Source organism: Vulpes vulpes, chromosome 11, assembly GCF_048418805.1.
Source record: "Vulpes vulpes isolate BD-2025 chromosome 11, VulVul3, whole genome shotgun sequence".
NCBI lineage: Eukaryota > Metazoa > Chordata > Mammalia > Carnivora > Canidae > Vulpes > Vulpes vulpes.
The window spans coordinates 21606078-21678166 of record NC_132790.1 but is presented as its reverse complement, the minus strand read 5'-3'; the positions used below and the strand labels follow the sequence as shown (position 1 = coordinate 21678166).

The window sequence follows — 72089 nt, the reverse complement described above, 5'->3', positions numbered from 1 at the left end:
CTAATTAACTCATTCCAATGAAAACATGGGTATTTTCAATCCAATGCTAACATTTCTTTCTTTATTGACTGTTAAATGAATGTGTCAGTCTTCCTGGAAGCAATGATAGATTTTGACATAGATCATCAGGTCACTAACGAAACTTCAATGGTCTTATTTTTAACACAGTGAAATGTTAATTGGCTAGTAGGCTGAAAGTTTAAACTGATTTACGTATTGACATTGACTTCAAATACTACTTACTAAAAAAACAAACAAACAAATACTACTTACTGATACACTAATTGGCTAATGTGTAAGCTGACTGATGGAAGCACAGCCTTTTCCCAAACAAATGTCCAGTTAAGAGTCACCAATAACTCACCAACACCCTGCATATGTGGTCACCATCAGGCTCCCCCGACTCCGATTTTTTCTCACTGGTGGAAATTCTTGACCAGGCCTGACTGTATCTTACCCCCAGTGGAACTCTTACACTGTGATCATTCCCAAGCCTTAAAGGAACAGCAAATTTTAAAGGTAGGTATTATGGCAAGAACATACACAGTTTTGTCCTATAACTGAGAATTAGTCATATTATGGAAGGCAAGAGGCAGAAGGAAGAGAGGAAGAGAAAAGAGAGGACAGAAAGGTACCATAGGAATATATGAGAGAAAGAAAACTGAACATTGAGAATAGCACCAAGAGAAGGAAAAGATGTGATATCAAAACCTGTATGTGTCATGATGACCTTGCCCTGCACCTGTACTCCCAACATTAGTCTCTCTTCTTCTTCTTGCCTCTTCCAAAGAATATTCTTATTATAGGAAAAATATTCTTATAGCCCTGGACTAGTAAGAAAGTTTAGATAGCAAGCTGGATCTTTTGATTATTCATACATGCACCCATGACTTAAATGAAAACAAAAGAAGACAAAACTGCATTACGTATCTCTGAGATTCAGTATTTCCTAGAGAGTTGAACCTTTATGCTGCAATCTGTTACAATGAGCACAGCCCATGGTTACACATAGCTTTCCCCACTTCTCTATTCACCATCTTGCAATATCTACATGAAGGAAGAGGAGTCCAAAAAGAGCAGTTGTCTTCAATTTCTTCTCTATGATCTCCTTCCCATCCTTTCATGCTTAAAGAGCCTTACCTGGGACACCAGGAATTAAGGGGAGAGGTAATTGTGGTCTTGATATATAGAACCTAATGCAAATGTTATCTTTGAAACTGCTAATAGGATTAATTGGTGAAATAATGTATATAGAAAAATGCTTCCCTAGGGTTCCTTTGGCTGTTGGATAATTAGGCTTCTGGGTTATCTTCTTCTGGCCTCCTCTGGGGAAGGAGGGCCCCCAGATCTGTGTCCTATAACTCCACATTACACAGATAGCAGAATTGTAGCTCCATCTAGAAGATGGAAGTCATGCTGTTAAATCACCTTTGTCCTTCCTGAGCCCCATCTGAACAGAGAAGATACCATCAAAACTGCATTTGACTTTGTCATTCCTAAATCTGGGAGCAAGTAATCTAGCCAAGTTTAGGTGAAGTTTGATAATTCTCTGGCATTTACCTTCCTTTGGTTTCAAATGAGATCACTTATTACACTATTTTTTACACTATTTTATACATGCATTCTTAAAGTGATTTTATCTCACAAATAAGTCTAATTACTGATAAATTCTTTCAAGCAGTGAGTTTATATCTTTCTTTTAGTAAGTCTTATCCAGAGATCATATTCTTGCATTTGGAACAATACAAGTAAAAAAATCTTCTTTTACTTTAAGTAATAATGAAGTGAAGTAGTGGACATGGAGATGGTGTTCTTTCTATTGTTTACTTCTTCTGATATTTATATTTGAGTAGAAAAGACTGTACTCACATTCTGGCATAGATAAGAATCTGATGAACTCTCTTGTCCTGTCTTAGCTTAGACTTTCCTTTCTCTGAAAAACTCTTTGTCACGGTGACTTGATTTGGGAGAGCCATATTTTGAATTTAAAGTGAAATAACGTAGTGAGTATTTGAGATAATCCACATGACTTCAAGCTTTCCTTCTGTTTCATCAGTAGGAAGATTTACCCTCTTGTCCACAGAGCTCCCCACCCCTGTGTGTAATTCCATTCCTGAAAGGATCACTTTTTCTAGAACAGAAAGAAGGTCTTTGCTGCAAGATGCCCCAGTCAGGAGAATTTCTCACACGAGGCATAGGAGAAGTCACTGGAAAATGGGAGCAGCTGTTAACCCATATGAGCCAACACTCCAAGCAGCTGGGTTTGCCGGCAAGGGAAGGAGGTGGGTGGGTACCATTTCCTTAAGTGGCCATTATGGCTCTGCCATTCATGTGTTTTCCAAACTTTATTCATTCCTTTAATATCTCTGACAATACTGTCCGTGAAAGTATAGAATCACAGTAGCATAATCCCCCAGATTTGGAAGGACCTCTCATCTCATGTAATGAAAGCCTTTCTTTGATGTTGTGTTTCGTGACAAGGGTCTTACAGTCAGTGACTGTCTCCTTCCGGGTTACAGAGCTCTATCTTCATGAGAATATGTGTTTTGAAGATATTCAGACAGCTTTATTAATAAAAAATATCTTACTTTTCCAGTTAAAATATTCTCTTGTGGCCTTACCCACCACTCCCTGGCAATGGATCCGAGTTCTGATATCACACAATTTAAGTCCTATTCCTATCCTATCATATTTGTGACATATATGAAGATAACATCCAGGCATTCTAAATACCTTCATTAAAGATTCAGAGAATTCTTTTCCCTGGGAGCTTTTGCTACCCTGTGTTGATGTCACCAGCCTTCTTTTTTCTGTGGCATTCAATTCTAGTACCTGTCAGCTTTTAGCATTCCATCCTCTTCTATGTAGATCCCATCTTTTAAATTTTTTCTTTTTTTCTTACTTTTATTTATTTATTTTTATTATTTATTTATGATAGTCACAGAGAGAGAGAGAGAGGCAGAGACATAGGCAGAGGGAGAAGCAGGCTCCATGCACTGGGAGCCCGACGTGGGATTCAATCCCGGGTCTCCAGGATCGCGCCCTGGACCAAAGGCAGGTGCCAAACCGCTGCGCCACCCAGGGATCCCGTAGATCCCATCTTTTAAATGTTTCCTCTAAAGGGTCCATCTCATCTTACCCATTTTTTATGGTGCTTCTTTACTATTATTGCCACTTTGTCTAGCAATAGAACTATAGGGACATAAACTTCTAAATGCCCTTTAAAAATAAATTTTGTCTATGAGGTTATTCATAACAATGATACTTTATGAGATTTAGGCTATTAAATAAAAGTTGATTGACATTCTTTAATTGGATATAGAGACCCCTGGGTCCTTTAAGCATTTCTAATAGCTCTGAATATCTAACTTATTTTAACCTAATAAGTATCTTTAAATATATCTCCTTTCATTTACCCTATAAAATCTGCATCTCCTGAGAAAGAATTCAGCAATTATTTGTTGATTAACTGAATGAAATCCATGAGCCTTTCACTTGTACTCATTTTATATTTGGAAGAGGACTTTTTAGATCATATTATGGGTTTTCAATGTACCTCTGATATTTCTAATTCTCTTTCCGATCATTTTTAAGACTGAATTTTGTCTTTCATCAAGAGGAACTCATGATCAGCCTTTCATTTCCTAACTCAAATTCAATATCCTTATGGTAGATTATCCTTTAAATTAAAGCTTATGCTATATACTTATAATATTCTTTGGAAGAGTGAGGATGATACTTGCAAAGGGTTTTTCCTAATATATATTATTCTTATAAACCTTAGCTCTCCTATAATTACATGCTGATTATTCATTTCAGTAGGCTATAGTGAGTTTATCATGAAGTCCTCCAATAGTAACTCTGCCCAAGTTCTTTTTTTTTTTCAAGTGTTCAATGATGATAAGCTAAATTTCAGACTTCATAAACTTGTCTGATGGAGATTCACTTATGGGTTGGTGCATTGGTCCAACCAACCACTTCAAAGTCCACCTTGTTTATAAATACAAAACATATTTTCAGTGTTTCCTGGGATATACTGTTGCAAATAGGTAACTTTGGGTACCCTGTATTTTACAACAGATAGACGTGTATGGTATCTACAGGTAACTCTAAATTTTATGACACCCAAGGAAATGATGTGCTTTGTAAAATAGATTTTTAAAAGAAGTAAATATCTAGGTGGATTGCAGTCATTTGTAATTCTTTTGTATAGATTAATAGAGGGATTCCTTTAATCTCTTCCCTGGTATCTCCATTTCTATTTTTACCCTATAAATCTCCTTTCAATGAATTTTTTCCTCAATTATTTGCAAATAAGAAATGAATTTCCTAAACAAGGGCAGTCACTTCATTAATCATTGACCAAATGGTCATCCCAGATTGCTTCCTGTCATTTTTTAGCTTTGATTTACTGTATTTTGGGGAAATGGACCATGGGAAATAGAATGTCACTTATCATCTCACACACACTCACATAGACATTTTAGTATTCAAGCTATGTTACTTGGACATCATCAAGTGATAAGGATGAAAAAAGTGCTTTCTTTTTTCTTAACTGACAGTTGCTCTCTTTTAATAAGCTCAGTCCTTTCACAATTAAATCTCTTGATAAAATAAGAAAAAGATGAGAGTTGAAGGTTTTCTTGTGCTGGATTCCTTGTAAGCAAAACCTGAGACAGAAATTCAGATGTACACAATTTATTAATGAATCTTCTCAGGAGACAAGAAGCAAGAAAAAACAGAATAGGGAGGGAAAGGGGATAATAAGCAAGGACACAGTCCCTGTTGGAGTTGAGTTTTAAAAGGGAAAAAGTTGTTATTTGCACATGGTCTTCTTCCTGGGGAACAGGGGCCACAATCTTGGTGAAGTAGTTCTAATTGACTTAAGAATAATAACCTGAAGGAAGCAGCAAATGTGAGCGATGAGCAGCTAACACTCACAGAAGCAAGAAGTAGGTACACAGTTCTTTAAAGTGATCTGGACAAAGTACCAATTACATCAATAGCACCTTCTATGTATTTCTTCTCCTGGCTTACCTCTTTCTTTCTTTGCCCTAATTGAGATGTAATAAAGACACAGCCTCCATCCTTGGAAGCTATTTTGATTTGAGTTGCAATCCCTTCCCAGTTCGTCAGAAAGTTTTAATCAAAATGTGGAAATCTATTCTTATAGTCCCTCAAGCTTTTTTCATAGTAAAAAGAGGGAGAAGAAATCATCTTTTCTACTTAGACTACTTAGCCACTGGTAGATGTTCTGGAGATGGTACCAAAATCAGAGCTAATGATGGAGTCATAGGATGAGAATAAGGGAAAAGATGGAAAGAAGTACTGAGTAACAGAGTAATAGACTATGTCTATTTCCTTTCTTTTATCCATGGTTCCTCTTATCACAAACTGTTTTTCGTAAGTAGGTCCTGCCTTGGGAATAAATATAAGCTTATAGTTCTTGAGACAAATTCATGATCATTTTATGGAGAGAGGAAGAATCAATGATACGTTTGGGATAACAAGTGATTACAATACTGAGTGAGAAAAATTCAGACATCTTTACAAGAAAATTCTAGAACATCAGTCATCAAACATACAGGTTCCCACAATTAGTATTAATATCTGTGGGGGAAATTCATGGAAGTTAGATTGGATTGGATATAAACAGACCAAACTTTATTTTATGCAAACCAATTATTATTTTATCCTTATAACTCTGTTCCTATCCACCACCTTTCTAATCCCAAAGAAATATATTTTAGATACATTATAGACACATCTATAAACAGCTAGTGTATTATCGCAAAAACTGGGTGGCAAACAGAGATATCCAGTATGCAAAATTTTCTTTAAAAAATGCACAAACTACATTAGACCAAAGTCATGAACTTAGATAAGGTAGGACAACTTGTAGCTCTACATTGACAATTATTTTACCAAGAGAATCTTATCATGGGTGTTTGATTTGAGACTTTTTCACTACTCTGCCAAAACCCAGAGTACTCATATTCTGTATGAGGGACTGTGAAGGTCAGATATCATACTTTGATTCTATGGGTAGTAAAAAGGCGAAAAATGCCAATCTGGATTTGCTTGGTCTTGACACTATAGATTATAGGATTCATTAATGGAGGGAAAATAAAATATATGTAGCTCATAGTAAGGTGAACAATATGCGGAACCTGCTTTCCAAACCGATGAATCAGAGACAGTCCAATCACCGTGACATAGAAAACCAGGACACAGCAGATATGGGAGACACAGGTGTTGAGGGTCTTGGCCCTCTCTTCTTTGGAGGCAATACTCAGGACTCTCTTGAGTATCAACACATAGGAGATGAGGATAATCAAAGAATCCAGCACAAATATCAAGACTACAAGCACAACTGGATATAGGCGATTGAAGGTGGTATCAGCACAGGCCAGTTTGATGACATCCTGGTGAAGGCAGAATGCATGTGAGAGGATGTGGGAATGGCAATAGGGAAAAAAGTAAAGGGGTAAGATTGGAGGAACAACAGATATAAACCCCCTCATCAGAACTCCTAGCCCAATTTTCAGCACTTGATTATTAGTGAGTATAGAGCTATATCTAAGGGGGTTGCAAATGGCAATAAAACGATCATAGGCCATAGCAAGCAAAACACCAGATTCTACAAAGGCAAGTGAGTGTATAAAGTAGGCTTGAGAAAAACAGGCTACTTTTCCAATCTCTCTGTGATCCAACCAGAGGACTCCCAACACTGTAGGCATTGTGGTCAAGGTCAGCCCTAGGTCTGTGGCTGCCAGCATGGCCAGGAAGTAGTACATAGGCTCATGAAGATTGTGATCTTCCTTAATGAGAAGAAGGAGAATGCTGTTGCCTAAAAGGATAGAGAGGTAGATGAAAAAGAAGGGTGTGGAAATCCAGTGGTGAACTGCCTCCAAGCCTGGAAAACCAGTCAAAAGGAAGGAACTGGAACTGCTGTTGGGCCACATGTTGGGTTTATCCAGAAGAGATTTCCTTTGTTCCTGTTATTACCACTGAAATGCAGCTCCACTTTCAAGGTATCACTCCAAGTATATCGTCTCAGAATTCTCTCTTAAAGGTAATAATGACATTGATATAAGCCGTTGTTTCTCAAAATGTATTATTAAAACAACTTGTATCTTGTTTTTAGTTTGGGGGAGTTTTTTTAGAGAGTGAGAGAGGGAGAGGGAGAGATAGAATCCTCAGCCAAAATCAACAGTCGGATGCTTAACTGACCAAGCCACCCAGGTGTTCCAGTTATTTTCTGTGTTCTCAACTGCATATTCTAGGAACCATCTCCTTCCTACTTCCTAATTAAATCCCTGGTGTTTCATATGGTCATATGTATTCTAATAACCTCCCCAGCAAATTTCTGGTACACACTACACATAGAAACCATTTCCATCAACTATACCAACTTCACAGAAGAATCCATATTTGGAGGATTTCAGGGAACTCAACCCTGACCTAACTATACTTGCCTTCACAAGTGATTCCTAACCCACATTATCCTGCATATGTAGGATTTCTCTGAATTCTCAATAAAAGTCCCAGGTGTCTAAGAGAAAAAAATATGGAAAGAAAAGCTGTACCACTATCACCATAGCTAAGGAGCAGACAGATAGGAAGAGGCACTTTGCTTCCCTACTCCATGGATTAGTGATGGGAAGACAAACATGATGTGCTTATTAATCTCCTCCTGGACACTATAAAACTATTCACTGTTCATTTCAATAGCCTAGACTATTTGGAAGTTAGATGATTATGGACCCTGGAGCTGGAATAAATGCTTAGGCCAGCCAAAGATATGGCTCATGATTGACTTTATCCTTCAGTTTTTTTAAAAAAAATTATCTTATTTCCATGTGATTTCTTTTTCTTTCCCTATTACTTTTCTGTTGACCCACTATCACAACTCCCTAGAACTTGATTTCTCCTTTTTCAAGTTCTCCATTTGTATTTAAATATCCTTCTTCTTGATCTCCTTCTTTTATAATCAGCCATACACTTCTGAACCTGTCCCAAGAAATAATAAATGAGAGCCCTATTGCTGCTTACACAGAATTTCCTGTTGGCAGAAGGAAGAGGTATGTCCTTGAAGAAGGTTTCCACATCTCTTCTGCCACTAGATTATGGACTACTTGAATATAGAAACCATGTTTTATTTGCCTTGCTCAATACCTAGTGAAGTACCTAACACGTTATGTTTTACACACACCCATTACATCTATACATCAACTATATGCTAATACATGTATACATGCATACATGTACATATAAACCTGCATGTACATATCTACATATACACACCTACATTTAGACAATTATACATATATATATTAATTCACCCAATATGTTTTGAGCATCCACTGTGTGATAAACATGACATTTTAAGTACTGGAATTAAATGCTAATAAGACAAAGTCACTGATCTTATAAGGCATAAATTAAGTTAGAAAATAAATAAACATTTAGGTAAATAGAAATGCAATTATAAAATAAAAAAGCACTATTTAATAGAGATTGATGGGGATGGTATTGCATACAATTTAGTAATTTGGATGACCTGGGACTATATCTCTGAGGAGGTGCCATTTGAGCCAAGACTTGAAAAACAATGAGAACTGGTCATAAGTAGATCTGGAGAAAGACTGTTCCATTTAGAAGAGGAAATTAGCATGTCTGGAGCTTGGTGAGCAAACAAGAGACAGACAATAGGTACCATCAGAGACCCAGGCAGTGGTGAGGTCTCACAGGATCTTATGGATAACACTGGAATTTTGTTTTACCACAAATGTGATAAAAACACATTGGGGAATTTTCTTTCTTTTTTTCTTTTTAAAGATTTTATTTATTTATTCATGAGAGACAGAGACAGAGAGACAGAGACAGGGAGACAGAGAGGCAGAGAGGCATAGACATAGGCAGAGGGAGAAGCAGGCTCCATGCAGGAAGCTCGACATGGGACTCAATCTTGGGACTCAATCCTGGGACTCCAGGATCATACCCTAAGCCAAAGGCAGACACTTAACCACTGATCCACCCAGGCGTCCCAACATTGGGAAATTATAAATTCTTCAGGGCCTAGTCACCTACTGAAATTTGCATTTTTAAATTATCACTGGGACTACTTTGTGACTAATAGATAATCAAGCAAGGTCAAAGAAAGTATTTAGAAACAAAATAATCTAACTGAGGATGGTAATTTTGACTAGGAGGACAGTAAAAATAAAATTTAAACAGATAAAGATACATTTTTTTAGGTAGTAACAAGTTTTGCTGATATATTGTTAATGGGAATAAGGGAAAACAAAATGAGATTGGTTTATTTCTTTGTGTAATTTTTGGCTTCAGCAAATAGGAGGATGGTACACTCATTTTCTCAAAAGGGGAAGTTTGAAAGATATATATTTACTAATGAGGAAATCAAGAGTTATCAGTAAATATGGCTGGATTAGAGCAAATGGATGTCCTATTTTTTTTTCTTGTTACATACCAGAAAAGTTTATTCAAGCTGTTTTTTTTTCCTAAGTTAAAAAATATATTCTCACTCAAGTATGCTTCTTTGAAGATATTTTGCCAGTGGAAGCCACCACCCTTAAGATGCTCTCAAAGAAAACAATGTACCTGTGTAGATGAATCAAACTCCAAGTTTCTAGCATTGAAAAGGTGCCAGACAACTGAACACAAGGCAGTGATTCAGAACCTTTTGACCTGAACTAAGTGACAAAAAATTTACATAATTATTTCTCATCGTCCATACTCTATCTTCAGGATTAAGATACATAAATTTAGTGTTTATTGGAAATATGAATATTCTTTATTCTGCAGTCACCGGATACAACAATAATCCCACATAATCATTGCTCTTCTTATGTGTTCTAAATACAACTTCATTACTCCTCCTTCTCTGACTCTTAAGCAATGATCTGTAACCCAAAGTCCTAATGCAATTTGTGAAGAATTCTCTCTACACGAGAATATGTAACACAGGAATAAATCATGATAGAGAAACCTACCCAAAGTGGAGAGTATCCATTCTATTTTGCCAATTACCTTCAATGGAGGTTCCTCTTCTCTATTTCCAAGAATTCTGTTCAGATCTACTTCATACTCCATCCTGTGAGAAATTTACATGTCTTCAGCAAAGAGCTTCTTGTAGTTTCTGAGGACATTGAGAAAAGTCTCAAAAGCCAAAGAAAGACTATGGGGAAGGAAAGAAGTTATGAAGACTTGGAATAGAACCAAGAAGAAAAATTTATAGTTGAGTATGTTGAAATTCAAATAATTTTCTATCATGTAAAGTTATAACCCTTCTCTGCCTCATTTAGATATCTTGTAGAATAAGAGATGCCTCTCTGTTCACTCCCCTAGAAAGGATAGGAGATATGTGAGATGGTCAATCATAATCATACCACTAAGCATGGCAGATCTGAAGTACTCATGTCTGAATATCTTTCCAAGTGCTACCAACTTCAGACTGAGATCTGTGCACTCTTCGAGAGCCATAAGCTATGAAGATCCTTGCCCTCCTCTTCCCCCTGTACTCTCTCTAGACAAGCTCAGAGGAGTGCCCTAGTACCCTTTTCCTGTATATACTGGGTGTTTACCCATACATGCACCATCACCTGGATATTAAGGATAAGAAGCAGGGTTCTTGGGTCCTGCCTGAGGACTCAGATCATATAGCTCCTTCTCATAGACAGCTAAGAGATGTAGTCAGTGAAGTTATTAATGAAAAAATCACCTCCCGAGATTTTCCTTTGGCAGCCAATTATAGATCTTTAAGAAACATTTTCTGTATCCTAACGCCTCCTATGAAGGAGAAGGAACATTTAACTAATCCCCCAAGGTCTTAAAATATCTTCTCAAAATAAGATAAAGAATTAATAGAGCCTCAAGTGGCAGCTTTATGTGTGAGAAATCAGAGGGCTTGTCTTTATGGCCCCAGTAGAACTTTTTATCACCTATAGGAGACTGTTTATCTTACACACCTACTTCAAAGGTTAAATCTTTCCCAGTTGCTTTCAGGAGGAAACTTAATGCATCTTCTTAGCTTAAGACTTTTGAATTCTTTCTCTTTTTAAGATTTATTTATTTATTTGAGAAAAATAGCATGTGAGCGAGTGTGAAAGTGGAGGAGGGGCAGAGGGAGGGAGAGAAAGAGAATCTTAAGCAGACCTTTTGCTGAGCACAGAGCCTGAAAAAGGGCTCAATTCCTCAACTCTGAGATCAAGACCTGAGCCAAAATCAAGAGTTGGGCACTTAACTTACTGAACCATCCAGGTGCCCCTAAGTCTTTTGAATTCTAATTATATTTTCTGCTTGGATTATCTCAAGTCTAGCTTAAGAATGGAAAGTTAGATGGACTGGAGTAAATATGATAAGAGCCAGTCAGCCTCTCTAGTAATCAACATGAACCCACTATCTACAGTACTCATCATTCTTTTATTGGCTTAACCTCACCAGAATTTTTCTGTTTTCCAGGAAATGACATGAACATATAACATAGTAGTTCAGCCAAGCACATCTCATCACTTTAGTCCCACAGATATTAATATATGTGTGTGTATATATAGATATAGATAAAGAAAACCTGATAAATATTTGTTTTTCTATCCATTCATCTGTAGATGGGCATGTAAGTTGTTTCCATGTCTTAGTTACTGTGTAAAATGTTACAATGAACTTGGAGGTATAGCTAGCTGAGATACTGATTTCATTTCCTTTAGCTATGTACCCAGAAGCTAATTGCTGGATAATATGGTAGTTCTATTTTTAATTTTTTTTAGTAATCTCCATCCTGTTTCCCATAGTGGCTATGTGGGACCCAAGGAATTTAACAAAAAACCCCTATCCCTGGACAAGCAGCGCAGGGCTAACTCCATTTTGTGCTATATCCACCATCTCCTGTATGACCCCCACATGACCTGGTTATTGCTTAAGGCACTCCCCCACCCTAGTCAAGCCGCTGAGCACACCCTTACCGGAAACCGGCTCAGAAGAATGTAAACCCCGCCTTTTGCCCACCAAACCTGCATGCCAATTCTTTTTTTTTTTTTAATTTTTTTTTTATTTTTATTTATTTATGATAGTCACACAGAGAGAGAGAGAGGCAGAGACACAGGCAGAGGGAGAAGCAGGCTCCATGCACCGGGAGCCCGACGTGGGATTCGATCCCGGGTCTCCAGGATCGCGCCCTGGGCCAAAGGCAGGCGCCAAACCGCTGCGCCACCCAGGGATCCCCTGCATGCCAATTCTGACCAGAGTGATAGGCTAGTTCAAATGGTCACTATAGGGTAAATTGTAATTCAATTGGCCATCTGAGTGTGAACCGACATGACTGTGAAACTTTCTGTGTGTGTTACAATCCCATTGGCCACTGGCCCCTATAAAACTGCTACACCTCTTAGCCTCGGGGTCCAAGTCCCTGCTCCGGTGCAACGGGTATACTTGGACCCAAGCTGGAGCTTGTAAATAAACCCTCGTGTGTTTGCATCGGTGTCGGCTCCTTGGTGGTTTCTCGGATTAGTAATCTCTGGCACAACAGCTATACCAAATTACATTTCTACCAATAGCATACAAAGGTTCCCTTTTCTCCATATCCTCACTAATACTTCTTATCTTTTGTCTTCTTGATGACAAGATCCTCTTCTAACAGGTGTAAATTGATATCTCACTGTAGTTTTCATTTGCATTTCCCAAAATATGAGGGATGTTGAGCATATTTTCATGTACCTGTTGGCCATTTATATGTCTTCTTTGGAAAAATGTCTGTGAAAGTCTTATGCTCATTTGTTAATTGCATTGTCTTTTTGGTTTTTGTTTTGTTTTGTTTTGTTTTGTTTTTTGTTTTTTGTTTTTTTTTTTTACTATTGAACTGTATGAGTTCCTAATTTATTTTGGATATTAATCTCTCGTCAGATGTATGATTTGCAGATATTTTCTCCCATTCCATAAGTTGCTTTTCCATTTCTTTGATTGTTTCTTTGGCTGTGTGGAATCTTTTTAGTTTGATATAGTTCCACCTGTTTAATTTTGCTTTTCTTACTTTCTCTTTTTGATGTCATATTCAAAACATTGTCACCAAAACCAATGTCAAGGAGCTTTTCTCCTATGTTTTCTTCCAGCAGTTTTATGCTTTCAGGTCTTTTAAGTCTTTAATTCATTTAGAGTTACTTTGTGTGAGTGGGAAGAGGTTTAACTTCATTACTTTGCATGTGACTATTTAGCATTCCCAACACCATTTATTGAGGAGACTTTCCCCATTGAAAATTCTTGGTTCTCTTATCAAATATTATTTGACCATATATGTGTGAATTTATTTCTTGGCTCTTGATTCTGTTGTATTGGTCTGCATGTCAGTTTTTATGACAGTACCATACTGTTTTGATGGTCCTAGCTTTGTAATAAAGTTTGAAATCAGCTAAGTGTGATGTTTCAGGTTTTTTTTTTTTTTTTTGTATTTATTTATGATAGTCACACAGAGAGAGAGAGAGACAGAGACACAGGCAGAGGGAGAAGCAGGCTCCATGCACCGGGAGCCCGATGTGGGATTCGATCCCGGGTCTCCAGGATCGCGCCCTGGGCCAAAGGCAGGCGCTAAACCGCTGCGCCACCCAGGGATCCCATGTTTCAGGTTTTATTCTCCTTTCTCAGGATTGCTTGGCTATCTGGGATTTTAGTGGTTCCACATGAGCAGTTAGGCAAAAAAAAAAAAAAAAAAAAAAAAAACTAAAATAACTAAAAGACATCCAAATTGGAAAGGAAAAAATAAAATTATCTCTGCTTGCAGATGATTTGATCTTATATGAAGAAAATCCTAAATACCCTACAAAAAAAACCCTATTAGAAATAATAAGTAAATTCAATCAAGTTTCAGGCTACAAATCAACATATAAAAATGGGTTTCATTTCTATATGCTAACAAAAAACTATCTGAAGAAATGAAAGAAAGAGAAAAAAAAACATTTACATTACATTTTCAATAGCATATGGAATTATAAAATGCTTGGGAATAAATTTAACCAAGGAGGTAAAAGATCTGTACACTAAAATTATAAGACATTGATGAAATAAATTGAAGAAGATGTGTAAATGGAAAGATATTTCATGTTCATGGATAGAAAGAATTAACATTGCTAAAATGTCCATACTAGCCAAAGATACCCATAGATTCAGTGCAATCCCTATCACAATTCCAATGGCACTTTAGAATTGATTTTCAGGGCAGCCTGGGTGGCTCAGAGGTTTAGCACTGCCTTCAGCCCACGGCATGATCCTGGAGACCTGGGTTTGAGTCCCACGTCGGGCTCCCTGCATGGAGCCTGCTTCTCCCTCTGCCTGTGGCTCTGCCTCTGTTTCTCTCCATGTGTTTCTCATGAATAAATAAATAAAATCTTAAAAAATAGAATTGATTTTCAACAAACTTGCAAAAGTAATTCACTGGAGGAATGAAAGACCCTCTATAAATAGTATTGGAGTAATTAGCCATCTCTGGAGGGTGGAGGGAGAAATACTCCCACTTTATACAAAATTAACTCAAAATAGATATGGACCATAAGCAGAATTGTAAAATATAAACTCTAAAAGTTATGGAAAAAATTAAGAGAAAATCTCTGAGTCCTATGACAAAGTGAAGACTTATGTTTGCCATGGAAAGGCTCTGTTAAAAGAATGAAGGATTAGAGAGAGAGAGAGAGAGAGAGAGAGAGAATAGAAAGATGAACTACAAAATGGAAGAAAATATTTATAAACAACATACCTGAAAAAAGACTAGCATATGGAAAATTTTCAGAACTCTCAAAACTGCACAGAATGAAAAATCAAGCTATAAAAGTAGACAATAAGCAAAAGACATGAACAAATTTCTCACTGAAGAGAATGCTCAGATGGCATATAAATTCATGAAAAGATGTCAACATCATTCATCATTAGGAAAATGCAAATTAAAACCACAAACAGATATTTCTATAATATTCCAGAAAGGCCTAAATGAAAAATAGTATCAAATACATGGGGATGCAGAAGTTCTGGATCATTCTTACATTAATGGCAGGAATAAAAGGTGGTCCAGCCACTCTGGCAAATTCTTTTGTCAGTTTCTTATAAAACTAACCATGTACTTGCCTTATCACCTAGCATTGTACTTTTGTGCTTTTATCTCAGAACAATGAAAAGATATGTTTACACTAAAACTTGTACACAAATGTTTATAGCAGCTTTTAAAAATAATTGCCTAAAACTGCAAACAACCTAAGTGTTCTCCAGTCAGCAAATGCTTAAACAAATTAGTAAATCCATACAATGACTTGCTGCTCAACAAAGAAAAGAAATAAATTATTGATATATGCAACTGGATACTTTGGATACTTTTAAGAGAATTTTGCTGAGGAAGGAAATAAGAAAACAGAGGGAAGGATGAAATGAAAGGAGGAAGGACAGAAGAAAAGGAAGGAAGGAAGGAAGGAAGGAAGGAAGGAAGGAAGGAAGGAAGAAGGAAGGAAGGAAGGAAGGAAGGAAGGAAGGAAGGAAGGAAGGAAGCCACCCAGTCATCCAGCTAGCCAATAATTCTACTTATGTAACTTTCTTGAAATAACAAAATTTTAGACATGGAGCACAGATAAGTAGCTGCCAAAGGTTAAGACTGAGGGAAGGAGAAAGGAAGAGAGGGGAGTATGTTTATAAAGGAGTATCATTAGGTAGCCTTGTGGAGATGGATCAGTTTTGTATTTTGGTCATTGTCATATTTATAAGAATCTGTACAGGATGCAATTGCACAAAGCTACATGTATATACATACAAAAGAGTGCATGTAAAACGTGATATTTAAGTAATCTCTGTGGATCATACCAATGTCAATTTGCTGGTTTTGATATCATTCTATAGTTACGCTAGATGTTACCACTGGAGAAAACTGGAGAAAAGGTCCATAGAATCTTCCTATATATATTTTGCAACTTCTTATGAAGTTATTATGTTATTATGTTATAATTATTATGTATATTATTATGTTATAATTCTTTCAGAATGAAAAGTTAAGAAAACAAACATCCTTAAAATATAATGTGTGTTTTGTTTGCTAGTTTTTTGAACTTGTATTGAAACACTCTAAATATATACTCCCATAAAACTTAGGAAACCACATGTGCTGCTGGGAGCTAGTGAAATCCTGGAGATATTCCTTTAATATCTAGATAATATGCTCCAATTGTCCATTGGTCTAGGAGTTATAGGAAACTGATTAGATTAGGAGAAATAAATCTGAAAACTCTTAGAAAATAGCCTCCAGACACAGGATATCAATAAGGAATTTGTTGTAGATGTGTTGATCTGAGGGCCAGATTCCCTTCAAGGAAAGACTTGCTGCCCACCTCTGAGAGTGGGGTCAGCAGACAGCCTCCAACTCCCAGCCTATACAGGGTCTCTCTTGGCTGTAGAGCGCCATTGCTCAAGGTCATGACCTTCCATCATAGGTGACTAAGTGAGGAGAGATCTTAAAAGTCTGGTCATTTCAACTCCACCAACGTGTAATACTGTTGGGTAATAAAGACCTGCTCCAGAGCTTTCTGCTGTGTTGTCAGCCTGTATCTCAGTTTGATTTCTTCCTTTGCCAAATCCTGTTTCCTCCTTTCTTTCAAAAGTCTAACCTCTAATAAACAACTTTCACCCCAAACTTGGTCTTCATATCTGTTTCTGGAGAACTCACCCAGTGACGGGAACATACTCAGTTAATCAGATCTCAACCATTTGTGAAAGTATAAATTTCATTGCTCCACAAGAATATAAATGTTCTGAATAGAGAGCTACTGTAGGGAATAAAATGGTATCATGACCGTTCCTGGCAACAAAATCATGCTATGACTATGTGAAAGCATATAAGAAGGTACATCAAACTATGGGTTGTTCTGGGATCAGAACAGAATGTAGGCTAATGAAAGGCACAAAATTAATCTGGACACCAAAATGGTTCTTTTTTTAAAGATTTTATTTATTTATTCATGAGAGACACAGAATGAGAGATAGAGGTAGAAACATAGACAGAGGGGGAAGTAGGTTCCATGCAGAGAGCCTGAGGTGGGTCTCAAACCTGGGACTCCAGGATCACACCCTGAGCCAAAGGCAGATGCTCAACCACTGAGCCACCCGGGCATCCTCCAAAATGGTTCTTGATCCCAACTTCCTACCATAGAAAAAATTCAATCTATGGTTAAGTTAAAACAAAGCTATTGTAAAATGACAGAGTGTTTTTTATTCACTGATTTGGGATTTAACTTTTCTTATATATCACACACAAACAAAAACCATAAATAAATTTGCATTAAAAATAACTTATTTTGTGAAAAAGTTATTAAAAGAAGTAAAAAGTCAGCTATAGACTAACAAAGATACACACTATACTTATATTTGATATAAGACTACTACTACTACTATCATTGATGAACACATATCTTTCTAAGGAATTATATTCCTATGATTCAATCCAACAGAAATTCATGTCTGTGTACACAATGATCAATTAAAAATGAACCAGGATGATCAGAGTAGCATTATTTAAAATAGCTCCAACTATTACTGACTATGGAGACTGGAAAAGTAAATATGGGGTTTATTCATACAAGGAATACTATATATATTGCTACATGCAAACCCACGGATATTTCTCACAATTTAATGCTGAGCATAGATGCCAAACACAAAGAGAGTACGGAGTCTTATTCCACTCATATAAAAGTCACAAATGGGTAAAATTCATCCAGAAGCTGGACTGGACAGGAGCACAAAAGGGCTAAAGTTCTGTTTCTATTTCTAGGTGGTAATTACAATGGTGAATTTCTTTTGCAACAAATTCATTGAGCTGAACCTTTATAATTTGGGTACATTTCTTTATGTAAATTTACATCAATAAGTTTTTTACTTAAAAATGCTCATTGAGTATTTCTTGATTGTCAGTTTAGGTTTATCTATAATACAACTTCCCAATACTGTTTTTTCTTCCTTATTGTATCAATAATAAAATGATTGAATAAATTTAATTAATCCGGAATTAAATTCTATTGAATCTCATCATTTGCTTATTGAAAAAATATATATCTGTGTGTTTATTTGTATATCCTCTATTAAATGCATCCATGACTAAAACCTAATATAGTAGATATCTGAAAATTTTTTGCTAAGTAACATGGTGTTCATGAGTTAGTGGTTTTGATCTGGAAATGAAAATTACTCTTCACCAGAGATGAATCTGTAAATTGGTTGTGACATCAGAAGCAGAAACGGGATTGCAGATGAAAGAAAAATTAAGAAATCAATCCCATTTACAATTGCACCCAAAAACATAAGATACCTAGGAATAAACCTAACGAAAGAGCTAAAGGATCTATACCCTAGAAACTACAGAACACTTTTGAAAGAAATTGAGGAAGACACAAAGAAATGGAAAAATATTCCATGCTCATGGATGGAAAGAATTAATATTGCAAAAATGTCAATGCTACTCAGGGAAATTTACACATTCAATACAATCCTTATCAAAATATCATGGACTTTCTTCAGAGAGTTGGAACAAATAATCTTAAGATTTGTGTGGAATCAGAAAAGACCCCAAATAGCCAGGGGAAAGAATAGCCATTGAGAAAGAAAACAAAAACACAACAAAACAAAACAAAAAAACAGAGCCAGCTACATTAAAATGCTGGATTTCAAGTTGTACTACAAAGCTGTGATCATCAAGACAGTGTGGGGTGTGGTACTGGCACAAAAACAGACACATAGATCAATGGAACAGAATAGAGAACCCAGAAATGGGCCCTCAACTCTAGGGTCAACAAATATTTGGCGAAGTGGGAAAGACTATCCACTGGAAAAAGGACAGTCTCTTCAATAAATGGTGCTGGGAGGGATCCCTGGGTGGCGCAGCGGTTTGGCGCCTGCCTTTGGCCCAGGGCGCAATCCTGGAGACCCGGGATCGAATCCCACATCGGGCTCCCGGTGCATGGAGCCTGCTTCTCCCTCTACCTGTGTCTCTGCCTCTCTCTCTCTCTCTCTCTGTGACTATCATAAATAAAAATTAAAAAGAAAAAAAAGAAAAAAATAAATGGTGCTGGGAAAATTGGACAGCCACGTGAAGAAAAATGAAACTAGACCATTCTCTTACACCATACACAAAAATAAACTCAAAATGGATGAAATATCTAAATGTGATAAAAGAATCCATCAAAATCCTAGAGGAGAACACAGGCAACACCCTTTTTGAACTTGGCCACAGCAACTTCTTGCAACATCTATGAAGGCAAGGGAAACAAAAACAAAAATGAATTATTGGGACTGAATCAATATAAAAAGCTTCTGAAAAAAAAATATAAATAAATAAAAATTATAATAAATAAAAAATAAAAATAAATTTAAAAAATAAATTTAAAATACAAATAATAAAAATTAAAAAATTAAAAGCTTCTGCACAGCAAAAGAAACAGGCAACAAAACTAAAAGACAACCTACAGAATGGGAGAAGACATTTACAAATAACCTATCAGATAAAGGGCTAGTATCCAAGATCTATAAAGAACTTCTTCAACTCAACAGCAAAGAAACAAACAATCCAATCATGGAATGGGCAAAAGACATGAACAGAAACTTCACAGAGGAAGACATAGACATGGCCAACAAGCACATGAGAAAATGCTCTGCATCACTTGCCATCAGGGAAATACAAATCAAAACCACAATGAGATACCACCTCACACCATAGAGAAAGGTGAAAATTAACAAGACAGGAAACAACAAATGTTGGAGAGCATGTGGAGAAAGGGGAACCCTCTTGCACTGTTGGTGGGAATGTGAACTGGTACAGCCACTCTGAAAAACTGTGGAGTTTGAAACAGTATGAACCTCCACTCTGGAGGTTCCTCAAAGGGTTAAAAATAGAGCTACCCTATGACCCAGAAATTGCACTACTAGGGATTTACCCCAAAGATACAGATGCAGTGAAACGGCAGGACACCTGCACCCCAATGTGTATAGCAGCAATGTCCACAATGGCCAAACTGCGGAAGGAGCCTCAGTGTCCATCGAAAGATGAATGGATAAAGATGTGGTTTATGTATACAATGGAATATTCCTCAGCCATTAGAAACGACAAATATCCACCATTTGCTTCGACGTGGATGGAACTGGAGGGTATTATGCTGAGTGAAGTAAGTCAATCGGAGAAAGATAAACATTATATGATTTCATTCATTCAGGGAATATAAAAAATTGTGAAAGGAATTAAAGAGGAAAGGAGAGAAATGAGTGGGAAATATCAGCGAGGGTGACAAAACATGAGAGACTCCTAACTTTGGGAAATGAACAAAGAGTAGTAGAAGGGGAGGTGGGCGGGGGTTCGGGGGACTGGGTGAGGGGCACTGAGGGGGGCACTTTACGGGATGAGCCCTGGGTGTTATACTATATGTTGGCAAATCAAAATCCAATAAAAAAATAAACAAAAAAAGAAAAAGAAAAAGAAACTGCGAAATATGACATTGATTCTATAGTTGAATCACTTGGTTATCGATACGCCATAAAATTATAAAAGACAGAGTTCATTTCTCAAATATTTCAATATTCAGTGGCAGAAAACAGTCCAAAATATAAGTAATTAAAATGAGTGTGATTTATCATGACCAAGGTAATAATAGCTAACACTGACCAAGTGTTTATTATATGTCGAGTACTATTCTAAATGATTTATATTTAAAACTTAAAAGAACTTTATGCGATGGTGATTATGATTACATGCATTTTAGAGATAAGGAACACAAGTACAATGAGGTTAAGTCCTCAAAAGTGGCAGAGTAACACAGCAAGAACCAGTCATGGTATAAACCAAGTACTCAAGTTCTAACATTCATGCTTTTAATCACATGTATAATATGTTGTCATTTCTCTATGGGAAAAGAGAGTAAGACTCTTGGTTTCTAGATAATTAGCATTACAATTTCTGTCCTCCATAGCTCACTTATAATTTGATTAAAAGTAACTGCCATCCTTGCTCTGTCTTCTTATGGAGAACATGGAGATGGAGGATATAGAGGAGGGAAAAGAAATAAAGGGCTGAGGAGGAAAGGGAGCTTCCTTCTCTGAGATAGGCATCTGGGCTCTCATTGACTTTAGCCAGACCTCAAGACTAGCAGAAAGGCAATGGGATGGGGAGAACTCTTACTGCACCAAAATGATGTCCTGCTCTCCTCTAACTTGTACATGTTCCTCATTTTAGGAACAATGATGGGGAGTTCCCACAGACAACTGGAGAAAATGCTTTCTGAAGAACTCTGTTTTAGTCCACAGTCCTATATGGGCTACTTTTCCTTCCATATACCAATAGGTATAAACAACTAACCACTCTCCTAGCAACGGAGATTTTACTAAACCCCCCCCCCAACACTTTTTTTTTTTTTTTTTTTTTTTTTACAGACGGAGACCTTAGGGATTGCTGTTCAAACCCCAGATCTCCAAAGTCAAGGGTTCAAATAAAAATAGAAAAGATGGAAGGAGGGAGGAACAAAGGGATGGAGGGATACAGAGAGGAAGGGACAATGAGTGGCCTAAATCAGGAAAAAACCCTGGAGACGAGTTTCTGAAATAAATGCTCTTACTTGCCAAGATTCTGTGCAGTCTATGAAAAGAGTGGCATTATGACTAAGTCGTTGATAAGGCCAAGGACTCCAGATTTACACCTATGGAATGAAGAATGAAAGGGAAACAAAATTCAGGTTAGTGAGGATATGTAATGAATCTTCTCTCCAATGGCTCACTGCAGGTAAGAGGGCAGAGAGGGCAGGAACTAGGGATCTGATTTCTTGGCAAAAGAAAATGATAGCATTCTCTGTTGAGTATGTGGAGAATAGTCATGGGCTTTTAAGACCCTCCAATATTTCTTTAAGGATTACCTTCTCAGATATATAAAATAAGGCCATGGACAGATTCTGGAACACAGGAGACAAAGAAGACTTATGGGAACAAACCGGGTGATGGGTGTAGAATCAGGGATGAATTATGCATTTCTCATTCTTGCTCTCCCCATGTCTGTACCTCTGGCCTCCAGCCTAACACTGTGATTTCCTGCATGGTGTTTTCCCCCCTAGAAGCCCAGATCAATGACAAAGATAGAATGTCTTCCAAAAGAGTGAGAAGGGGTAGCTCTGTAATTATGAGAGGTTTAAACACTTCCTGGAGAATAGTCACCATCATCCAAGACTGATAAATCGGTCAAAATTAGTCTTGGATGGAGTGGGGGCTGTGCGTGCACCTTTGTTTTAGGTTTGCATAGCTGTGTGTCTTCAGCACCTGGAAAAGGACACAGGGTGCAATAGGTATTCAACTCCCTGAATTGAAGATAGGGTAGAGTTTTCTCTCCATATCCCTTATAACAGCCCTCAGGGTGTTTCCAGGTGTGTTCAGAATCAATCACCCACTGAGTACCGATCAATCTATATGCTTTGATGATTTGAGAACTTGCTTAAAATCAAGCATATAAGGAGTACCTGGGTGGTTCACTGGTTGAGCATCTGTCTTTGGTTCAGGTTGTGACCCTGGGGTCCTGGGATCAAGTCCTGCATCAGGCTCCCTGTGGGGAGCCTGCTTGTCCCCTGCCTATATCTCTGCCTCTCTCTGTGTGTCTCTCATGAATAAATAGATAAAATATTTTTTAAAAAACTCAGGCATCTAAGATGGTCAGAAAATCAATTTATATGTATACGCAGACTGATCATTCAGAAAAGAACATGAATCATGTGCAAGGCATTCTGCTAAGAACTATGTGTTGAGAATAGAGCCATAGGAAGCCCTGCAATAGAGTAAACAGAGAATGGACTATAAATTTGAACTATCTAAAAAAGAAGGATAACAGAGGTTAGGATATATGTTTTTAAATGGAAGCAGGATAGAGGAATTGTCAGGAAAAGAGCCTAAGAGAAGGTGAGGGAAGATAAAAGTCTGAGCAGGATACCTAGGGTGTCTCTACAGAGCGCACAGTTTTTGTAGCAGGGTTTGAGACTTTGGTAATGAACTTCTCATTAATGAAAACTCAAGTCCACTCTAAGATTCAGGGAGATCATCAGTGGCTGCAGGGACAAGATTTAAAAATTCTAGGATTTTTAAACTCCTGAAATTTACAGATAATTTCATGTCCAACCAAAATAGCTCTGAGTAAATCAAGTAAAAATGTTCAGATTCTCAATATAAAAACAGAAAAAAAGAGGCAGTAAGCTTGGTTGTATTCCAAAATACTACAAAGATTTCACCACTCCTGGAGTCTTTCTAATCCAAAGTGTATAAAAAGTACTCTGTCTTTTGCTTACTGTATCACCTTGGACATATAATCAACCTGACTCTGTAAAATGGGAAAAATAGGCTACTATAAGGTTTCTACACACACAAAAAAGAGACCCATGTAGTGTCCTAGAGTTCTGACACAAAATGAAGGCTCGGCAATTATTTTTTCTTTAAATTGGCTTTTTTGACTCTGTATTTTCTGTCTGGTGCCCCCACACCTGCTTCTTTAACCCTGCACGAGCCAAGTATTTCCCAAACCTTTCACTCACAGGCAGGAGTCAGCTATTCCTCCTTTTACCCATATGAAGAGAGTTGCTTTTCCCTTAATGTACTCTAGTCTCAGTGCTCCAGGCTTAAAGTCTTTAGCTATCTTTGAAAGTCCCCACACTCACTCACCACTCTCCTCTCCTCTCTCTGCCCACACATGCTATCTTTTATCCACTGCTCAGGTGAACCCTAGTTTAATACTTTCAGGTGCAGTCAAATCCAGCCTCCTCAAAACCCCCAGCATCTTGTATCTGTTCCCCAGCCTTCATAAAAAAAATTGACACATTTCTCAGAATGAATAACCATGGTACATAGTCACGGGAAAGAGAGCATGAGAAGACGGCTCTTCTCAATAATAATACCAAAGCTTCAGAAGTGAAGAATAATTTACCCCTTGCAAAGCACTTCCCCATTGGCGATCTCATTCCCTTCTCACATCTTGTGTCAAGAGCGTCACTGGGCAACATAGAAATTGATAGATAATGAAATCAAAGTCCAGGATGAAAGGACTTCCCTGTTATAATTATTGTTACAAAGTACAATACAAAGCACAGCTGGAACATCAATCAAATTCTTCTGAGGATTAAAGTCCAGTAATCTCATAGACGTTTTTTCATGGCAAAAAGGTGTTCTATGACTCATATATTAAATTCACACTAAGATGTCCTTTTCAAAGCATGTGAGATATTTAGTCCATATCAACCAAATAAAGGATTTTGTCTCTCCATGATGCCACAAACAAGCTTTCTTTACTCCCAGACTTTGGCTGCCACAAGAGGGATTATCTGAAATTCTAATGTCACAGAGCCTTCTCAGTTTCGTTAAATCTCATCAGATTCCATAGCTTTTAATATCCACCTTGATCTTGCCTACATAAGCAACATCTATGTCTGTATCTCCAAATAGGTGATATACTGACAGTAATTTATGCTGTTAACAAATAGTGCTCTCAAGTACTTATCATAAAATCGTTTTATTGCTCATTTTTTTTAATCAATACTGTGAAATTTTGAATTCATTGAGACACATGACCTCAATAACTAAGGGATTATGATGCTAGGCAACATAGATTTTGATGTCTATGTGTTTTGGAGATAGATACATGTAATTAACTTGTATCACTTTTGTAGCTTCTCAAAGGTCTCTAAAGCTTCATTTTTTGCAACTAGTATTAGTCATTCCCTCAAATCAATTAAGTCTATTTTATTGATTGATTTTTGTTTACTTATATACGTATTTTTTTCTTTTGCCATCAGATGTTCATACTTGCACTTCCAACACTACCTGGAACTAATTTTCTACTATCTTTTAGGTTTCATACATTCTGGGGAAACTTTCCATCCACCCTCAATATCGCAAGTCAAGATAAGGAGCTCCATGAGAAACATGCTGTAAGTTCCAACACTATTCAAATATATGGATTTCTTCTTTCATTTTTGTCTTTATTTTCTTGATTATATAATTTATAAAGACATCAGCTAAGGCTATTCTGCCTACATCGCTGTATCGCCAGTATGTTGTCCAATAACCCTGAATTATATGTAGAGTTCTTTATACATTCTATTCTCCCATTACTTAGGAATCTCAAAAGAATGACTAAATTATCATCCTTGCTATCACTGGAAGTCAAGACTGATAAACATCTTATGAACAGGTAGCACATTCAGGGGTAACTTTTACAGAACCAGAGCTTCTACTGCATCCCCGAAAGGAGTATTTTCCTCTTTGCAAGGCCTGCAATGTGGCTCAACACCACTGTTTCCCCATTTCTGCTTACTGGCTTCCCAGGCATGGAGAAGGCACACCACTGGATTTCCATCCCATTATTGGTGGTTTATGTCTCCATTATTCTTGGTAATGGCACCCTTCTCTTTCTTATCAAAGATGATCATAGCCTTCATGAGCCCATGTACTATTTTTTAGCTATGTTGGCAGCCACAGACCTTGGAGTGACTTTGACCACAATGCCCACAGTTCTGGGTGTCCTATGGTTAAATCACAGAGAGATTGGCCATCAGGTCTGTTTCTCTCAGGCCTATTTTATCCATACTCTTTCTATTGTGGAATCTGGTGTTTTGCTTGCCATGGCCTATGACCGTTTCATTGCCATCCGCAACCCCTTGAGATATACTTCCATCCTTACCAATACCAAGGTAATGAAGATTGGGATAGGGGTATTGACAAGGGCTGGTCTGTCAATTATGCCAATAATTATTCGCCTTCACTCGTTTCCCTACTGCCATTCCCATGTACTTTCTCATGCTTTTTGTCTACACCAAGATGTCATTAAGTTAGCCTGTGCTGACATCACCTTCAATCGACTCTATCCAGTTGTGGTTGTATTTGCAATGGTCTTGTTGGACTTTCTCATCATCTTTTTCTCCTACATTTTGATCCTCAAGACTGTCATGGGCATTGCTTCTGGAGAAGAAAGAGCCAAGGCCCTCAACACCTGTGTCTCTCACATCTGCTGTATCTTGGTCTTCTATGTCACTGTAGTTGGTCTGACATTTATTCATAGATTTGGAAAACATGCTCCTCATGTGGTCCACATCACAATGAGCTATATCTACTTCCTCTTCCCCCCTTTTATGAACCCTGTTATCTATAGCATTAAAACCAAGCAGATCCAGAGTGGTATAGTTCGTTTATTCTCTCTGCCTAATTCTAGAGCATAACTTTGACCCATTGCTCTCCAAGAAATAACTCAGGGAACCTGGGAAAACTGACAGCTTTATCAGTAGGAGTAGCTAGGGAAAGACATGTCAGTCGAAATCTACCTCTCTCTGATATTTAGAACATCATATTACATGCATATTTTTTGCTGGATTGTGCATGGCATTAAATATCATAATATATATATATATATACACACATATATATACACACACACATATATAAATATAACACTAAGCATATATCTCAAGTGTCCAACTGAGACACTTGATATACTTTTTTTTTAGGTCACTCACCCTATTTGGTGAGCCTAAAGCACCTAATATATGATTCTTCGACCTACAGTATGGGTCTCTGACTGTTTGAGTAAAAGCCTATTGTCTCTCCATATGTTCTACATGTCCTGGCTCTGACGTACCTAGCAATGACACTCTAAATCTCAAACATTCATTTTTTTTTTTTTGCTAATATGGAAATAGTATAACTGCCATTTCTGTAAAATTGCACTAAGTGAAAAAAAATGATCCTTATTCTATCATCAGCTCAATATGACAACTCTACAGAAAGTGTGTCTAAATCTACAAAGTTAAATGTTCGATAAACATTTATTATTTATTATTCTAATACACTATATGTAAATATGTAAATATATGTAAAACGTATAATAACAGTGATATAACTCCTAAATCTTAATGTCTTAATGAGTTAGTCCTAGATACAGGGAATAATCAGAGATATATGCATTTTCAAATAGTGAAGTGGCATTAAAGTTCCAGCTTGGCAGTACACCCCAGATAAGGCTAGATGGGTGTTCCTGGGATGTGAAAAATACCAGCTGACAAAGAGTTGGTCATATGTGTGAGTGGAGAGAAAGGGAGAGGATAGAGACAATGCTTGTGACTAGAAGAAAAAAATGACATTTTTCTGGCTCCAAATAGCTATCAAAGTTGATTTTGTTCATATTCTAGACATACAAAGGAGTTCACATTAAGTCCTATGACCAATTAAAGAGCAGTACACATGACCCAGGTTACAGGTTTTAATGTGAATCAGAGAAGATATTTTTATGAACAGAAGATCCAGTGTGAAATACTAGGATTACACAAGGGGCCACCCAGTGACTAGTCACTTTCCTTCATATAGATGGAGCTTGTTTCTGGGCTCTGTCATGATGGCATTCAAAATGGTTTCTGACTCCTGCACCTAGTCTTGTTCATAAGAAAGTGAGAATTTCCCAGAACTCTTTGAGATTAATGAGTACTATGGAGAAACAAACATGAAACTAGACCTTTAGAGCAACTTCCAGGCTTACAAATAACCCTTAGCAGATGAGCTCAATGGACTATTGTTTGTTTATTCATTCATTTATTTTATTCAAGTCAGCTGTGTATCTATCTGCATGACATTTGTCTATCTCCTTTTGTAGTTTCTAGACAATGTGCTCCAGGAGGATGATGAGTCTTACCTTCTACTGTATTACAGAAACTACCACATGGGTCATCTTTAATAAAATACAAATTTTTGATCAAAATGAATAAAACTTAAAAAGTGACCAATGTCTCTGTGTGTCTCTTGGTTCTTCTGATTATGTTTCTGAATCTACATGTCCTCTGAATGTCTCTATTATTGTGTCCTGTAATACCTTCAAATATTTGGGCATCCTAAGTTGAATTTTCATGTAACACCCTCAAAAATATGAACTCCTAACTCTTTATTTCAGAATGCATCCTTTCCTTGTGCTCTTGGGAATCAATTCAGAGGGATCTAATTCCATCAAAGGAAATCTTTCTTAACTTTCTCTCTAGGCCCAGTGATCCTGGGACCTGCCATTGTAGATGAATATAAAGGACATTAGGATAACAATATATTTTAGAATGTCTTCAAATGGGTGCATTTGACACCTCCAAAATTTCTCTTTTCTCTTTCTGTCCTTCCCTACCTTGCAGAGATGGTATGGAAAGATCAGAGAAAGAGCTCTTAAGAAATAAAGGACTGGGAAGTTAGATGGAGATGAGTCCTCTGAAACAGAGCTCTGGGATTACAATGGTCTCAGCTGAACACTTGGGCCAAGGCAGTTAGGGTGGGGAAACTTTCCTGATAGACCAATTTAATGCCTTGCTCTGATCCTTATATCCACATATGCTACAAAGTAAAGGCAAAGTCCTGGGAGTTCTCAAAAAAAAAAAAAAAAAAAAAAGGAGGGGGGAGCAAAAGTCCACCCTCCCTAACTTTTCTTTCCTATCAATATGTGATGCTTAAAATTAATCACCTTCCTGGTGGCAAAGCTAATGCCCAAACCAAGATACAGCTCTAGACCTTGGGGCATCACTGTTCCAAAGCTCCAAATTCCCAAGGCTGGGAGAACAAAGGAGGGAGGAGGTAGAAAAGGGCCTTGGGGAGGACCTTCTGAAACAAATGCTACTTGAAGCTTGGCTTCTGGATACAAACAAAAGAGATGGTGTAGAAACCAAGACCTTGGCCAGAGTCAGGTTTCCAGGGTCACATCTATGGCACCGATGAACAAAAGACTCATGAATAGGTCAGTAAGAAACTCCAGTGTATCATGTCCTAGAAGGCTTAGTATAGATAACAGGATATGGCAGGGCAGGGTAGAGTATAGAGAGTTGGTTTAATGAAACTTATGGAGAAAGGCAGCAATATGTCAGTCAAGAGGTGATGAGGCATAGGAATATGCTAAGGAACCCCCCCCTCAAAAAAAAAAAAAAAAAAAGCTGGACTCCCAAACAATCTTTTCTTGCAGATTTTTGGAATAAGGAAAAGCCAAAATATGCCTTTCCCTTCCTTACTAGGCAGATATATTTTGGAAGAAAAAAGCAGAACATTTGTGGTAATAGATGTTACCTATTACCGTAACCGTAGCCTATTACCGTACCGTTACCTATTACCGTAGAGGCAGATAGCTCTAGAATGATTCAGAGGTTTGGGGTGGATTAGCTATTTTTGTGCTCTCCAGCTGTTTGTACCAACTTTCTCTTAAACCCTGTGTGTGCCACCAAGTATTTATTCCCCCAGAGCTTAAATCGGGTTGAGGAGGGGAGGCACTATAATGATCAAGGATATAGACTAAGAGAAAGAAAAACTTGCCAAGGAGGCCAGTCTCAGATGAAAGCAGAGGCAGACATTACACACTCTGCTTTAAATTGCTTCATATTCCCAGAAGAGAACCTCTTATTTGTTAGGAAATAAGTGTACATATTCTGTAACTAAAGGCAGAGTAGAGCTTCTTTGTTCACTCTCTTCTATATTGAGGTATAGACAGTCTAGATTTTGAGGATCTTAAACTCCCACAGATAGGGAGTAATAGTGAATCTGGTGATGGGGTGGTATGGGTAGGGGAAAGTGGTCACCATTTTAACCAGCAAGGGATGCTACCCAAGGAAAGAAAGATGGATGCTTTGAGTAGAAAGGCATTCACAGTCAGTATTCACTGGTAAGAAAGTCAGGAATGTATTGCATCTATAGGTAAGATGATCAGTTTATGGCTTTGGAAATGTATACACCTCAGCAAATGTAGAAGTGCATAGTGAGTATTTGATGATTACATTACATCTACTGGATGCCATGTATCAGAACCGGTAGCATAATATAAATCATCTAATCAGTCAGCAGAGATGATGCTGGGAATGCAGAAGATAAGAATAAAGGGTACAAGGCAGACAGGAATATGAGGAACAATGGCTGGAAACAAAAGAGAGAAGGATCCCAAGGAAAGGCAAATGTAAAGTGCGTTACTTAAATGTCTGGGTGGTGTTCCTCCATGAGAACACACAGAAGAAAAGAGAGAACCAGAGTGTCTTCTTGAAGCCTCTAAGTTTCTGGAATAGAATGATTAGATTGGGAAAACAGTTTTTCATCAATACAAGATCTTAAGGACTCCCCAGGAATGAACACCTCTGTGAGTTGATGGATATATTTTTTAAGGTGATAAGGTTGTAGAGTTGTAGAATTATAAGTCTTTGCAGTGTTAAATAATGATTAAAGAAGACCATTTAGATGACACAAATATATCTTTTAAAATATTTTATTTATTTATTTGAGAGGAAGAGTGTGATAGCATGAACAGGGGGAGAGGCAGGAGGAGAGGGAGAGAGAGAAACAGACTCCCCATTGAGCAGGGAACCTGATGTGGGGCTAAATCCCAAAGCACTGAGCCATGACCTGAGCCAAAGTGAGACACTTAACTGAGCCACCCAAGCACCCCAATGCAAACAAATATATTTAACACTTCATGAAGCGGACATGCAGTTTTGGAGAACTGCAATATGGGGTGCAAGCCAGAAAGTTTTTACAGGATAAAGAATAAAGAACAAAGAATAAGGAAGAGACAAATCGAAACACCTTATTGTCTGAAGCCACATAGTCAATCTTGTCTGGGTGAGAAGGCCCAAAGTTGACTTTGTTTTGGGAGCTTGGCTGATGGATATACTGTGTTTCTGGTCAAGTGGAACATTGACAGGGACATGAAAGTTGTGTAAGTTTCAGTTTGCTAATGTGGCACCCTGGGTAGAAGCAGTTCCATCTCAGGCCTAGAAAGTTTATTTCAACATCATCAAACTGTGTCATTGAATATACGATCCTAATTATCAATTAACTGTTCGTCCAACCCCTGGACCTCTCAAGACACACACACGCATCAGTAACAGCCAGCTCCACAAAGGGTGCTCATTACTTTGCTAGAGTCAAGCACAGGTTTTCAGTCTTTGAGTGTGAACATGGAAAAGGACACGTTAAGGCTTATTTTTTTCACAGATACTACTAAGAGATCACCATTTCTGAAATTCCCCTTGTCTAATGTGATGCAGGAAGAGAACAACTCTGCTGTTTCCTGGCATCTGGACCTTGTGGGGGCCTCTTTATCATTTTCAGTAACAGTTATCAAAAAATAGGGTAATTAAGATGTTTCTGGGCATTCTATTTAAAAATAGGGCACACTGGCACATCCCACCATGTCTATTGTATAATAGGAAGCAGTTATGCTCTCTAACTCTGTCTCTCCCTCCCTATTTGATTCCCACACTCCTCTGGGTCTCAGCATGACCTAGGAAATAGCCTGGGTTAGACATGTGAGGATGGGCAACTCAGACCCATCCCTATCAAAACAGTTTCTTTTTTGGTTTTGGATTGTTTGTTTGTTTCTTTGTGGGGAGGGTGTTTGGTTTGTTTGTTTTTAGTTTTGGTTTGCACAATCTGCTGCTCTTTGCTCTACCAGGGCAAAGTTTGCCTCACCCCTACCCCCACATGAAGCCTAAGGCTGCAGGCTGCCATCAGCCTGGACTGCACCTACTAAAGTACTCCTCCCTTTTTCTCATTCCCCCTTTCTACCCTCCCCCAGACCCTAGCTATGCATTTCAGTCACTGTCATCCTTTTATTTTCTCTTAATAGTGTAATCTCAAATATTTTCTTTTTTTTCACATTTTATGTTTTATGAGGACAAGAATCAGCTCTATCTCATAAACTCACAATTAAATCCACCTTGCCTAGTACATTCCCTGGCACATATATTAAACAATGATTTGCAGTTGTTGATCTTTTTTTCTTTTCTTTTCTTTTCTTTTCTTTTCTTTTCTTTTCTTTTCTTTTCTTTTCTTTTCTTTTCTTTTCTTTTCTTTCTTTTCTTCTTTTCTTTTCTTTTTTCTTTTCTTTTCTTTTCTTTTTTCTTCTTTTCTTTTCTCTTTTCTTCCTCTTTCTTCTTTCTTTCTTCTTTCTTTCTTTCTTCTTTCTTTCTTTCTTTCTTTCTTTCTTTCTTTCTTTCTTTCTTTCTTTCTTTCTTTCTTCTTTCTCCTATCTCTAAGGCTTTCCTAAGAATGACCACTTTATTTCTCTGGTGTCATTACAGTTTAGAAAAGAACTACAGGAAATAAATAAAAAGTAGAAGCTACTAAAGGAGCATTTCTGAAGACCTATGGACCTGTGCATGGTCTTTCCTTAAGAGAAGACTTACTCTATGAAAATGCCTATTATGGAACTCAATACCAGTGCTACACCCTTTCTGCTGACTGGCTTCGTGGGCCTGGAAAAATCACACCACTGGATCTCCATCCCATTATCTGTCGTCTATATCTCTATACTTCTTGGCAATGGCATTCTCCTATTTCTCATCAGGGTTGACCATAACCTCCATGAACCCATGTACTATTTCTTAGCCCTGCTGGCAACCACAGACCTAGGGATGACTCTAGTTACAATGCCTACTGTGCTGTGTGTGATGTGGATAAATCACAGGGAAGTCAGCCACGGCATCTGCTTTCTCCAAGCCTACTTCATCCACAGCCTCTCTATGATAGAGTCTGGAATTTTGCTTGCCATGGCCTATGATCGGTTTATTGCCATCCGCAACCCACTGAGATATACTTCCATTATCACCAACATCCAAGTGTTAAAGATTGGAGTGGGAGTTTTCATGAGGGGATTTGTTCTCATATTGCCTCCAATATTGCCTCTCTACTGGTTTTCCTATTGCAGATCCCATGTCCTCTCTCATGCATTCTGTCTTCACCAGGATGTTATCAAATTAGCCTGTGCTGACATCACCTTCAATCGCCTGTATCCTGTTGTGGTTACAACAACAGGTCCTAATGGACTGCCTGATAATATTTTGCTCCTATATTTTGATACTTCAGACTGTGATGAGCATTGCCTCTGAAGAAGAGAGGTCCAAGGCCCTCAACACTTGTGTCTCCCACATCTGCTGCATCTTGGTCTTCTATGTCACTGTTTTTGGCTTGACATTCATCCACCGATTTGGGAAGAATGTTCCCCATCTAGTACGCATCATAATGAGCTACATCTACTTCCTTTTCCCCCCTTTCATGAACCCTATTATCTACAGTATTAAAACTAAGCAGATTCGCGGTAGTATACTCCAATTTATTTCTCTGTCCCCACCAAGAACATGACATTTACTTTCTCCTATCTGGAAAAGGACTAAGAAATTATAAACAGAATGATTACTTGAATGGCACAAATTTCTAAGAAACACGTTTAAATAAATGGGCAAATGTCAGAAAAAAGTCTTACAGATACAGCTGCTTTTTTTCTGCCATTCCCCCCTTTTTTTTCCTCATAAGGATGAAATGTAATAAGTCATAGTAAAGCACAAAACATAGTGCAAGGTTCTTAGCATGTGCTCAATTGATATTCATTTTGTACTAAATGCATTAATTTTACTAATAACAGCTCTGATGTGATTCTGAATTCTGTGGCATGGTCCAACAAGTTTAACAGATTCCAGTCTTGGTTGTGTTTTCATGTGGACTGGACATCCTTGCAACCATTAACTTTTATTTGTTGTGTCCCTATGTGCACCCAGCTCCATTTTCTAGAACCTTGTCATCATCAAAACAGTCTTTCTGAGCTAATTTCCACATGATGGCTATTGAACACAGTATGCATGCAAGACAACTGTACATGTAAAATATTAATGCTCAATTTTTACATAGTAAAGTGAATTGAAATCAAGAAGTGAATCAACTCCTTGTCCAGAGAAAGACGTTTTGTTATGATGATCTTGATGAAAGGGTGCTAATCAGAAACTATAAAAAATCAGAGCCTGAAAGGAAATTAATTCAGGTCAGAACTGGACACATTTGGAACTTGGTGCATATTTATCAGGTGTGTAGAACAGAGGTAACAAAGGGTAGATTATGTGTGTGTAATTATGGGGAAAAAAAGAAAAAGAAGGAGACACATGTGTTAGGAGCAGAAAAAAGCCTGGCCTGGAGAAAATGGTTTCAGGGCAGGTTGTAAGGATAAGTTTAATCCATATAGCAGGTGAGGAGGGATTCAGATAAGATCCCATTCTCAAAGGTGACAGTAAGGATAGCTATAGATTTAATATAGAAAGAGGAAGGAGGGGATCCCTGGGTGGCGCAGCGGTTTGGCGCCTGCCTTTGGCTCAGGGCGCGATCCTGAAGACCCGGGATCGAATCCCACGTCGGGCTCCCGGTGCATGGAGCCCGCTTCTGCCTATGTCTCTGCCTCTCTCTCTCTCTGTATGACTATCCTAAATAAATAATAAAAAAAAAAAACTAAAAAAAAAAAAAAGAAAGAGGAAGGAATAAATTTGCCAGAGTTCAACAGCCTTGTGGAGGCCACCCAGAGGAAGATTATTTCCCTAAAGATTGATGAAATCAGGGCTAAATATAAATGAATTTCTGACCTCTTGCACCTTCCCTTGCCCTTAATCATCAAAGAAGAAGAACTTTACAGAATCACTGGAATTTTGGGTAATATGGAGGCAAGCCAAATGCAAATGTGGGACCATGGCAAATGCTCTGGTGCAGTTTACAAGCTATGTAATGTATCCTGTGTCTGTCATGCCCAAGGATTGGCACAACTTTCTGTTTAGAAGCACTTGTCACACTTAAAATTTCTTCTTTTGTGTCTCTCTCTCTGCTCCTCCCCTACTGGACTATGATATCCACTGTGTACCAGCTTCAAGAACAATGCTTTGGTTGAGTAGAGCAGGAGCTTAAGAAAATGTTCTTTAAAATAATGAAAGGGACCATATGGGAAATGAGGGGAACTGACTGGGGAAAATTAGAGAGGAAGACAAACCATGAGAGACCCCAAACTCTGGGAAACAAATATAGGGTTGCAGAAGGGTAGGTGAATGGGAGGATAGGGTGACTGGATGATGGGCATTAAGGAGGGCACATGATGAGATGAGCACTGGGTGTTATACTATATGTTAAAAATTGAATTTAAATAAAACATTTTGAAAATGCAAAAAAATAGTTAAAAAGGAAAATGTTTTTTTATTAAATCAAATAATAAACTAAGAGTGGATGATGTTCCTGTGTCTATTTCTCCTAATTCTGCATTTTTATATATAGTGTAGAGGTAGAGATGGAGACCAAGTCTCTGACTTTGGGTTATTCCTCTAAGCTTTTGCTCAACACTGTGTTAAAGGAGACTCCCCAAAGTGAATAACCAAAGTCTCCTATGTTTGAAGTCGGCCTGTTCCTTCCTGGGTATATATTCTGTGTACACTGAAGCCAACCTCATAGGACATCTTTGTCAACTTCCCTAAGTTTCCATTGGTGAATTTTCTTTTTAATGGAGTTATATGAAATGTTGATTTTTTTAGTGAATGATTTTCAATCATTGTGGTCTCCACATTTTCCTAAGAGCTGTAGGATAACCAAGGAGAGAAAGAGGAAAAAGAAAAAGATACAGAAGAGGAGTCTATGAGAGGGTTGCTCAAGCTTTGGCTGGTTCTTTGCCTCCTTGCCATAGCAACCCATTCAATGTGGGATAAATAAAGGACTCTCAATAAAACCAATTGTGTTTTTTTAGTAATAACCTTGAATTCCAGTGGTTATTTATTGCATCTGCCAAAAAACATTTCTTTTTTGTCTGGTAAGGAGTTCTGTAGACATTTAGATCACTAGGGCCAGGAACTAGGCCAGAACTGAAAATAATGTCTTTATTATATATCAACAGTCCATGGAGGTATCTAGGTAACTGAGGAACTGGTGGTCACTGAGCAACAGGTTCTGTGCCTTAAGAGCAGTGTTATCAGAGTATCATTGGTGTTTGCCAGCTATGGAAACCATGGGATTAGAGCGTATGGTGATGCCAAAGACAAAACTGTGCCAGGCTGGTTCCAGCCCAGCAATAATAAGTTTTCAACATTATTTTACCCCTCCTCAGAGGATAAAGAAGGATAAGATCAAGCATGTGGTAGAAAATACTGTGAAGAGAGGCATTTAGATAAAGAGAGAATAACAACTCAATATTCTGCTCTGCTTGTCAGCAACCATCTTCTCCTTTATACGCAGCAATGGATATGGTTTTAGTATCTCCAAAGAAGTCCTTCCATAAAGCATACTTATACGTTAAAACATAAGTGAGATACAGGTCACCTTGTGGCCTGACAGGGCTCTGGCTGTGACTGACTAGCTTCACACCATTCTGAGTACATTAAGGCCCTGGTGAGGCTTAGCACTACAGTAAAATGTGCTCAATTGTATTCAACATAAACTGATACATTTACATTATACGGTAATGGTTTTTAAAATCTTTAGATATAACCTTTGAGGTCAAAGACTGTGGTCCAGATGTAACCTCCACTTCAATTGACATTCTCTATAATGTCTTAGATGTTCAGTATCTACTGGCTTGAAGGCAGGATAAAGTTTATGTCCCTAACCATTCTTGGAGGATCTCTGCCTGCTTCTCTGGGGATGTGAGTCTGAATGTGGCCAGAGTGGGGGCCAGCCTCACCACCAGCACTGGGAACCACAGGCTTTGAAACACTGCCAAATGCCATTTAGAGGAGGACTTAGCAACTGTTGAGCACCCATGGAGAAGGCAGGCAATCAGCTGTGTGCAGGACAGTTGTGTTGCAAGGGCACATGGGGGATATGCATTGCTTATCCGGATTTGTCCTGGGGACTGAGTGGCTTAGAGGTGAACCTCAGTGGGCAAGATGAGAAACAGTAAGTAGAGAGGACAGAAAAAGCCTCGGGGGGGTGGGGGGGGTAGGCTTTGTCAGTGAAATAGATGGGAAGGAAAATGAGTGAAGGAAGGGGAGAAGACAAATGAGAGAGGGCCAGGGAGACAGGAATGAGAGTCAGAAAGGAAACCCAAGGGGAAGTCTCTGTGGGCAGGATGTTAAAGAGGGAAAGGGAGTCAGGGTGTTCCCCTGGGACCCAAGTTCGAGAAAATCATTCTTCATTCTTCATCAGTGACTAACCCCTCCCCCTCCCCAAGCAAGAGTCCCCATATATGCAACACTGAGAGGGCTGAGGTGGGGTACTATCTGAGCCATGAGACAACAGGCTCATATGTTCAGCCCCTCCCTAGACTTGGAATCTTATCTCACAGGCACAAGGCTTCTGCTTTCCAACCATTCCCCTCTCAACTTGGCAACTACTGCCACCTGCCCCCTTAGTGAATGAACCAGGAGACAGCCTCTAGAAAGGGGGCAGAGGACTGTCCCTCAGGTCTTGTTATGGTTCAGATGGAAAAGAAGCTCTACCATACATACTTAAACCCTGAGTTTTTGTTATTTTTTAAATGTTATTTATTTATTTATTTATTTATTTATTTATTTATTTATTTGAAATACAGAGAGAGAGGCAGAGACATAGGCAAAGGGAAAAGCAGGCTCTCCATGGAGAGCCTGATGTGGGACTCGATCCCAGGACCCTAGGATCATGCCCTGAGCTGAAGGCAGATGCTCAACAACTGAGCCACCCAGGTGTCCCAAGTTTTTGTTATTTCATTATTAAACTAGGAAAAAAAAAATTCTCAGAGGATTTTGAAGTTAAAATGGAAAACTAGTATTTCTGATGTGCTGGTAAATGAGGATAGAGACAGTGGCACAATACATACATTTAAATGTATTCTTTTATGCAAGTGTTCTGCTTTCATGATAAAGATCAGTCACTTCTCAGTCACTCAGCAGTTAGAAAGCAGTCAGTATTTCTCAAAGTTTACTTCACCAAGGCATACTGCCCTTCTTCCGATTATACTTCACAATAAACCCAAACTTCACTCGGTCTGTTGCCCCCAGAGAAGCCCCCAGTTCACTCACAGCTCCTGTGACCCTCCAGAAGGAGGCTTAGAATTTGCGTCAGTACATAAATTGAATGTCCAGAATAGTGGACAAAGCATTACAATGATGACAAATTTATTAAAAATTACAGATAATGAGAAAGTTCTTGGCTTTCAAGTCAGATCCTATTCACTTTTTCTAACACATTCAATGGCAAGAATTTGTTCTTAGCTGAGTTGTTTCCTTTAGGGACCAGGACCAATCACATGATTCTTTTATGAAAACAACAAGGCCAGAAAAAAATGTAGATAACTCATTCCAATTTACCAAAAGTCAGAAGGAACATTGACTATACTGTCACTTCCTAAATGATGTGATCTAGGGAGATGGGATTGAATTATAGAGTCTTTGTTTTTTTCTTAAAGATTTGTATTTATTCATAAGAGACAGAGAGACAGAGACAGAGAGAGAGAGGAAGAGACATAAGCAGAGGGAGAAGCAGGCTCCATGTAGGGAGCCCAGTGTGGGATGGGACTTGATCCCAGGTCCCCAGGATCATGCCCTGGGCTGAATGAAGGTGGTGCTAAGCTGCTGAGCCACCCGGGCTGCCCTATAAAGAGTCTTTTTACCCAGAGAAGGCAAAAAATTATAAAGCCAGAAGCCGTGAAAAACATGTCTGACAGAGGACCCATGGTTACAATCAGGGAAGCCACGACCTCATGTTATCTGATAGATAAAAATGGTATTGGCTAAATAAGATCAAGAGTTAAAAAATTAAGTAAGTTAAATGCAAGCAAAAAGAAGTTAATTTTCTCAAAAAAAGATTCATGGCAGCCATACTCTCAGTTTTAAAGGTGGGGGGGGGGGGGGGAGAAACCACTTTATTGATATTATAAAAATCTAATAGAAAAAGAAAGAAGAAAAGGGAAATCTGTGCATACATGAGGGCAATTGTAAGCAGTAAAGGAGAATAGGACAGAGTTATATCAGACTGGGTACTTAAAACATCCAACCTTATTAGCTGGGGATGCTGGGTGGAGACAGCCAAGCTGGAGTCCCAAATGAGAGGCCTGGGCAGGGCATCCTCCTCTCAGGTGAGACTTCCAACTGACCATTCCCATGAAGGCTGTATTTATAGGGCATATGACAGAGTCCGAAGTTAAACATTTGTCTGCCTACGTGCAATTTTGAATGAGCTGCATTTCTATGTTATCATGTCTTCACATTTTTAAGGAGCCTGGGCCATATGTGCTTGCCCCTTCCCAGATTCCATTCTTGGGATCCAGCCCAGCCTGGAGCCAGAGGGGATATAAGGCAAGATTTACAGCTTTTGGTGTCCAGACCAGAAAGGCCAATTCTCCCCTGGAGGTCAGATAATGTCAACTAACCAGGCTCCTAACGTCACTTATGTAGCATAAGTCTCACAAATAACATTTTTAGCCTGCCTGCAAACTTGCAGGTCAGGGTGGTCCTTTGTACAGGACGAATCACAGACATTTCTATCCATATGATACAGTTGAGAATTACAGTTTTGAGGAACTCAGTATGCAAAAAAAAAAAGTAAATGGAACAGCTACATGATGGGTAGATGGTTCAGCTTAGTTTAAATTACCAATCCAGGGAGCACAATAATGTATTTAACACCCATTCCTGCTTTGTGATTCATATATGACTGGATACCCAAACCATAACTTTCCAAGTTTCCTAAGTTCTTTCTTTAAGGAATAGTACCCACAACCCATTTCTCCATGCTCTATTGCAATTGTCTATGAGAAAAGAGGTGAAAAATGCCTCGACGGATCTGTTTTGTTTTAACACTATAGATAATGGGGTTCATCACGGGAGGTGCTAATAGATAGATGTTGGCCATGATGACATGTACAATTGGAGGGGCATGCTTGGCAAAGCGGTGAGTCATGGACAATCCCACCATGGGCACGTAGAGGACCAAAACAGCCAGAATATGGGATAGACAGTTATTGAGTGCCCGAAGCCTTTCAACCTGGGAGCTGATTCTCAAGACACTTCTCAGGATGAGTACATAGGAAAGCACAATGAGCAGGGGGTCCAGTGTAATAATGACCAGAGCTAGAACAAATCCATACCAGTTATTGACAGTGGTGTCAGCACACACCAGGCGAATCATGTCTTGATGGAGGCAGTAGGAGTGGGAAAGCTGGTGGGAGCCACAAAAGGGCAATCGTTTCAGCAGGAACAATGGGGGAAGAACAGCCAGAACACAGCGGCAAATGATGGCCACCCCTATTCTTCTGATTACTCGGTTGGTGAGGATGGAGACATAATGCAGGGGACGGCAGATGGCCACATAGCGATCAAAGGACATGGCCAGCAACACAGAAGATTCCATAAAGGAGAATCCGTGGAGGAAGAAGAACTGGGCAAAACAAGCCTCAAAGCTAATTTCTGAGGCCCCAAACCAGAGGACTCCCATGACTGTAGGCAAAGTGGTGAGGGTGAGCCCCAGATCTGTTACAGCCAACATAGAGAGGAACAAGTACATGGGCTCATGTAGGGAGGGTTCTGTCCTGATGACTGCCAGGATGGTGGTATTGCCCATGATGGAGACAGTGTAGAGACAACAAAAGGGGATGGAAATCCAGTTATGGAAAACCTCAAAGCCAGGGATGCCATTAAGGATGAAGCAAAAGGGGACTTGAGTGGAGTTAGTGACTAAAAACATGACTGGAGGAGGCAGCCTCAAGACCAGAGTTCTTTGTCAAATCTGTGAAAAGTAGACAACATAGGAATTTGAGTAAATATTCTCTGACTACTGGAAATCACTCTGATAGATCATCAAGTAAGACCTGTGGGAAGGGAATTGGCTGGGAAATGAGTTTACAAATGTTTTATCAATTTTGCTTGTTTTAGCTCCTAGCTTGTCATCTCTTGTCAACGAGTGATGAGAGCATGAAGTTCTCATTGGTTTTAACCTACAGGCTTCTTTGTGCAGAAAGTAGTTATGCCTTTGCAGCAGGAAGGTATAGAGGGGCTTTATGGCTGTTGGAAAGTATGGCTATGGAGAAGAGATTACTATAGGACATCCTTGGATGCCATGAGGCTAGAAGAAAATGATGAGACTAAGACTAGTAAATGTACAAAGCAATTCCAATATGCCAGTTGACTCTTTTGAGCCAGGCAAACCATAAAGAGAGAAACAAACAGAGGTAAAGGAGTAGGAAAAGATAATGCCTGACTTCAGAATCTAGGAGTCCTAAGAAGAAAATTTTAGAAGCCAGACAGGTACAGGGACTTTATTGGAAAGGACCCTACCTGAGCTAAATGGGTAAAACTCTGGTGCTCAGATATCTGTCATAAGAACCTATATTAAAAAGCTAGCCTAGGAGTGCCTAGGTGCTTCAGTTGGTTAAACACCCAACTTTTGATTTTGATTCAGGACAGGATCTCTGGTTCCATGCTTAGCAGGGAGTTTGCCTTAGATTCTCTCTTCCTCTCTCCCTTCTTCTGTCCCTTCTCACTCCCATCAAAAATAAATAAATCTTTTAAAAAAAATAAAAAGAGGGGGGATCCCTGGGTGGCTCAGTGGTTTAGCCCCTGCCTTCGGCCCAGGGCATGATCCTGGAGTCCTGGGATCAAGTCCCATATCAGGCTCCCTGTATGGAACCTGCTTCTTCCTCTGCCTCTCTTTCTCTCTGTGTCTCTCATGAATAAATAAATAAAATCTTTTAAAAAAAATAAAATGAAAAAATAAAAAGAAAAAAAGAAAAGAATAAAAAATAAATAAAAGACTAGCCTAGGATACACTTTCTGGGAAAGACTGCAACAATAGGTAGGAGTATCTCTGTGGGAACAGCCTCAGAAGGCTGGACTAAGAAAAAATATCCTCTTGGTTCAAAAGCAATTGGATCCATAGGGTCAGCCAGTAGTTTTCTGTGAAACTGTATAAGTTTATATTGATAGACGTGAAAGGGAGTAGAATCTGCCTCCCCCCCATATGCCTATTTGGTTTAAGGATTATCTTGAATTGATTATTTCTAAGAAACAGTAGACATAGAACAATCAATCTCTGAAAGCAGAGTAGATGTTGCCTTTCAGATCCTTACACTGACCTCTATTTACATGTATAAGGGAGACCTGATGAGGAGAAGGAGTAAAACTTTAGAAATTCTTATCAAAGAAGAAGGCAGAGATGTAAATCTGCATAACAATCATTCCCTTGTTTACTGTGTTTTTCCTGGGAACCTCCCACTAGAAACCCTCCCTCTGACCCATCCGACCCCCCAACATCTTCCTTTGTCTTTATCTAAAGAAGGCATTTAAGGAGATGGTTTGGGCTATTTCAAGGAGTTACTCACTTTTCCAGGGTAAATTCAGTACATACATTATTAAACTTTTGCTAATTTTTCACCTGATAATCTTTTACTATAGGGAGGCCTCAGCCAAAAACCTAGAAGGGTGAACAGAAAATTATTTTTCCTCTCTTACAGTTGTTTGGACTAAAATAGTTTACTATTTTATCTGTTTGTTTTTAACATTGCTATCTGATAAAAATTCCTTCCACTTTCTCTAAATTTGCTCTTGATAAACTCAAAATATATTGTTACTTCTGTCCTCCACAAGAAAATGGAACCCTCTTGTGACTGAGGATGATCATAAGTGTTATCTATCCACTATAAAGACTTGTAGACTGAGGAAGTAGAAGAGCACAAGAAGGGAGGAAATCCTGGTCTATGGAAACCAGAATCTCTTCCTATTGACCAATCCTTATCCTGCCTCCAAAATGGCATCAGAGTTCCAGCAGGTTTTCCATCACCAAGAAATCACTTTTTTTGGTTCCCTTTCTCCAAACATAACGTTACCCAGAGAAAGTTCCCATCAACAATCTGTGCCTTGGCACAGTGCCATCATGCAGTTTTAGCTCATATCCCCTAAGCTCCCAGAGTATCACCCTTCCTTTCTCCAGCTCAGCAGTCACATGTATCTCTATGTCCAGTTCACAGAGATAAGTCTTTCTGCCCAGCCTCACTTTCTATCCCATCTTTCTGACAACCCCATAACCATTTATTTCACCTGTGTCTGTCATCCAGGTGCCTTGCTTTTTCCTGTAGAACTCCTCACTCTGCTGAGCAGAAGCATTTGTATAGGCTCCTGCAAGTCCTCAGGGAAGGGAGTAGCCCTTGGGCCTTACTGGAGCCCAAGGAACAGAAGCAAGAATAATTTGTGTGACATAGTCTGCCCTGGACTATGTTTAGCTAAGGACACAGAAGTGCATACAGAAGTGCTGATTTTCCAAGAACAGCCTGACCAACATCAAAACCAAAATAAATACCAAACCAAACAAACAAAAGCTTTGTGGAAATAGTTTCTCTGGAGATTTTATTTTTCCCACACCCATGATAGAGCCCAAAGCAGGGCTTGAGATCATGCCCTGAGCTGAGATCAAAGAGTCAGGCACTTAAGCAACTGAGCCACCTAGGCTCCCCTCTCAATAGATGTTTTTGACTGAGAATTTCCAGAATTCTTTAGACAAAAACAATTATTGAGAAGAAATTCTCCTTATGAAGTATTTATCACATGGAATGCTAGACCAGGATATTTCCTATTTCCAGCACTCTATTACATACTGTGTTTTGTTTGCTTGTAAAGATAAATAAATTTAGAGTCAGGGAAGTGTACTGATAAAAGATGGAATTAAGAATGAGGTAGCTCTTAGTTTAGTCTATACTAGAACAATATTAATATTTGTATTTAAAAAACAGAATTATTTTCAAAAATTTTATATCTCTCCCCATTATGTTGAGTAATCCTTTTTTTTTAAAGAAGCAATAATATTGCATTTTCCTACCTAAGTGTTTGTGAATTAGGCTAATTTGGATTCACATTCTAATTTGAATACACACTAATTGTGTGACTCTAGGCTGATGACTTAAACTTTCTTTGCCTTAATTTTACTTTCAGTATGTCAAGGATAAGAATCATGTTTGGAAAGCGCTGAAGACACTTCCTGAGACATATCAAAGCCTAAATAATTGTTAGCTATAAATACTAATTGTACTTATATTAACTCTACTATTAGAGTTACTGAGTCACTCTACTATTAGAGTTAGTAGAGTAACTCTACTACTACTTATATTAACTCTCTCATTATTATTCTTACATTATTATTATTATTATTATCACTATTATCTAAACTTTCAAAGATGCGGTTATTTTCATTATTTTTTCAATGTATCTTTTTTCCTAATCTGCAGGCATGGTGTCAGGATCTCTGGATAAGAAAATTAGATTGTTAGGAATGTGTTCTCCTTATCAACTTAAAAGTAGCTTGGGGACCCTCATGTTTGTTCTCAGAAATTTCAGCAAACCTGTATTACTTAACCCCTTAATGCCAGGGACATTGTTATAGCTTGGTAATTCATAAACCAAAATGACACACATTTGCATCTCTTTTTTATTTTTAATTTTTATTTATTTATTTTTTTTACCCTTCTCCTAAATTTGCATTTCTTTCATAACTCATCATTTGATCATCTTTTTATATGCTTCGTAGGCATTAGCATATCTTTTGTGAAATATTTAGGTTAAAAGTTTGCCTGCCTTCATTGGATTGTCTTTGGATTATCGCATTGTAAGAGTTCTTTATTCAATCCGGATACAAGTGCTTTTTCAAATGTACATGTTATAAATACTTTTTTTTTCACTCTCTGGACTGATTTTCTTTTGAGGAGCAGACCTTGTTAATTTTAATGAAGTTGAATTTATCAATTAATTTTTCTTTCTTAAAAAAGATCACAAATACTTTTTCTTCTATTGCTGTAGAGTTCTAGATGCTGTACAGTTTGGTATATTTTTATTTGTACATATAGGTCTTTGTTGTGTTTAAATTAATTTATGCATAAGGTGTGAAATAGGGTCAAAGCTAATTTTATTTCTGTATAAATATATAGTTCTAGCAGCACCATTTATTGAAAAGATTATTCCTTCTTTCAAAAATAGTTTGGTGATTTTGTTAAGTGTCAATAATTGATTAATATGAAGATCTGTTTCTGGACTCTCTCACCTCTGTTGTTGTTGTTCTTTTTTAAGATTTTATTTATTTATTCATGAAAGACAGAGAGAGGCAGAGGCATAGGCAGAGGGAGAAGCAGGCTCCATGCAGGGAGCCTGATGTGGGACTTGATACCAGGACTCCAGGTCACGACCTGAGCTGATGGCAGATGCTTAACCAGTGAGCCACCCCAGTGTCCCTCTCATCTCTTTGGTTGATGTATTTGTCTCATGATTATTGAGTACTATCTTTTTACCAAAGATTTATAGTAAGTTTTGAAATTAGGTATTATATGAGCTCTAAAAGACTGTACTTCATTTTCAAAGTGTTTAGCTACTGTAGTTCTTTTGAATTTCTATAAAAAATGTAAAAGTATTACATTCTACCAAGAAATACTAAGATTTTATTGTTTTCCCTTAACCTCCAAATGAATGGTGCTGAGGTCTTACTCTTTTTCTATTGTTAGTGGGGTCACTTATTATTAATTTGGTAAAACCTTAAATGAATTAAAATGTGTTCATGGATAGATAGTATAATGTAGTAATTTTCTTTTCTCAGAAAAGTCATTGTTCTGTTTTGGAATCAGAAATGTCTTGACCCAATGTGTTGGTATGTTTCCTTTTGTTCTATCAAACTATCATTTCATTTATAGCCCAATCTATTCTTTGGACTAGAGTTCAGATATATTTTACTTTTGCTTATATAATAATTCCACAATACTTTATTACTTTCACTTTAATATTCAATTGTGTTTTATTGAATTTAATAAAAAGAAACAAAGAAAATAATCTTAATCTCAATTGTTTTTTAACCTGAAAAGTGTTCATTTTAGAATAGTTTTTGAAGGAAATTTTCACTAGAAAGGTACATTGACAGGTTTTACTTTCACCACATCACAAATGAAGTTTCATGTTTTCCTTTCTTTGACCTCCATTGTTTCTGAAGAAAAGTCAGACAATATTCTTCTCATAGTTTCCTTGTAGGCAATGTGTTGTTTTCTATATTCATTTAGTTGTAGGTTTACTTTAATTGGCCTTGCTCGACATTTGCTGAGCATCTGAATTCATGGGTATCCTTTATGTTCTAATGTTGAAAAATTTCAGCCAATAGTTCTTCAAAAGTTTTTGATCATTTTTCCTCTCTTCTTCATTTTTAAAACACCAATTGCGCATAGACAAGACAGCTTGATAATGATCCATCCACTACTTCTGGGAGTATTTTAACTTTTTTTATTTATTTATATTTATTTATTTATTTATTTGAGTATTTTAACTTTAAAAAAAATCTTTGTATTTCATCCAATGCTTCTGTTTAGATGATTATATTGATGCATCTTTAAGTTCAGTTACCCTTCCTTCTATGTTGCCCAATACACTCTGGATCCCAACCAATAATTTTTTAAATTTATTTTTCTCTACTTAGATTATAATTTTTTTTTACACTTTCCAAATACTTCCTGAAATTCCTAATCTCATCCATATCTAAATTCCTCATCTCTTCATATCCAAAGTAGAGATATATTGGGAACAAGATAAACAATGATAGCTTAATGGAAAATGAAGGGCAAATTTCAGCCACACTTTTTGAAAGGACACTTCTGGGTAGAAGAGAACCAAGGAATATTCTTCAGATACCACTCAAAATGAGTCCCTTCTGGGTTGAAGCTACAGCGCAACTTGATATAGCCCATCATAACTGAAAAGAACAGATGGTCACCATTCCAAGATTCTTTTGGAGGCTATCTTGTGGCATCTATTTTCCCTTTTGTCTTTTAGTATCTACAGAATAAATAGGTTATTAATGGTCTTCTGACTCCTGTTCCTACTTTGGTTGTTGGAGGAGAAGATATTCTTTATGTACTGGAATTAAAAATAGATGTGAACAGAACAAAAAACAGAGAAGGGTTGGTCTAATCAGCTAATGCTAGGATGCTCTCATGAGAGCTATTGGTCGGCTAGGTGGTCTAAGAAGGTTACTCTCCTGTTTCCACAGCTTTGTTATGTATTCAATGTTTCTATACAGAGATGATGTAAGAAAAATGCCTCTGTAGACTTTGAAGCTCAGAAGAACACTTACTATTTATCTACTGCTCTATCCTAGAGTCTTGTACAGTGCCTGGCATATAGTAGGTTCTTTTTTAGGATTTTTTTTTATTTTAGGAATTTCTTTTTTTTTAAGATTTTATTTATTTATTCATGAGAGACACAGAGAGAGAGAGAGAGAGGCAGAGACATAGGCAGAGAGAGAGAAGCAGGCTACATGCAGGGAGTCAAACGTGGGACTTGATCCTGGGTCTGCAGGATCACACCCTGGGCTGAAGGCGGCGCTAAACCACTGAGCCACCAGGGCTGTCCCATATAGTAGGTTCTAAACAAGTGTTTGTTGTACAATTGGATATTTGTGGGGCTCTCTGCATGTCTCTGTGTAAGCCTGCATGTTTCTGGGTACAGGGGTGTAATCTGTTGAACTTCCTTAATTTGACTAAAAAGACACTTTCATTCTCCAACTTTGACAAATAGTATCGTTCTTGGAACACAGCAGGCACATACCCTGAAGTGAGTACTCAGGGTTACAGGTTAGTAGCAATGGTTGTTACCAAGTAATGACTGAAGTTCCTTGGGATCAGAGTCAATGTGCAGATGCTGGCAGAGGCCAGGTGACAGTAGAGCAGTGGGGGGCCTGGATAAAGGCAGGGCCCCAGTAAGCAGTATCCTGTTACTTTGAAGTTAGCCAAGAAGTTGAGCCTCAAAACTAGGAGGAAGGGTAGTGTGAAGCCTATTAGCCACTATTGTATTACGTGTGATTACAAAGAAGCAGAGCAACAGCTGGGTCCATTGCCACCAGTAGATAGTCCAGCTCCTTCCTCATTTGCCTACAGTTAGGCCAAGGCTCCCTGTCTAAACCATCCCACTGACAACTTAGCATAAAACCTGCAGGACATAGATAAGAAACTTCACCCCGTAGGCTTCCTCATTGCTGTAAATGAAACAGAAAGAGTTTGACTCTTTCTCAGACTCCATAAGAAAGTATATGTAGAGCAGTTAGTGTTAATTCAGGACGTAAATAACTGCTTTATTTTTTCAGAAATTATCACTTTCTTGTTATACGTAATTCTCTCAATAGCTGTCTGGATGGTGTATACTATAAACATATGTTACTTGCTAAAAACCAAAATTCAACTAAGTGAATCTGAAGATCTAACTGGCTTTATTAAATAATTCATGAATCAGAGAGCATCCCTTCTAGCAAGTAGAGGGGAACTCTCTTGGGAGGTATATAAAAGGGAGGATTTTTGTTTTGTTTTTGGTTTTATATCATTTGTTTTTGTTAAATTTTTTTAAATTTATTCATGAGAGACACACACAGAGAAAGAGAGAGTCAGAGACACAGGCAGAGTCAGAAGCAGGCACCATGCAGGGAACCCAACGTGGGACTCCATCTCAGGCTTCCAGAATCAGACTCTGGGGGGATGGCGGTGCTAAACTGCTGAGCCACCAGGGGCTGCCCAAAAGGGAGGGTTTTTACTGGAAGGATGGTGGGGTAAGAAAGTTGTAAGCAAAAGAAAAGAAATAATTATTCCAGGCAAGGGCATATTCCTTTAGAAGGAGTGCTTGGGAGTCTTTGCATGCAGCTGACCTCATCTTCCTTTCAGGAATGGAGAGGGCCATGTGACAGATTTGGTGCCCATCAGAAAATTGCTGACTGACCAGTGAAAACAACATTTCTGGGAGAGGATGAAATTGAAATTAGATTTGGTATTAAGCCCCGGTTTACTGATTTAAGGCCTTAACTTCAGTGATGTAACTTGGGTCCTCTGTTTTGTTTTGTTTGGTTTTGTTTTTTTTAACATGCTCAAGACAGTGAAGCTGGAAGAAGTTAAATCACTTGCTTTTTGCCACATGGCTGGGATTCAATTAAGTGACCTGACTGAATTTTGTTTTATTTCATTTCATTTTTCAAAATTTTTTAAATTTTATTTTTTTTTAAAGATTTTATTTATTTATTCATGAGAGACACAGAAAGAGAGAGAGGCAGAGACACAGAGGAGAAGCAGGCTCCATGCAGGAAGCCCTATGCGGGACTCAATCCTAGGACTCCAGGATCACGCCCTAGGCTGAAGGCAGATGCTCAACTACTGAGCCCCTCAGGTGGATTTTAAAATCCTATGAACTTCTGTTTTTTCATACCATCTTCCAAGAGGATGAGTTTAATCATCATTGGAAAAGAGTCCAGTGGTTAGTTGTGTGCTTAGAAAACTATATTCTCCCCCTCTTCTTTCCCTGGCTAATGGGATATTTTGTCATATATTGGTTTACCTGGTTGTTCCTCTAGGAGGTTTCTTTTAAGCCCTTAAGGCTGGTTTAATTTCTTATTTCTATGGGTCCACTTAAACATTCTATTGCAATTGACTACTTATGTGTCTGTCTTTCTCAGCAGCATGTGGGTCCCCAAGATCACTTCTTAATTATTGTGTATCCTCCATGCCTAATATATAATAGGCACCCGAGAGGACTCACATGGAGCAAATTTAGGGAGGCACTCACTCTCAGCTCTTCTTTCAGAAAAAAGTGTCCACTTTTCTTCTGCTTGGTCTGGTCCTGATGCTCACTATTTGTTTGGGGGAGAGAGGAGGACCTGCCTTTCACTCAGACTTTATAAGAAATTCTTTCTCCTCAGGAAATTTCACACGGATTCAGAGGTCTTAGTAAACTGATGTTACCTCCTTGATCATGGCTCAGCTGATAATATGCTATTAAGGAAGAGGGAAAAAGAGAAATGAGGTAAGAAGCCTGATAAAGAAGACAAAACAAAAGTTCTCAGAATGGAGAAGTTCTACCTGGGATCAAAATACAGATTATTGTAAAGGGACTGAAGATTTAAGAGGTAGATAAAATAGAAACTGACAAGACCTCAGATAAAAATAAATTAAAGAGTTGTGTACTTGGCTTTAGGAAAATGGTTCCAGATTGCTAAGTTACGGGAATATAGGTGTCAATGTGCCGATGTATCAGGCTTAACTCACACCTTGATAGTCTGCAGGTTGCATAGATTGTACATGCTTAGCGTGTCTCATTCATCTCCTCTTTGACTGTATCCTATGTCTTGGCTCATCTCCCACTGGAATTTTTATGAGTTCCCCAAATATATTCTATTTCTCTAATATCAACACCGATGTGTGTTTTTATTACCCTCCTTAAAGCATTTTTAAGGTTTTGGGGGGCGTCTTAAGCATCCCACTCGATTTCAGCTCAGGTCATGACCTCAGAATCCTGAGATGGAGCCTGTGTGGAAGGTTCTGCACTCAGCAGGGAGTCTGCTTGATATTCTCTCTCTTTCCCTTCCCCAACCCTCCCCCATCAACTCCAGTGTGTAATCTCTCTCTTTTCTTAAAAAAAAAATAATAATAATTAAAGAAAAGTATTTTAAAGGTTCTCTAAGCTTTTAGTGTCACCAGTAAAACCCTAAGACCTAACTTTTACAGGTTAGGATGCTTGTACTTACTTATCTTTGTCTTACATCTTTCATTAAGCTCTTCTTTACAAATTACCTCTTAACTCAGGCAAATTAAATCCAAAACTACCCTCCAGGTGAAGGTGACTGCCCTGACAAGATTTCTTGCCTGTCCAGACCACCCAGACCTTTTGAGGTAATAAACCTGACTCGCACCCTACAAATGTGGACCATGGAGTGACCCCTGGAATGACTAGCAATGACCTTTACTTCATTATAATACTAAAATCTCCGCCCAAGGAAAAATCCTCAGCCTCATTTACATAACATACAACGTGTATATATAGGTAGGATTCCTTAAGGTGTATGCGTGATATCCTGCCGCTATATCCAATGTGCCTGCCGCTATATGTGCCTGCCGCTATATCCAATGACCAGGATTCCCAATCTAAATATTTATCCTAACTGTAAACAAAAGGAACTCATTCACCTTCTCTTAGAGAGTCAGGGCTTTGGAAGCTATTTCCCATGATCTTCTTATTTGCCGCAAATAAAGCTTACTTTGTACACAACTCTACTTGGTGTATCTGTGACTCACCAAGGAGTGAACTAATGTTGGTTCCATTACATGGGTATCATCTCTCTAGCATGTTTCAAGTCCTACTCACCGCAGGCAAACTCTAGTCCTTTGTCTCTTTATAACACACAGTGTGGGGATGTACAGATAGGGGCAATATCCTCACCATAGACTTATGGCCACAAACTGAACAACAAAGAGACCAGACCTAGGAAAGTTGCCTTCTCTTTCTTAAGATTTGTGGCAAAGACAGTGGAGTGACCTATAGAGAAGTGTGTGAAATGTCAGACCTGCTTTGGTAAGAGGTGTTTGTGGTCTTTGAGCTTGATGGGCTATGATTAGAGACAACCAAAACAATCAAACAAATAAACAAACAAAAATACCAGGTAGACATTAGCCCAAGCTAGGGCTGGGGGTGGGAGGTATGGATCTTTGGCTTTTCAAAAGGGGTCTCACTGAAAAGTTTTTGCAGTGGGGATGAAAATAGTTTCCTCTTTAGAATTACTGGTGAGAGGCAGGATATAAGGAAAGAAGAACTTGCTAAAAGGATTTCTGTGGGAAGATATGGAGAGCCTTCCTTTATGGAAACATTCTAGACTTTCTATGCTTACATAGATGCAGGCAGCAGGAGAATGGACAAAATAAATTCCAGCTTGAAATTTTCTTAAGGGCTCAGACCAGGCTAGAAGATCCCTTTGACATTCCCAGCATGAATAGGTCTTACCAGCCTGAAAGATCTCTATCAATCACATACCACAAAATGAAGTTGATTTAGGGAAGTCCTGGCTCACCAAACCTGGACCTTGTAAAACAAAAAAAGTATGCTGAGCTTTGTGAGGGGTGGAGGGTGGGTGGTGGGAATAATTTTCTTTCTACCCTTCAAGGCTCAAGACTGGGACCAACCCCCACCATCCAATGATAAAAGGCAGTTTAAGTGGAGAAAAACAAGTTTAATAACATGCATACCACTTGCATACATGGCAGGTACCCAAGAAAATTAAGTAACCCACCAAAATGGCCCAAGACACCACTTTAAATCCCAGATCCAGTTAAGACAAAAGATGCTGGGGGGTGGGAAGCCAGTTATGGGAAGCTATTGGACAAGCAGTGATCAAGGGTAAGTTGTTTTGCAGACTTAGGTCTTTGCCTTCCTCACTGATAAACTTCTAGAGATTTATATTTTTATTTTTTTAAATTTTTTTCTCTCACTGAAGTATTTTATTTTTTTATATAAATTAATTTTTATTGGTGTTCAATTTACCAATATACAGAAAAACAACCAGTGCTCATCCCGTCAAGTGTCCGCCTCAGTGCCCGTCACCCAATCCCCCCCACCCCCCGCACTCCTCCCCTTCCACCACCCCTAGTTCGTATCCCAGAGTTAGGAGTCTTTATGTTCTGTCTCCCTGATATTTCCCACACATCTCTTTTCCCTTCCTTTATATTCCCTTTGACTATTATTTATATTCCCCAAAATGAATGAGAACATACACTGTTTGTCCTTCTCTGATTGACGTACTTCACTCAGCATAATACCCTCCAGTTCCATCCACGTTGAAGCAAATGGTGGGTATTTGTCGTTTCTAATTGCTGAGTAATATTCCATTGTATACATAGACCACATCTTCTTTATCCATTCATCTTTCGATGGACACTGAGGCTCCTTCCACAGTTTGGCTATTGTGGACATTGCTGCTAGAAACATCGGGGTGCAGGTGTCTCGGCGTTTCATTGCATCTGAATCTTTGGGGTAAATCCCCAACAGTGCAATTGCTGGGTCGTAGGGCAGGTCTATTTTTAACTCTTTGAGGAACCTCCACACAGTTTTCCAGAGTGGCTGCACCAGTTCACATTCCCACCAACAGTGCAGGAGGGTTCCCCTTTCTCCGCATCCTCTCCAACACTTGTGGTTTCCTGCCTTGTTAATTTTCCCCATTCTCACTGGTATGAGGTGGTATCTCATTGTGGTTTTGATTGGTATTTCCCTGATGGCAAGTGATGCAGAGCATTTTCTCATGTGCATGTTGGCCATGTCCATGTCTTCCTCTGTGAGATTTCTGTTCATGTCTTTTGCCCATTTCATTATTGGATTGTTTGTTTCTTTGGTGTTGAGTTTAATAAGTTCTTTATAGATTTTGGAAACTAGCCCTTTATCTGATATGCCATTTGCAAATATCTTCTCCCATTCTGTAGGTTGTCTTTGAGATTTGTTGACTGTATCCTTTGCTGTGCAAAAGCTTCTTATCTTGATGAGTCCCAATAGTTCATTTTTGCTTTTGTTTCTTTTGCCTTTGTGGATGTATCTTGCAAGAAGTTACTGTGGCCGAGTTCAAAAAGGGTGTTGCCTGTGTTCTCCTCAAGGATTTTGATGGAATCTTGTCTCACATTTAGATCTTTCATCCATTTTGAGTTTATCTTTGTGTATGGTGAAAGAGAGTGGTCCAGTTTCATTCCTCTGCATGTGGATGTCCAATTTTCCCAGCACCATTTATTGAAGAGACTGTCTTTCTTCCAATGGATAGTCTTTCCTCCTTTATCGAATATTAGTTGACCATACATTTCAGGGTCCACTTCTGGGTTCTCTATTCTGTTCCATTGATCTATGTGTCTGTTTTTGTGCCAGGACCACACTGTCTTGATGACCACAGCTTTGTAGTACAACCTGAAATCTGGCATTGTAATGCCCCCAGCAATGGTTTTCTTTTTTAAAATTCCCCTGGCTATTCAGGTTCTTTTCTGATTCCACACAAATCTTAAAATAATTTGTTCTAACTCTCTGAAGAAAGTCCATGGTATTTTGATAGGGACTGCATTAAACGTGTAAATTGCCCTGGGTAACATTGACAGTTTTACAATATTAATTCTGCCAATCCATGAGCATGGAATATTTTTCCATCTCTTTGGGTCTTCCTCAATTTCTTTCAGAAGTGTTCTATAGTTTTTAGGGTATAGATCCTTTACCTCTTTGGTTAGGTTTATTCCTAGGTATCTTATGCTTTTGGGTGCAATTGTAAATGGGATTGACTCCTTAATTTCTCTTTCTTCAGTCTCATTGTTAGTGTATAGAAATGCCATTGATTTCTGGGCATTGATTTTGTATCCTGCCACGCTACCAAATTGCTGTATGAGTTCTAGCAATCTTGGGGTGGAGGCTTTTGGGTTTTCTATGTAGAGTATCATGTCATCGGCGAAGAGGGAGAGTTTGACTTCTTCTTTGCCAATTTGAATGCCTTTAATGTCTTTTTGTTGTCTGATTGCTGAGGCGAGGACTTCCAGAACTATGTTGAATAGCAGTGGTGAGAGTGGACATCCCTGTCTTGTTCCTGATCTTAGGGGAAAGGCTCCCAGTGCTTCCCCATTGAGAATGATATTTGCTGTGGGCTTTTCGTAGATGGCTTTTAAGATGTCAAGGCAAGTTCCCTCTATCCCAACACTCTGAAGGGTTTTGATCAGGAATGGATGCTGTATTTTGTCAAATGCTTTCTCTGCATCTAATGAGAGGATCATATGGTTCTTGGTTTTTCTCTTGCTGATATGATGAATCACATTGATGGTTTTATGAGTGTTGAACCAGCCTTGTGTCCCGGGGATAAATCCTACTTGGTCGTGGTGAATAATTTTCCTAATGTGTTGTTGGATCCTATTGGCTAGTATCTTGTTGAGAATTTTTGCATCCGTGTTCATCAAGGCTATTGGTTTGTAATTCTCCTTTTTGGTGGGGTCTTTGTCTGGTTTCGGAGTTAAGGTGATGCTGGCCTCATAGAATGAATTTGGAAGTACTCCATCTCTTTCTATCTTTCCAAACAGCTTTAGTAGAATATTTATGGTTTCTTCTTTAAACGTTTGATAGAATTCCCCTGGGAAGCCATCTGGCCCTGGACTCTTGTGTCTTGGGAGGTTTTTGATGACTGCTTCAATTTCCTCCCTGGTTATTGGCCTGTTCAGGTTTTCTATTTCTTCCTGCTCCAGTTTTGGTAGTTTGTGGCTTTCCAGGAATGCGTCCATTTCTTCTAGATTGCCTAATTTATTGGCGTAGAGCTGTTCATAATATGTTTTTAAAATCGTTTGTATTTCCTTGGTGTTGGTAGTGATCTCTCCTTTCTCATTCATGATTTTATTAATTTGAGTCTTCTCTCTCTTCTTTTTAATAAGGTTGGCTAATGGTTTATCTATCTTATTAATTCTTTCAAAGAACCAACTCCTGGTTCTGTTGATCTGTTCCACAGTTCTTTTGGTCTCTATTTCATTTAGTTCTGCTCGAATTTTAATTAACTGTCTTCTTCTGCTGGGGGTGGGGTCTATTTGCTGCTTTTTCTGTAGTTCCTTTATGTGTAAGGTGAGCTTTTGAATTTGAGTTCTTTCCAGTTTTTGAATGGATGCTTGTATTGCGATGTATTTCCCCCCTGAGGACTGCTTTTGCTGCATCCCAAAGATTTTGAACGGTTGTATCTTCATTCTCACTAGTTTCCATGAATCTTTTTAATTCTTCCTTAATTTCCTGGTTGACCTTTTCATCTTTTAGCAGGATGGTCCTTAACCTGCACATGTTTGTGGTCCTTCCAAACTTCTTGTTGTGATTAAGTTCTAATTTCAAGGCATTATGGTCTGAGAATATACAGGGGACTATCCCGATCTTTTGGTATTGGTTCAGACCCGATTTGTGACCCAGTATGTGGTCTATTCTGGAGAAAGTTCCATGTGCACTTGAGAAGAATGTGTATTCAGCTGAGTTTGGATGTAAAGTTCTGTGGATATCTGTGAAATCCATCTGGTCCAGTGTATCATTTAAAGCTCTCGTTTCTTTGGAGATGTTGTGCTTAGAAGACCTATCGAGGGTAGAAAGAGCTAGATTGAAGTCACCAAGTATAAGTGTATTATTATCAAAGTATTTCTTCAGTTTGGTTATTAATTGGTTTAAATATTTGGCAGCTCCCACATTCGGGGCATATATATTGAGGATTGTTAAGCCCTCTTGTTGGATAAATCCTTTGAGTATGAGATAGTGTCCCTCTTCATCTCTCACTATAGTCTTCGGGGTAAATTTTAGTTTATCTGATATGAGGATGGCTACACCTGCTTTCTTTTGAGGACCATTTGAATGGTAAATGGTTCTCCAACTTTTTATTTTCTGGTTGTAGGTGTCCTTCTGTCTAAAATGAGTCTCTTGTAGACAGCAAATAGATGGGTCCTGCTTTTTTATCCAGTCTGAAACCCTGCGCCTTTTGACGGGGTCATTAAGCCCGTTCACGTTCAGAGTTACTATTGATAGATATGAGTTTAGTGTCATCATATCTATTCAGTCCTTGTTTTTGTGGATTGTTCCACTGAACTTCTTCTTAAAGGGGAGTTTTAAGAGTCCCCCTTAAAATTTCTTGCAGAGCTGGTTTGGAGGTCACATATTCTTTCAGTTCCTGCCTGTCTTGGAAGCTCTTTATCTCTCCTTCCATTTTGAATGAGAGCCTTGCTGGATAAAGTATTCTTGGTTGCATGTTCTTCTCATTTAGGACCCTGAATATATCCTGCCAGCCCTTTCTGGCCTGCCAGGTCTCTGTGGAGAGGTCTGCTGTTACCCTAATACTCCTCTCCATAAAAGTCAGGGACTTTTTTTCCCTTGCTGCTTTAAGGATCTTCTTATCTTTGGAATTTGCAAGCTTCACTATTAAATGTCCAGGTGTTGAACGGTTTTTATTGATTTTAGGGGGGGATCTCTCTATTTCCTGGATCTGAATGCCTGTTTCCCTTCCCAGATTCAGAAAGTTTTCAGCTAGGATTTGTTCAAATACATATTCTGGCCCTCTGGCCCTTTCGGCGCCCTCAGGAACCCCAATTAAACGTAGGTTTTTCTTCCTCAGGCTGTCATTTATTTCCCTTAATCTATCCTCATGGTCTTTTAGTTGTCTGTCTCTTTTTTCCTCAGTTTCCCTCTTTGCCATCAACTCGTCTTCTATGTCACTCACTCGTTCTTCCATGTCACTCACTTGTTCTTCCACCTCGTTAAGCCTCGTCGTTAGGACTTCTAGTTTGGATTGTATCTCATTCAATTGATATTTAATTTCTGCCTGATTGGATCTAAATTCTGCAGTCATGAACTCTCTTGAGTCCTTTATGCTTTTTTCTAGAGCCACCAGTAGATGTATAATAGTGCTTCTGAATTGGCTTTCTGACATTGAATTGTAATCCAGATTTTGTAACTCTGTGGGAGAGAGGACTGTTTCTGATTCTTTTTTTTTTGAGGTGAGGTTTTCCTTCTAGTCATTTTGCTCAGTGCAGAGTGGCCAAATCAAGTTGTATTGGGAAAAGGAGGAAAAGAGAGAGAAGGAAAGAAAAGAGAAAAAAAAGAGAAAGAAGAAAAAAAGGGAAAAAAGAGAAGAAAAAGAGAAAGAAAAAGAAAGAAAGGAGAAAAAAAGGGGGGTGGGGTGGGGAAGCAATCAGAAATCAAAAAGAAAGAAAGAAAAAAAGCACAAAACAGAACAAGAAAAAACAAAAAAACACGGGGGAGTATCTTCCGATTCTGTATACTTTAAGTCCCTTGACTTCCCCTGGAACTGGTCCGTCTCCTTGGTCTTCTGGGGGAGGGGCCTGTGTGCTGATTCTCAGGTGTTAGCACTTGGGGGAGCTGCTCTGCCCCTGCCTGGTGCAGGGCTCAGTGGGGGTTGTTCACCCCGTGAGGCCCCGGGAGGAAGCCACAGTGGCGGGGGCAGCTCTGGGACCCTGGGGTCAGCTCCCGCAGTAGCTCCGGGGCTCTCCGTCTGCAGGGCCTGGGGGCTCCCGGGCGGGGCCGCTGATCTGCTCAGTTCCAGGCAGGAGCGTCCTTGCTGTCCTGGGCCCTCCCGGCCTCTGCCTGTCCCGGGGGAGGCGGGATCCGGGGCTGTGTCCCGGTGCCCTGCGCTCCGGGGCCTGCGCTGTTGGATTCCTGCTCCCGCCCCGCAGCCCCCTCCGCGGAGCCGCCCGAGCCCCTCCGAGCTGCTCCGGGTCCCGCCGTGCGCGCTGCCGCCCTTAGGGAGCTCGGGGCACTCTCCTGTGTGCTGCAGGTGCCTCTTAGTGTCCCAGGGAGCCCGAGGGCATCCCCGCCCTCCTGGGTCCTGCTCTAACTCCCTGCAGCCCCTTTCCGCCCGGGAAGGTTGGTGCAGCTCCTGCTTCTCCGGGACGGGGCTCTCCTGTCCTGGGGACACTCGCCCCGGCCTCAGCCTGGCTCCTCGCGGGGCCCCTCCCCCTTGGAGGCTTTTGTTTTTAATTAATTTTTATTGGTGTTCAATTTACCAACATACAGAAAAACACCCAGTGCTCATCCCGTCAAGTGTCCACCTCAGTGCCCGTCACCCATTCCCCTCCAACACCCGCCCTCCTCCCCTTCCACCACCCCTAGTTCGTTTCCCCGAGTTAGGAGTCTTTATGTTCTGTCTCCCTTCCTGATATTTCCCAACATTTCTTCTCCCTTCCCTTATATTCCCTTTCACTATTATTTATATTCCCCAAATGAATGAGAACATACACTGTTTGTCCTTCTCCAATTGACTTATTTCACTCAGCATAATTGTTTCTTTATTTCTTTTTCCCCGTCTTCCTACCTTGATAGAAGCGCGAACTCTTCTCACTGTAGCATTCCAGCTGGTCTCTCTTTAAATCTCAGGCCGAATTCGTAGATTTTCAGGATGATTTGAAGGTTATCTAGGTAATTTGTTGGGGACAGGTGATTTGGGGACCCTACTCTTCAGCCATCTGGCCCCTCCCTCCAACTTCTAGAGATTTAGCATTCTCCACTTCCTGGTACACAAAGGAAGACATTCTGAGAAATGGAGGTTTTTCTTTCAAATGCAAATGTCTCTTACAAAAAGGCAATCTCACCTGGTTGGTTTTCAGAACTTCTCTTGAGTCTGTTTCTTAAAAATAATCAGCATAAAAAATAGCCTTTATGCCAAAGGGGCATATTCTGAAGCCACAAATTCTGCTCCCTTTAAGGCCACCACCATTTTCTGCAATAGAGACACCCAACTGAGCCTGAGACTAGAGAAACTGAAAATTCTAAGGATTTCCTTTAGTTCTGTGGTCAGATTGGGGATTCAAAGCTTGTCAATATGACTAGGACTAAAGCACACAGAAGCATCTGCATCCTATGAGGTTACCTTTAATAATTGAGGAAGCAGAGAAAAATATCATCTCTACATCAGTTTCAGGATTTTATGTGGGTTATAGGGTGTGGATGTGTCTGCAGCGCATATGCATGAGACAGAGGGGATCATCAGAGGAGGAATGCACAGGTTGGCATTTTTCAGAACTATGTGGGAGATAGGGGCACCTGGGTGGCTCAGTGGTTAAGCATCTGCCTTCTGCTCAGGACATGATCACAGGGTCCTGGGATGGAATCCCACATCCAGCTCCTAGCAGGGAGCCTGCTTCTCTCTCTGCCTATGTCTCTGCCTCTCTCTCTGTGTCTTTCATGAGTGAATAAATAAAATCTCTATCAGATGGGAGATAAAGCATTATGTGGGAGATTAGCAGTATGTGGGAAAATGAAACTGGAAGATCTACTTTCTTAATCTGTTGGGACTTGAAGAGGGTTTGAATTTAACTCCTTTTTTAATCTGAAGTCTCCCCCTGGTGGTTATATTAGAAAACCACACCATGCATATTGACCTGGCTGTTCTGTAGTAAATCTCCGACCCCACCAAGCCAGACTCTGTTGGTTAGGTATGGACACAACATAGACGCTCCCTTGAATATAACTTATATTGGGACCCTGGAAATCATGCTAGGATCCAATATATCCCTGTCAGTTTTAGGTTTCTTAAAAATAATCAGCCTAAAATAATCCACATGCCAAAGAGACACATTTTGGGATGGCAAATTTTGCACCCCTGCCCCCACACCATCATTACCCAATGAGACAGAGATGCACCCAAGGACTATTCCTTTGTCATTCTCTCCCACCAGCCTTTAGAAACAAATTCTACCCTCCTAACCTGGACTAGTCATACTGTTTGGTAAACTCTGTTTGACAGTCTTTCTTTCTTTCTTTTTTTTTTTTTAACCAAATATGAGCTTCATAAAGGCAATACTGTCATGTCTCCCTACTCAGGGTTTTTCAGAGCAGACACTTAATAGATGCATAACAAATGAAAATGAATGAAAATGTTTAATGTAATCAATCTTCATTCAAAAAGATTATTTTGGGAGTGCCTGGCTGGCTCAGTCCATGGAGCATATGAACCTTGATCTCAGGGTCATGAGTTCAAGCCCTACGTTGAGTATAGAGCTTACTTAAAAAAAAAAGGGTTATTTTGTGATATGATAAAATAAATTTAAAGATCATTTAGGGGAATTAGAAAAAAAACTAAGAACACTTTGTATTTTGTAAAATAAGAATTTCTTGGGCACTAGTCCTTAAATTATTATAAAATTCAGAGAAGCAAAAGGGAGCTATTACACAGATGCTAGTAAAAAAAATATAAAGCAAGTATTGCAAGTCTCTACATAAGTGGCAGTTTATCCATTACGTAGCATTATTTAGCCATGTGAAAAGCTAGGAGTTAAAAATCTCACCTAGCTCCATGTTTTTCAGTGCAGATTTTAAATATTTTATATACATCTTGCTAGCAATATATTTTATAAAAAATATAAGGTCATTCCTTGCCCTTTCAAACTCAATCATCAAAACATATACAGTCTTTCAGAGTCTTATCTCTACCTACATCTACTCTTTCATTCCAAGGTATTATCTTTCTTAAATTTTATAGTTGCATATTGGAGATTTCTGTAGTTCTCAGAAAAATGTCTTTACCTCCATGCCCTACATTATACTACTCCTTCTTCCTGGAAGTCCCTTTCTATAATGTCCCATCTCATGATTAATTCTTACTTAGTCTTCCTAGCTCAATTTGAACAATTCCTTGTGTCTTCCAGGTGGGCTGGTTTCAACCCACCCAAACTTACGTAATTGCTATGTCCATTTCTTTGGTTGCCTATATGATAATTGTTGTATCATCTCATATGTGATAGATGCCCTCAAATAATAGCAATAGTTGTTATTGATGATAGTAACAGCAGCATTGTTCCCTAACTAGGCTCCCTCTAGGAGAGGGCCAAAATTATGTTTTTAATAAAGACAGAATATTTTCAGATTTTTACAGTAAGGATTTCCTCTCCTCAAACCTGACCTGAATGAGGGTTTTCCACTCTATCCCTTTGTTGCCTGAGCCAGAACTGTCTGGATCAACTACAGTTTTGAAAGATGACCTGCTCTCTGCATCCTGTCCTATCACTGTAACTTTGCCTGCAAACAGTCTGTCCATAACCACTAGTTATTTACCTGGTTTAAGGTGGTGCCGTCTTTTATATGGGTGTGTTCTGATTACATTGTCATGTCATAAACTTCATGGGCCTCTGTCCTCCCTTTGGATCTCTATGCCTCATTTTGGAGGTTCACCCTCACATAACTCTGATCAACCATCTCCTGCTTATGATTATATTATTATAATATAACATTTTGTTTATGGCAATCTCCAAGTCTCTATTTGTGTGTGTGTGTGTGTGTGTGTGTGTGTTTAAAGGGAAAGGAAGTGTGCATATGACCTGATCATATCAATCAATTTAAGCTTTGTAACATAAACTGAGGAAGAAATACACACTGATTTTTCTGAAAGATGGTAGTGTTTGCTACCAGAAGGGGGGAAAAGGCAAGAGGAAAGGAAATGTTGGGGAAGGGCTACTTGTTTTAGAGTTTGTTGAATAGTGTCCACACACTGAGAGTTGAGTGGAAAGCCTTGGGAAAGTGAGAAACTGGCTAGAACATGTATTTGGGCTGGAAGTGTATATGGAAAGTTCTCACCTAGTTGATCTCTAGGTTCAAAGGTGCAGTGACTGGCAGACCATGGGTGAATGAATAATCTCATAAAAGGAAACAGATACATAGGCCTGAAAATTAGTGCAGGAGTGAGAGGACATTGGGACAGTGATAGTGATGGTACTTCCAGGAAGATGAGCAATGTGAGCCAATGTGGATAATCTTCATATACCACTTCCTGCCTCTCTGACAAACTGTGGGTCCATTCTAATTAACAAAGGGAGGGAGAGAATGAGGTAGCATGAAAATGGGATGAAGCTGAACCACTTTTCCTACAGCAGAGATCTGTCAGCAGCTGAAGCCTGGAGATTAAATCCTATAAAGTCAGGGTTCTTCAACCTTAGGTGAACTCATGGAAGGAGAGAGGGATGCAGAGGGGAGGGAGTAATGACAGCTTCTGCCCACAGTGTTGCCAGCCCTGGGGACTCTTTGTTTGTCCTCAGCTTCTCCCAGCTGGTGCTATAGTGCTTCACATGCACAGAGGAAAAAGGAGAATAAAACCTTCCCTGGCAGCAAAGCCTGATGCCTCTCACTGATTCTGGTGCCCTCCTGCCTACTTGATTCCTTTTCCAGTACAGATCACCTGAGCTTCATTTTTAAAAAACATTAGCAGCTTCTGGTAAGCCTCCATTGCTGTCCTGTGTCAGGGTTTCGGGTCTGGGGATTAGGGATATCTTATGAGGAGAAAGAATGTGGGGAGAAGGGGATGTACAGTTGTCCAGGGAAGCAGTAACTCTGGTAAAGGGTGGTCTAAGGTCTAATTCAGGCTCCTCTACTAAATGCTTGAATGATCTGAGGCTAGTGTGTTCCCCACACTGGGCCTTACTTAGTGTTTTTCATTTGCAAAAAGAAGTCTTGGATTCCATGGTCCCACAGAAACTCTCCCACTTCTGACACTCCTAAAGTCTTTGTAAAGAACCAGAGCCAGAGAAAGGAACAGGGACTTCTTTCCCTAAAGAAGAGGAGATACCATCTACAATATTCTGTTGCTGAGGCCGGGAGAAAGGGCTGCCTGGCTTCTTGGTCCAGTGTCAATATGCTCAGGTCAGGCTTTTCTTGGATGATGTCTGGAAATACGGATATCATAAACCCTCTGGTCTCCATAGACTCCTCCCTGTAGCGCTATCTGGTACACACAGCCTTCCTTTGTCTTCTTATCAACCAAGGACCATTCATTTATTCAACTCAGATATTAAGTTCATTTTGTGTGCCAGACCAGTGAACATGGCGGGGGATCTCCTATTAACACAGACATCCCTGTGGCTTCCCCAGTATCTAGGATATGCCATTCCCCCTTCCAAAATCCTCTTATACCCTGGTCACAAGAGGCATGTTTACATATGAGTTTCACCATTGTGGAAATGCTGTCTGGTTCAAAATGAGGCATCTTCAAAAAGAAGTTTCAAGTTCCAAGTTCTTCTGTGTATTTTCCTTCTCATAAGAAACAATAGCCTTTACCACTAATTCATTTCTTTAAATAGAAAATATTAAATTGAAACAAAAATATTTTTTAATTATTTATTTATTCATGAGAGATACCAGAGAGAGAGGCAGAGACCCAGGCAGAGGGAGAAGCAGGCTCCATGCAGGAAGCCTGATGTGGAACTCGATCCTGGCACTCCAGGATCACAACTTGAGCCAAAGGCAGATGCTTAACCGCTGAGCCACCCAGGCATCCTGAAACAAAACAAAAAATATTTAAAACACAAAGGTAGGGCAGAGATCTATTCGTTCATTGCATAGTGAAAAACTCTCTTCTCAGGAATTTCCTCTTCAGGGCTCTGCATATCTCTGCTATGAATACTGCAGTTACATTGTCATTAGTCATGACTATGTGCTGACAAATGGACTTCCTGGTTTGTTTGTTTGTTTGTTTTGGGCTTTTAAAACCTTAGTCACTTCAAAACCTTTATCAGAGACATGATTCTGCTTTGAGGTTAGTGGGGCCTCAACCTCCATAGTGGGTCTGATGTTACCCCTTCCACATAAGACAAAGTAGGTCTCCTCCTCCCTAGCAAAGGGATGGAGGCTGGAGGCCAAGGCCAGACTGGGTAGAGGTCTTGGGCCTCTGAGCACTTATCCCAGATGGAAAGATTTGGCCCACTCCAATGGCAGATCAAAGTTTGGGCTCCAGTTTCTCCTTATCCTGGAAGAGGATCCGGTATGGTCTCAGGGAAAGCAAGTAGCCACCTCTCCACCTGGTTGCAGGGAGCTGGGACAGAAGCCAAGAAAGTCTTATCTGTTTCCTCTGGTTCTGTCCTGCCAGTTCTTTTGAGTAGGCTGTGCTAGGCTGTGCTGGGGGTTGGAGGTGGGGTTGGCTGTCTGGTTTAGGGTCAAGAGGAGAATGGGAACCACTTTAGGAGGGTGGGAATTTGTTTGTGTTTAAGAAAAAACACCTGTTGCTCCCTTAACATGGATAATTATCTCATTTCCAGAGAAACTCCCTAGAACTTCCTTTCCAGGAAAAATAACCCCAGACCTGTCATTGTTTCTTTATAGACTTTCCCTTTCCCCCAGATCCCTCTTCCCATTCTTATCATTCCAAAGTCAGTGAATACAGGTCTCAATACCAAACTCCAGATACAACTAATCAGGACAAGAGTTGAGCACTTAATTCATTCACTCATTCATTGTTTTTCATGCAAAAGCATTTAGTGGTGCCTACCATGCATTAGACCTTATTCTGGGTTCCCAGCATATTTCTTAGAGAGTCTGACTCCTACCTGTACAAGAAAATGAGTCAACATCTTAAATTGTAAATGCACAAACAACATACATATAAGGAGCATATATGCTACAAATAATATGTATCATATGCAGTGTATGTGAGAAATGTATGAATATATAAGCGTAAATATGTATAACATACTTATACATAAAGAGTATATGTATATGAAGAATACATATTATATAAAGTATATATAGGTAAATATACTTATTTATTTATGTTATACATATTTGTAATTGTATATATTTAACATATAAGTAGGTGCTAAGTACGTAAGAATAAATAAGAATATGTATGTATAATATAAAGGATGTATGTGTGTGATTTACACTTTAACAGTGCTGCAGCAAAGGTATTATGTGAATACCAAGAAAGATCCACCTAACTCTATACAAGAAAGTCAGAAGAGATCTGTCAGAGAAAATGAAATTTGTGCTGTTTTAAAGAATTGGTCAATGTTCACTGTCAGAAAAACAAGATTTTTTTTCCAGGAAAGCAAGATATGAAGCAATAGTAAATAATAGAAACATGAAAAGTGCATATAGAGAATTGTAAAAAGAGTTATATGGATTTGCTGACTGCAAGAGAGAAAAGATGAGTTGAGAAAGATACCAAAGTCAAAAGGGCCCGGCTATAGACAGAATGTGAGCATATTCAGAGCACACACTTGGGAATTGGGCAGACATGGGCTCAGCTCCTGTCTCTGATATTTTTAGCTCACTGGGAAGCTTGGGCAAAGTTATTTACCTTTTCTATAGTTTCCTTCTGTGTAGTGAGGATGGAATGCTTCATGGTCATGAGAAATATACATGATGATGTTAAGTTTCCCCAGTGTATGAATCATGCATGAGCTCAATAAATTGGAGCTCTCCCCTTAGTTCTTCACAAGTTTGAACTGCGTTCTGGTGAAAAGGGGCTGTGAAGGACTGGGAACAGCCTAGTGACTCAGGCAGTTAGCATTCTCTGAACACTGGACAACCCCCAGGACTGCAGCAGGGAATGGATCAAGGGGAGGGAGGGTTGGGCAGGCAAGTTAAGTGACAGAGAGGTCAGTTAAGCAGGTGTGGAAAAACTAGGAACTATGACAGCATAGGAGTGGAGACAAAACAATAGATTGAAGGGATATTTAGGAAGTAAAAAAATGTTTAATTCAGTTACAAAATAGATCAAGGAAGAAGGAAAGGGTCAATTGAAGTGTATGTTCCAAAAAGTTGTCTTGGATGGTTAGAAAGTGGCAAATGTTATTTTAAAAAATGCATAAATAGGAGGGGAATCGGGTGTGGAGAGGGTAGATAATGGGCTCAAAATTAGATTGTTGGATTTAATTGGCATCCACTTGGAGACTATCAGGAAGGTGGAAATGTAGGCCTGATACACAGGCCTGGGCTAGAGATAAATATTTAGGGTTATCAGTCTGTAAGTAAAATAATAATAGATTATATAATGACTGAGAAAGTGTTCAATGTCAAGAGATTGAATAACATGAACACATGAATATTTGAGCAATGGATGGAAGGGACTAACTAGGAGCTGTCATAAAAATTAGAAGAGAACCATCAGATATTGGCATCAAGAATTCCAAGAGAGAGCTTTAAAAAGGAAGGCATTGCTATAGAGATCAGGTGTTGACTAAGAGTCTCATTGAATTTCATCCCTAGAGGTCACTGGCGAATTTAAAGAGCAGTGCTGGGGTCGCCTGGCTGGCACAGTTAGTTAAGCTTCCAGACCCTTAGTTTTGGCTCAGGTGACAATCTCAGAGTTGTGAGATCAAGCCCTGTGTGTCAGGTTTATTGTGGAGTCTGCTAAAGTTTCTCCCTCCCTCTCCTACCACCCCCGCCCCCAATGTGTGCTCATGCTTGCACGTGCTCTCTCTCTGCCTCAATTAAATAAATAAATATTAAAAAAAAAAAGACCATTGCTTTCACTAAATTAAAAAAAAAGTCATTGGGTGGTTGGTTGAGTAGTGAACTGAGGGATGAAGAAATGGAGAAGATACATATAGGTAGTTCTTTCATTCCCCTAGTCAAAGTGATGAATAGCTGGCACCAGTCTTCCTGAACCTTCTTCCTTCTCACCATCTCTTGCCTCATTCTTTCCAGTGCATGGCAGTATGTATTATCACTGCTGCTACCCTTTCCTTGTTGCCTCCACAGTCAGCTTTCCAGTCATATTTTATTCACTTCAGATTTTAGCATTAACTTACTTTGCTCTTTCCACTGATCTAGACAAAAATCCTTAAAATTCCAATATTCCCTCCTTTGATCCAATCAGCAGCCACACTCTCAGCCCCTTGACCTCCTCTCAACAAGGATTGTGTCCTTTACCTTAGATCAGCACCTCGAGCCCATCCCATACTCTAGAACCCTGGTCCTTCTCACTGTCTCTCACTCCATGCTTTCACTTTTATTTTTATGCAGTTTTTTCTCCACAGTACGACTTCATAATCACTCCTAAGCGTACACCTTTAACTGTAGTCCTACTAGCCTACTCTAACTTCAATCTGAGTAAATGTAACTCTCTACATACTTCTCTTCTGCATTTGAGCACAGAAGTGTAGTAATTAAAAACACACCAGAACGATGACTGGTTCCACTCTGAATTTATGAACATCCAATGGGCCACATCACTGCCTGGAATCCTACATCTGAACACACTAGAATCATATTTTATTCCCAACCATTCCATGAAACTTCTCTTTCATCCTCAGCCAGGATTTCTTCATTGCTAAATTTTCTGGTCACTTCTCAGTCCTTATTACCTTGACCCCTCAGCAACATTATATATATAATTGATTAATTCCTCATGAAACTTACACACAAAACCAGACTTTTCTATTTTTTTCCCCTATCCAATGGGCATTTTTTCCCCTCAAATTATTTTATGGAGTCTCTCTTCTCGACTTCTAAATTTCAAATTTGCCTAGGGCTCAATACTAGAAACTTCTCTCTACAGTCACTTCTTAGGTTTCATCCAGCCTATTTACTAATATCTCTCAAATATATGTCTTTTCCTCAACTTATTTCTGAAGTTAAAATTTCCTATATTGAGTTAATGAAAACAAAATAAATGGAAATCCTACTGGGGGGAGTGATTCTAAACTGAATTTTTGATGTTTTGATACAACTACATGCAGATGCCTAGGATGCTGCTAGATCAATGTGCCTAGAAAAAAAAAGAGAAATTATGGAGTTATACATTTGATATTTATCAATGTATGGATGGTAAATAAAGTCATGAGAGTAATGATATTGCCAGGAGAACAATAGACTATGGCCAGAAAATTGCCCAGAATGGGAATGGCTTTATTTTAAGGATGAGCAATGAAGAGAAGCCAGCAAAGGAGACTGAGAAGGAATAGAATTTATAGAAATACTGAAGAAAATTCGATGAGGATGGTGCTATCAAAGACAGTTCTGAACAGCTAATAGAGTGGTAGGATTGATGATCCTGAATTAGATGATACCAAAGATGATGACTATCATGATTCTGCTTATGCTGGTGTGACTGTTAGAGAGACTGAAGAATTAACTAGAAATATTCATTTATTTTCAGCTCCATCCCTGAGAAATGCCAGCCCAATATCCCCTCAGTCCTCAGTTCATGCTCTTGTCCAATATCACTCAGTTTAGCCCCATGTTGTATCTCACTGGCTTTCCTGGATTAGAAACCATCGAACACTGGATCTTCATCCCCTTTTTCCTTATGTACCTTGTGGCCATCTCAGGCAATTGTTTCATTCTGATAATTATCAAGACCAACCATCGTCTACATACACCCATGTACTATCTACTCTCCTTTCTGGCCTTCACTGACCTGGGACTGTCAGTGTCAACTTTGCCCACCACTATGGGAATCTTTTGGTTCAAATCTCGTGATATCTACTTTTCAGCTTGCCAAATCCAGATGTTCTGTATCCACTCATTTTCCTTCATGGAGTCTTCAGTGCTCCTTATCATGTCCTTTGACCGCTGTTTGGCCATCTGCCACCCCCTTAGGTACTCGGTCATTATCACTAGCCAGCGAGTGGTAAGGGCAGGCCTGGCTGTCATCTTCCGGGGACCTGTGGCCTTAGTTCCTCTTGTCGTCCTCCTGAAGACTTTTCCCTACTGTGGGCCTCGAGTCCTCTCCCATTCCTTCTGCCTACACCAGGAAGTGATACACCTGGCCTGCACAGACACCTCCTTCAACAACCTGTATGGACTGGCGGTGGTGGCATTCACTATGATGCTGGACCTGGTGCTCATCGCACTGTCCTATGGGGTCATCCTGCGCACCGTGGCAAGACTGGCCTCCCAAGAGGAGCAACTCCGAGCCTTCCAAACATGTACCTCACACCTCTGTGCTGTGCTGATATTCTTTGTACCCATGGTGGGGCTGTCTCTGGTACACCGCTTTGGGAAGCATGTACCACTTGCTGTCCACCTTCTTATGGCCAATGTTTATCTCTTTGTACCACCCATGCTTAATCCAATCATATATAGTATTAAGACCAAGGAGATCCGTCATGTTATCAGCAAGCTCCTGGGTCTTAAGAAGGTCAGTGCTGAGTCCTGGGGCTAAAAATTCCACTGGGTACCCAGGAGAAGGTCCCAAATCAGGCCAAAGATCAATAGCATTGAGAACCTACTTTACCCCACATTTTCCCTGGGATTCTTTTCCATTGCCCTAGATAAAATATTGATGAATTTCTTTCCCTGAGTCATGGCTTAAGAATGCTCATATGCTCTTGCTTAAATTATAATGCTGCCTCCTATATATGAGACCTAGTTGTTTTGGTAGCACCAAAAACTGCCCAGAAGAAGACTCTGTTGAAGGTCATCATCAATGTACACATATCAAAACTAAAGTGAAATTGAACAAAAATGAAAAGAGAATAGTAAACAAAAAAGCACCCAGAACAGAACCTGGCAGAGAAGAGATAAATTCACCTCAGCAAATGTACCTTATCCCATGGCTCCTTGGCATTGCTTCCCTCTTCTCTACCTGGTCAAGTCCTTCTCCTCAGTTTCTATACTGGTTAAGCCATATCCTTTGGACTCTTTAATCACATTGGAAGAATCAGAACTTGTCACTTTTTCCTAATGGGTGATCCCATTAGGGATCCAAATCTTTCTGTGTGTCCAAATCTTTCTGTGGATGTGCTCGCTTCTGGTCCTGCTCATTTAGTAGAAGCCCTTGACCCCAAGCTTGACTGTTCTCATCTCTGATTTTACCTTTCCTGTGGACTTACTGACAGTAAGCAGAAGTCAGTGTTTGTTTCTAGGTATTTCAGTTGTGAGATATATTGCACAATGATATGAAATGTGACAAAGTTGCAACAAAGGAAAATACCACAAATATTTGTAAATCATAATCCCATGGCTCAGGAGGCTGTGGACCTAAAATTGGCAGAGAAGATTGTTCACACCATTGACTGAATGAAATGCATTTCCCAGTGTAACATTTGTCACATAGTAATGTACTGCTTCATGTCTCAGTTTAGTTTCTTTTTTCTTTTCTTTCTTTCTTTTTGTCTTCCAGAATGGATTACTAAATAGGCTCCTTGCAGGAATTAGCCATGTCTTGTTAACCAGTACATCTCTATAAATACAATGACTGGCAGAGAATAGATGCTCAATGAATACATACTATCAATTTCGGCATAAATTGAAATTCAAAGCAAAGAAAGAGAACTCTTCTAGGGAAACTTTTTCTCTTTACACTCAGGAAGCCCAAGAGGACCCCCTTGTAATGCCATCCATCAAAGAATGTTCCTCCTAGTTCTGCTTCACTCAGGCCTCTGGCCCTTCCAGCCTCCTCTGCCACAGGTTGCTAGGACCCAGAATGCTTCCTGAGAGTTATTCTTCACAACTCTGGGGCATGGGAAACCTTGTATATAATCCACCACCTCTCCTCCCTGATCTGGGCTGAACAGAAACCTTGCTGAGTCTGTTTGATAAACTCAATTCTCTCTTTTTTTCCATGGACTTAGGAGTCTAGCAGTTCCTGGGGCCAGAGTAACCATACCCTTACTTCCACAAAAGGCAACTTCTCTTGCCTTTATATTCCAGCGTCTGCCATCTCTTCATTTCTTTTTTTTTTTTAATTTTATTTAAATATATTTTAGTTTATACTTAGCCTGAGAGAATTCCTTTGGGTGGCATGAAGATGGTTAATACCTGTCAGATGGGTTTCTGATTTAAATTTTGGCTTCTTTTTTCTGTTTGCCTGGTCAAAGTGGGAGGAGAAATGGTTGTAGCAGCATACCAAAGATCCCTTGGAATAATGGCTCTTGAAAAAGGTAATATTAAAGACAGTTGGGAAAGGTTGGATTATTCACTGAACAGTACTAGCCAAATTTATTCTCCGAGTGGAAGATAAAATTTGATCCTTACCTAATAGTACACATAAAATGTATTCAATTAAAGAAATAAATGTTAAAAGGAAAACTTGAAAATGTTTAAAAGGAAATATGAGAGAATAGACAATTAAAATACAGTAGAACAGAACACACCAAAAACAAAAAGACAACACAAACCACACTAAGAGATTAAATCTGCAACATATGTCTATATGAGTAACTGATGTTTAATGTTCAGAATATATAAAGAACCTCTATAAATCAGTAAAAAATTAAAAAGAGAATCCAGTAAGAAATTAAGCAAAGATATGAATAGGCAATGCACCTACAAAAAAAAGCCAAATACGCCAATAAAAATCTGAAAATATCTGTATACCTTCATAAGGAATTTGGAAAATAAAATAAATAACAAAAAAAGATACCATATTTCACCAATAAAGCTAGCAACATTGGAAAAAAATTCTGATAATACCGAATGTATATCACACACACATACACACACACACACACACACACACACACACAGGAAAAGCATTAAAAACTAAGTTGAGATTGATAAACTCTGGAAAATAGCTTTAAGGAAAGGAACAAATCAAGTGAGCCATGTTACATGGAAAGTTTTAATTCTATCTAGGAAAAAAATTTAAGGCAAATAAGCAAATTGTTAAGATTTGTTAAAATCAGGTAAGCTCACAGATGTACATTTACTCAAGTGGTTATTATATCATTCTCTATGTTTTATAATTAAAATATCTCCTGCTTACCTACAAACAAAAGTACAAAGTGAAATTTTAAAAAGAACCAAACTCTAAAATTCAACATAAAATGCTCTGTGTTTGTGTGCTATCATGCATGTGGGTGTGTATGCATGCTTATGTGTGTCCATGTGTAGAGGGCCATTGGAATCCCAGTGCTTTAGGCTTGGGAAGCCTGAAGGAGCACTAGAGTCTTTTTGTCTTGAAGTCAGACACCCCTTAAACATAGGTTCCATTCTAAGCTTTAATGGAAGCCTACATAGCAGACCACACCACTGAAAGCAGCTGTGAGATTCAGAATGGTTTTCCCATAATGGATGGAAGGTATCCTGACTGAGAACACAGGATTTGGATATAGATTGAGTTTGAGTCCTATTTGTGCCACTTATTAACAGAGAAGCCACTAACATTTAAATTTCTTTCTTTTCAAAATGAGGAAATCCATACAGATAATGACATATTTAGAAACTTCCACTTTATTCAAAATTAAAATGAAAACTAAAATTTTAAAGATCATTAATAAACAAATATTAAAAGTTAATAAGCATGAAGTAAAAGAGGGATTTTCCCACACTGGTATGAGAGTATAACTT

At 39.0% G+C, this 72089-nt stretch overlaps 4 protein-coding genes and 1 pseudogene across 4 annotated transcripts; 3 read left to right on the top strand and 2 right to left on the bottom strand.

The window, feature by feature from the left end:
• Window positions 1-6026: 6026 nt before the first annotated feature.
• LOC112911760 (olfactory receptor 51B5-like) lies at window positions 6027-6965 on the bottom strand. Its single transcript, XM_025988435.1, has one exon. It carries the CDS (start codon window positions 6963-6965, stop codon window positions 6027-6029), a length of 939 nt encoding a protein of 312 aa, XP_025844220.1.
• An 18351-nt stretch (window positions 6966-25316) lies between these two features.
• LOC112911762 (olfactory receptor 51B6) lies at window positions 25317-26255 on the top strand. The gene has a single exon (XM_025988437.2). The coding sequence runs from the start codon at window positions 25317-25319 to the stop codon at window positions 26253-26255; it is 939 nt and encodes a 312-aa protein (XP_025844222.2).
• A 5964-nt stretch (window positions 26256-32219) lies between these two features.
• LOC112911761 (olfactory receptor 51B6-like) lies at window positions 32220-33171 on the top strand (annotated as a pseudogene).
• Window positions 33172-39531: 6360 nt separating this feature from the next.
• On the bottom strand, window positions 39532-40479 carry LOC112911780 (olfactory receptor 51Q1-like). The gene has a single exon (XM_025988453.2). It carries the CDS (start codon window positions 40477-40479, stop codon window positions 39532-39534), a length of 948 nt encoding a protein of 315 aa, XP_025844238.1.
• A 27489-nt stretch (window positions 40480-67968) lies between these two features.
• On the top strand, window positions 67969-68961 carry OR51M1 (olfactory receptor family 51 subfamily M member 1). Its single transcript, XM_025988454.2, has one exon. The coding sequence runs from the start codon at window positions 67969-67971 to the stop codon at window positions 68959-68961; it is 993 nt and encodes a 330-aa protein (XP_025844239.2).
• The last annotated feature ends 3128 nt before the right edge of the window (window positions 68962-72089 follow it).

Excerpts from the sequence above, each read along its gene's own strand:
- LOC112911760 (XM_025988435.1), bottom strand. The coding sequence starts at position 6,965 with ATGTGGCCCAACAGCAGTTCCAGTTCCTTCCTTTTGACTGGTTTTCCA.
- LOC112911762 (XM_025988437.2), top strand. The coding sequence starts at position 25,317 with ATGTGGCTCAACACCACTGTTTCCCCATTTCTGCTTACTGGCTTCCCA.
- LOC112911780 (XM_025988453.2), bottom strand. The coding sequence starts at position 40,479 with ATGTTTTTAGTCACTAACTCCACTCAAGTCCCCTTTTGCTTCATCCTT.
- OR51M1 (XM_025988454.2), top strand. The coding sequence starts at position 67,969 with ATGCCAGCCCAATATCCCCTCAGTCCTCAGTTCATGCTCTTGTCCAAT.